This window comes from Henckelia pumila, chromosome 4 (assembly GCF_033568475.1).
Source record: "Henckelia pumila isolate YLH828 chromosome 4, ASM3356847v2, whole genome shotgun sequence".
Taxonomy (NCBI): Eukaryota; Viridiplantae; Streptophyta; class Magnoliopsida; order Lamiales; family Gesneriaceae; genus Henckelia; species Henckelia pumila.
This window is the reverse complement of record NC_133123.1, coordinates 156753144-156825232: the sequence shown is the minus strand read 5'-3', so window position 1 is coordinate 156825232 and position 72089 is coordinate 156753144. Positions and strand designations below refer to the sequence as shown.

General features: G+C 36.1%; 1 protein-coding gene and 1 long non-coding RNA gene across 4 annotated transcripts; one reads left to right on the top strand and one right to left on the bottom strand.

The window, feature by feature from the left end:
* The first annotated feature begins 18363 nt into the window (after positions 1-18363).
* LOC140865455 (uncharacterized) lies at positions 18364-21334 on the top strand. 3 transcript variants are annotated; one of them, XR_012144593.1, is made up of 4 exons: positions 18364-18688; positions 18792-19856; positions 20666-20893; positions 20959-21334. It is a non-coding gene; the product is annotated as an uncharacterized lncRNA (long non-coding RNA). The 3 variants fall into 3 exon arrangements; XR_012144591.1 differs by having other exon boundaries at positions 20713-20893; positions 20959-21332; XR_012144592.1 differs by having other exon boundaries at positions 18364-18699; positions 20713-20893; positions 20959-21332.
* A 4455-nt stretch (positions 21335-25789) lies between these two features.
* On the bottom strand, positions 25790-36644 carry LOC140862158 (protein ENHANCED PSEUDOMONAS SUSCEPTIBILITY 1-like). The gene is made up of 4 exons (XM_073265157.1): positions 36623-36644; positions 35966-36508; positions 26591-26737; positions 25790-26555 (listed from the first exon to the last, which is right to left on the bottom strand). Exons 1-4 carry the CDS (start codon positions 36642-36644, stop codon positions 26074-26076), a joined length of 1194 nt encoding a protein of 397 aa, XP_073121258.1. The 3' UTR covers positions 25790-26073.
* Between the last annotated feature and the right edge of the window lie 35445 nt (positions 36645-72089).

Here is a 72089-nt window from a genome sequence, read left to right as displayed (position 1 = left end):
AAGGGTTTAGACGGTTGCGGTAGGAGTTGTAGTAGATTCCTGAAATACAAAAGATTGGCAGCACATTCCTATACAATGAGTTGTTGTTTGTTATCACCAAAATGTCGGATTTAACAATTTCCCCCTTTTTGGTGATGACAAAACTTAAGTGCTCCAAAAACAATATGAAAGCATTAAAATGAACTTCATTGAGAGAATGAATTTCATTAATTACAATAAGCATTCTTATTACACCTACTGAAGAAAAACAAAATGAGATACAGCTGCGATAAGTAAAGAAGAGACAAGTTGTTCATCTTTTGAACCAACTGGCTCCTCCTGACCTATCGCCTTCTCTTCTTCTTCTGTCGGCTTCTTCCTCACGTCTTCTTGCCTCTGCTGCTCTTCGTTGCTCTTCTTCCCCCTTTTTGGCATCTCCTTGGTTGAGTCGAAGGATGATCTCAGTGAGTTGAGTGCCAAGGCAGGCTTGCATAGTATCAATTTTTGCATCTATTTGAGCAAGTAGAGTAGCTTGCATAGTGTCCATCCGATCATTCAACTGCCTATGAAGGCGGTTTTCGGATCTGACAACTTGTTCAGAGACGGTAGAGAGCGTTTTGATTTGAGTGCGATGATGGGCAGTGATCTCTTTGGACAGATGAGCAAGGTCTCGAGACACGGTCTCAAAATGCCGAATCATCGTTTGGCGTGAATTGTCAACCGATAAGGATGAGTTTGTGATGTCTTGTGAAAAGGATCGAACTGTTTGCATGAGCTCATGAATCCTATTTATCAAAGTGTGATCCAGAGCTGCGGCCATGGCTTCAATTAATGAGTCATCAGTCTGAAGCATTTGAATCTGTGTGTCATTCCTTGGTGAAACCGGGCCAGACTCGAGATGATGTGGTGCTGGTGATCTGGCTGGTGAGCTAGCTGATGGACCTTCCAATAGTGGTACAGTTGGAGATGTAGGAGTCTCGACTGGAGCCAAGATGGTTGGTGGAGTAGCAGGATCAGCACTCGGTTCATCCATTAGAAGATCTTCCACAAACTTTTCAGTAGATGGAGACGGTTGAAGTGCTGGGTCAGCATCAGTCACTGACTGTTCTGGAGGTGCAAGTGATGCAATAGTGCTTGGTATCTCTGTTGGGGGCACTACTGCTTCACTGCTACAAGGAGCCTCTGTCACAGAGGTGACAGGAATTTCTTGTTCAATCACTTCGAAAGAATCTTGTGGACGACTGGGAGAGGTGTGAGCGGTCGTCGCTGGAGATGAGTGAGCAGTCACAGCTGCTTCCGGTTGAATTACTACTTGGATTGCGGTTGAGGCGGGGTCGACCGATGAAGATGCTGCCACACTCGATCTTAGAGCGGATGATTGAAACAGGTCAGCAGTGATGAGATCGGTCAAAATCCCATCTGAAAGAGTAATAGCAGAGACGTCTTCTTCACCCTGATCTTGGGTAAGAAAAGTCTTCATCATCACCTGTGCTTCCAGTCCATAAGCCTGTAAACAAGCTGCGGATGTTGTCGTCTTTACGTTGTTAATAGCTTGGAAGTGCTGAAGTAGTTGAGTGATTTGACGTAGACTATTTTGTAGTCCAGTCAAAATCACAAAGTCATCGGCGGCGGTAGGACTCTTGGATTTGAAGTTCTTGACACGCTCATTAATCAGCAGAGATAACAGGCTTCCTCGAAGCTTCAAGTCGATGAGCTGTCTTCTTCCCAGAGCCTCCACGATGTCTTCAGTGTCAGCAAAAAGAAGCATCTTTTTCTCAATAACATTAAGAGCTTTCCACTTAGGAAATATTTGAGCAAGCGTCAGATGAGTACGGGAATGATGCCATCTGTCAAAGCGCTGTAGGTGAAGCTTGACAGTGCGGAGAACGTGAGAGATGATCAAGTTGAGCTCCACAGTAGCTGCTGGTTGAGCCTTAGGTGAGTAGATCATCACACATTTCCCTTTGTCCTTGGGATCAGCGAGAGTGACCTTTGGAGTTGATGAGGCACCTTCCCTGATTATCACACCCTTAGTAGGACGTGGAGCAGTAGTAGCAGCAGTGGTAATGGTCTCAACCGTTGGCAGAATTGGTGTTGGAACGGTAGGAGCAAGTCCAGAAAGGGACTTTAACTTCTTGTGCTGCCTCTTCTTCTCGCCTGCAGGCGTGGATGGCACAGCTGCTTTGGAGACAGAAGGAGATGACTTGCTGAAGGCTTGAATCAGTGGAACGTTCTCACGTGATTCGTCTTCAGAGTCAGACTCTATGATAAGTTGACGCTTGGCAGATTTCTTGGTATGGGCTGGTTTGGCCGCTACCGAAACTGTTGAAAGCGGTTGAGTGACAGCAACAACACTTGCTGTTGAAGGCAGAGTGTCGACCGCAACCTCTTTCTTGTTCAGAAACTTGAAGATTGTAGACTTGTTGAGCCATTTGGTGGGATGCAGAGGCTCAGTCTTGGAGAAGTCTACTCCAAGGACGCTCAAGATGTGGCAAATTTGCAGAGCAAATCCCTCGGATTGCCCTTTGCCCCTGATCATTTCACATAAAGTAGTGAACAATATGTCGGACCAGTTGATGTTGATTTTGGAGGCGATACAAGCCATGTATTGGAATTTCTCCATCGTCACCTTGGCGTACGATCCAGCCTTGGCAAGAAGATTCTTGGCCACGATGTTGGTCAATAGCCTGAATGGAGCTTTAAGAGATGTCTTCTGAGCCGGCAGTTTGATCGGAGCATCAGTGGTTGAGAATTCCTTCAACCAGTATGAGCAGTTACCATCGGGAAGACCTGGAGGGCAGATCAAATGTGCTGGCGAAGAACTTTTGATTGAAGGAGTAGGACTCTGTCCGGATCAAGCATTTGACATTCCCATGCTCGATTTGAGCGGTTGCAAAGAACTCCTTCAATACAGGCAGATCGCAGATGGCGCTGCTTCCCAAAAACTTCTTCAGTCTAGAGGCTTCAAGCATGGTGAAGACCTCAGTGATTCCTGCATTGTTTGCCTCAATAACGGAATCAAAGTTGATTGCAAGGCAAGTCTTCTGGATCGACATGATAGCTGTAGATAAGCACTCGAGCAGAGAGTAAGCAAAAGCTTGATAGTAATACGATAGAACTTTTAATGCAATATGAAATCTTTAGCAACGGTGAAAGGTTGATATACGAGTGTAAAGAAGTATATATAGGAACCTATGGGCCATAGGGTGACGTCATGAAAAGTATTTTTGAAATTCAAAAAGGTTTGAAGAGTATAATCACCGCGCCCAATTAATGTCATTTGGTTCAAAGCACAAAGCTGCTAGTACGGAGCCTGTCAGAAACTAGCGAAAGGCGGATGATATGCCAACATTTATGGCAATGTAACAGCTAAGCTATTAACGTCATACTAGCAATCATTCCCCCTAAAAACATGCATACTAACTGAGATCTACTAAGCCAAGAATATTTCGAAAATATGAAAACTTAGCGTCCGGTAAAGGCTTAGTGAATATGTCTGCTGCTTGCTGATCGGTAGAGATGTATTCCAGCATGATTTCCTTCTTTAAGACATGATATCGGATAAAGTGATGCCTGACATCAATGTGCTTTGTCCTAGAGTGCATCACTGGATTGTAAGTGATGGCTATGGCACTTGTATTGTCACAGTAGATTGGAGCTTCACTCGACCGGATTCCATAATCATTAAGCTGCTGTTGAATCCAGAGTATTTGAGCACAACAGCTGCTAGCAGCAAGGTATTTTGCTTCGGTGGTTGAGGTAGCAATTGATGTCTGCTTCTTACTTGACCACGAAATTAGTCTATCTCCAAGGAATTGACATGTGCCACTTGTACTTTTGCGATCAATTCTACACCCTGCATAATCTGCATCTGAATAGCCAATAAGATTAAGATTTGAATCTTTGGGATACCAAAGACCCACATTAGTAGTTCCTTTAATATATTTAATTATTCGTTTGGCGGCAATGAAATGAGATTGCTTAGGTGCTGCTTGAAATCTAGCACATAAACAAACTGAATACATGATATCCGGTCGACTGACAGTCAAATAAAGCAATGAGCCAATAAGGCCTCGATACATTGTTACCTCGACCGGGATTCCCCCTTCATCTTTATCAAGCTTGATTGATGTACTCATGGGGGTAGATACAGTTGAGCACTGTTCCATTCCAAACTTTTTTACCAATTCCTTGGCATACTTGGATTGATTGATAAATATTCCAGTTTCAAGTTGCTTCACTTGCAATCCAAGAAAAAAATTTAGCTCGCCCATCATGCTCATTTCAAATTTCTCCTGCATCATCTTAGAGAACTTTGAGCACAACTTGGGGTTAGTTGACCCAAATATAATGTCATCAACATAAATTTGTACTAGTAACACATGATCACCTTTTACAAATTTAAACAAGGTCTTATCGACCGTTCCAATTTGAAAATCATGTTCCAGTAAAAATTTTAGTAATGTATCATACCATGCACGCGGTGCTTGTTTTAATCCATAGAGGGCTTTGTCAAGTTTATAGATATATTGAGGGTGAGTAGGATTGACAAAACCTGGTGGTTGTTCAACGTACACCTCTTCTTGAAGTAGACCATTGAGGAATGCAGACTTGACATCCATTTGATAAACTTTAAAGTACTTGAAAGCTGCATAGGCAAGAAAAATGCGGATTGCTTCTAGTCTTGCAACTGGCGCGAAGGATTCCTCAAAGTCTATGCCTTCTTCTTGTCTGAATCCTTGTGCAACAAGTCGAGCTTTGTTACGCACAACAGTGCCATGTTCATCGAGCTTGTTACGAAACACCCATCTAGTTCCAATCACATTTTGATTTTCCGGTCGAGGAACTAGATGCCAAACATTGTTGCGGGTGAATTGATTCAACTCTTCTTGCATAGCTTCAATCCAGCTGGCATCTGATAGAGCTTCATCTATCTTCTTGGGCTCTACCTGAGATATGAAAGCTGCATGCAAGAATTCATTAATCATTTGACCACGTGTTTTTCGAGGAGCAGAAGGGTCACCTATGACCAACCTAGGTGGATGATCTTTGTTCCACCTAAAATAATTCCCTAAAGGGTTGTCATTAATTGGTTGACGAATGTCCTCGTTTACTGGATCATCATTGGCAGGAGGATCATTATCAACCGGTGGATCCTCTTCTGGCCTTGTTTGATCACACACGGTAGAGGGAACTGGATCATCCTTCTTTGGAGGATATGGATCACTGTCATTCTCTTCCTGTAGATTTGTGTTTTCCAGTCTATGACTCAGATCATTTATGCTCCCTTGAGTTTGTTCTGTACATAGAGTAGATTCATCAAACACAACATGAATGGTTTCCTCGACCGTTAGTGATCTTTGATTGAACACTCGATAAGCTCTGCTAACGGGTGAGTAACCAATAAAAGTTCCTTCGTCTGCTTTGGCATCGAAAGCTGTCAAATGATTTTTGCCATTGTTGTGGATAAAGCATTTGCACCCAAAAATTTTGAAGTAAGAAATATCAGGTTTTGTGCCATTCCAGATCTCATATGGAGTTTTGTTAAACCGTTTATTAATCATAGATCTGTTTTGAGTATAACAAGCTGTGTTAACTGCTTCTGCCCAAAGCCTTTGAGAAACATTTGAATCAGCAATCATAGTTCTGGCTGCTTCTTTTAAAGTACGGTTCCTTCTTTCAGCCATCCCATTTTGCTGTGGGGATCTAGCAGCTGACAACTCATGCTTGATTCCCTGATCATCTAGATAAGTCATAAGAGTGGTGTTTAAAAACTCAGTCCCTCTATCACTCCTGATTCTATCTATCACAGTAGATTGTTCATTTTGCAAGCGTTTAAAAAGCTTAATCAGGTGAGGTGCAGTTTGATCTTTTGAAGAGAGAAAGATGACCCAAGTAAATCGAGAAAAGTCATCTATAACAACAAGAGCATATCTCATTCCCCCTATGCTTCTTACTGGTATAGGACCAAATAGGTCCATGTGAAGTAAGTCTAAGCATTTGGAAGAAGACATACACCCTTTATTTTTAAAGGTTGCTCTCACCTGCTTTCCTAGTTGACAAGCAGGACAAACTTTGTCTTTTATAAAATCTCCTTCAGGCAGACCAGAAACCAAATCATGCTTTCTCAAGTTAGAGATGGACTTAAAATTTAGATGATTTAACCGCTTATGCCACAACCAATGTTTATCATGATGAGCAGTAAGACAAGTAGGTGAAGAAATATGTGAGCAAGACCAGTTTACCTTGTAGGTATTTAGGTCTCTTACACCAGTCATAAGAGTCTCACCTTTGTCATTTTTTATGATGCAAGTATGTTTGTGAAACTCGACCGAATGATCATTGTCACATAGTTGACTAATACTTATCAAATTATAGCACAGTTTGTCAACAAGCAACACATCTTTAATAATGATGTTACCATGGATAATCTTACCCTTACCCACGGTTTTACCTTTGGAGTTGTCTCCAAAGCTGATCTTTGGTCCTTTGCACAGCACAACTTCTGTTAGAAGTTCTGGATTCCCTGTCATGTGCCATGAGCAACCACTATCTAAGTACCAGGTAGTGTCCTTGATAGAAGTGGTCTTCTCGCCCGTTTGGACTTTTAGTACCTGTAAAAAGTGAAGAACTTTTGGTACCCATATCTAGTAGGGTCCAGGTCGGATTAGCCCTTTCGGGACCCACACCTGGAACACCCTTACAGGTTTGCCCGTGTGTGTGTCCAGAAATCAGTGCGGTCGATAAGCAGTAAATGTGTGTGCTTGTGAGGTTGCTGTGTGCTGCTTGCCTTTTTGATCTTTATCAGTTAGCCTGTACCTCTTTTGAACTGGCCTGCAATTAAAGTACTGGTTAGGCTTCTCCTTTGACCATCTTCTCTTAGAGTAGTTAGACTCATTCCATGGCCTTTTGAAATTAGATTGGTTTCCCTTTCTTCTTTCATTAGGTTTTGGTTTAATCCAAGCTCCTCTTTGATTAGAGATCTGGGGATCCACATATCCCAACCCTCTATGCTTAGAGCTTCGTTCGTTAGATACTTTCTGATTTTTGTCAAAGCTGCACTCATCGTGTTCATATATCGTGCTGGACCTGACAAATCTTATTTTGTTAAGATTGCCTTTGTCCAGGCTTGACTGAATACAAGATTCCATAGACTGTTCATTTGTTCCAAACCCTAGACCGGTTTTGTCATGTGCCGGTCTTTGGATTTCTTGAATCTTGTCAATGGTTACAGAAGATTTATTCCAAACCTTAATTGTTTCAAGTAGTTTTTTGTTCTCAGTCAAGGTTGCTTGGAACACTCTTTTCAAGGTGTCATTCTCAGTAGCCAGCAGACTTAGCTTGACTTTAAGACCATCAAGCTCTTTTCGCTGCATGCAGCTTGATTCGCTTGACTTATCTTTTAGGTCAGCTCTTTCTGCCTTTACCTCCTCGAATTCCTTGGATAATGCTTTGTATTCATTAGCCATTTCGTGTAAAGCAGTAACTAGATCACTGTGAGTAAATTCAGGTGAACCAAAGTCAAATACCTCCTCAGCTTCTTCTTCGATGTCAGCCATAAGGCATTCCACCTTTTCATCATCACTGTCATCTGAAGAGCTTCCGGTATTGGGGTTGTCAGAGTCAGACTCAGCCCACTTGCTTTTGCTTTCGTCTGCTACTAGAACCCTTTGGTCTCTTCCTTTTCTAAACGTCCTCTTGTCCTCCTTGCCCCTTCTTCTTTCGAAGGATTGCTTCTGATCATTGCTCTTAGGCTTGGTGCAATCTGCAATGAAGTGGCCTGGCTTGCCACAGTTAAAACAAGTAGGACCATCGTCTGTATGGTCCGATTTATGATAATTTTTAAATTTAGAATTGTTTTTACGCATAAATCTACCAAATTTCTTGACAAAGAGTGTCATGGCTTCGTTGCTGATTTGCTCAGCTGATCTCTTTGGAGCTTCCTCGACCGGTGGACGCATCACCGTTGAGGTTAAGGCCTTGGTTGGTTGAGAGGTAGATGGTTCATCTTCTGTCCTCATGTTGAGCTCGAACTCGTAGGCTTTGAGATCTGCAAAGAGATCATGCAGTTCAACCTTGCTTAAGTCTTTTGACTCCCTCATGGCCACTGTCTTGATCTCCCATTCTTTGGGCAAAGCTCTCATAACCTTCACAGCAATTTCACGGTTAGTATAAGTTTTTCCTAAAGCAATAAGATCACAAATGATACTACTGAACCGTTCATCAAATTCAGCCATGGTTTCCCCTGGCTTCATTTTGGCATTGTCATATTTTTGAATGGCCATGGTGAGCTTGTTTTCCTTGGTCTGGTCATTTCCTTCACACAGCTGAGTGAGCTTCTCCCAAATCTCCTTTGTTGTGGAGCATGACTTGATTTTGCTGAACATGTTCTTGTCCAGTGTTTTGTATAGGATGTCCCGGGCCACATTGTCAAGATTGACCTTCTTTTTGTCCTCAGTAGTCCACTCAGCTCTTGGTTTCTCAATCATTTGTCCTGCACCATCGGTTAGAGCTGGGTTGACCTTCATGATTTTGATAGGACAGTCTGTTATGACATATAGCATGTCATCGTGCTGTGCTGCAAGATGTGCCTGCATGCGAATTTTCCAGTCATCATAATCTTCTTTAGAAAACATAGGAATTTTGTTGAAAGAAGTCATGATTTTAAAACTTTAGATCAGCAGTTGAGAAAGGAACCCGCTCTGATACCACTTGTTGGGATCGGTTCAGAGGGTAGAGGGGGGGTGAATACACTCTGAAACTTTTCTTCTTTCTTTTCAAAATGATCAAGTGAAGTTTAGTTCACTTAATCTGTTTTCTCAACTTCTAAAACGGTTTGAACAACTTAAATAGTGCGGAAATAGTTCAGAGGTTTTAGTGATGCAAAGTTTATGACACGATGTATGAGCAATATGTAAGATAAATAGCAGTAAAGACTAAGGCACGATTTATGGATGTTCGAAGGCTTAATCCTTCTACGTCTCCCCTTCTTCCACTTAGGAAGGAATTCACTAGAAGACTTTGGTTATTACAACGTCTTGCAATACACCCACTTCAGACTTAGGACTTATCCAATGCCTAATCCGAAACTCCTAGATTTACACAGATAAGATTCTCAGTTCTTATCAGACTGATGGAAGCTTTCAGAGTAGCTTCAAGTCTCTTCAATAATGAGTACAGTCCGGTTGAGCTTCTCAAACTGCAGAGCGGTCGAGAGGCTTGGAAACCCTAGGATGATCCTTGAAGATCAGATATATAAACTGTAGGTGAGGGTTTATTTGAGCAGCAAGTGAATGATCTTGTAAGTGTGCTCAAGTATTGCTTCAGTGTATCAGATGAGGACTTCTGATAGTATTCAAGTGATTGAGTTGATTGAGATTTTTCGTGTTACTTCTCTTCTTGTCACTTCTTGAGCAATCTTCCCTTTATATAGGTCAATCATCAACGTCTTTATTTTGAACGTTCTGATGCTGCATTGAATGCACATTTAATGCTTCATAAATGCATTGATGATTCTGCATGAAGATCGTACACTTCTTTAAATGCAGACAACTTCCAGGGTCCAAAACTGGTATAAACGGTCGAATGCTTTATCTGTAGCCATTCTGCATTTTTGTCATTTTAGTGCAACCTGTTGTCTCGATGCAAGAGTCAACAGATCTTCTGATACGTCGGTTCTGCTTTTGATGAAAGATCTTGCAATGAACGTCTTGTCTCAAGTATTTGTCTTGAGATATCTTGATAAGCAGTTGGCATTCTTCCGGTAGATAGATTTATCCTCTGCTGGTTTGAATAACCAGTCGATAGGCTTGTGACTGCAACCGGTCGAGAGACAAAGGCGGTTGACAAGCTTCCGGTAGATAACTTGAAGGGTTTAGATGGTTGCGGTAGGAGTTGTAGTAGATTCCTGAAATACAAAAGATTGGCAGCACATTCCTATACAATAAGTTGTTGTTTGTTATCACCAAAATGTCGGATTCAACAGGATGCTATCACAAATTTATAATTTAAAATATTTTTTCTAGTATATATATATATATACAGTGGCGTATCCGAGAACTTTAATCAGGAGGGGCAAACCAATAAATTTCTAAATTAATACAACACAAAATGTATAATAAATGCCATATATTAGCATCATATGTTTTTACAATAACAAATAACGAAATTTCACTTTTCAAAAATGTTGAATTCCCTCATCATCAATTGTATGTATCAACCATACATCTCCCAATATATGGTATCAAACAATTATTTAACAACATATCATCTCGCAACCTAATACAAAGTGATTTTTTATGATATTTATTGTTGAAAACACTCCCTATAGTTGCAACGGGTAATAATACTGCTAAATACGAAAGTAAATCTGTATACCAAATGATATAATTGATATTTCTTTGATTGAACCATTATTTTAGCAAGCTCGTCAATCCCTTCACAACTTCAGATAACCAATTGCTGTTTTACATGTCAAAAATAAAGTTATAAAGTTTGTTCAAAGATACATTAACTACATGAGAGAATAGTATGCTGTATAAAGCTGACCAAAATGAAGCAATCCATTCATCACATTCTAGGGCCAAAAAACAAATATGGGGACAAAATATAAAACTAATGTCAAATTTATTTTAGCCTAAAATAAATTTATTATTATCTTACTCATCAAAGTTCATTGCAATCAATTAATAATTTAGATATATACTATAAACATAGCAAATTTTTTTTTTTGAAAAAATTTCAAGTAGACGGTTACACAATTAAATTTGTATTTAAAATATATATTAAGCATATAGTACTAAAATTTTTTAAAATTTCAGGAGGGGGTCGCACTCTTTCGGGACCATTTAGGTCAGTCACTATATATATATATGTTAAAATTTTCATAAATGGTATTAATAACGCAATAATTTTTATTCCAAATTTGTTATCACTAATTTTTTATTTGAGTTAATTTTTTGTACCCATATGTACGGAAAATATTTTTATAAATTACATATGTGTGTACCAATTTTCATATAAAATTTTGAAATTTGATCGGATATTATCAAATTTTTTATTTTCAGTTAATTATTTATTTATATATATGTTAAAATTTACATAAATGCTTTATATAATATGATAATGTACTAATTTTATATTTTAATTTAAAATTTGATCGGATATTTTGTTTGATTGATACTTATTTCATATAAAAAAAAATTAAAAATTTTAATCAAATATATTATATTCATCGACAATGGCAAACAATTTTATATTCATTCTTTAGATATCTATTTATGTAATTTCTATTAATAACGATTTCACAACGTTAAGACTGCGTTTATTTGGCTTGATAAATGAGGTATAACATTATTAATACTGAATAATCCTATGTTTAGTTGCAAAATTAAAAATCATTATAAATTTTAAGCCTGTTAATAATGGGATTTAAGAATGATTCTTAATCCTAAATTTTAGAAGGGATTATAAATTTGAACATGGTGGAAAAAAAAAAATCAATCCCAAATTTAATCATCAAACTAAACATATTATTATTTTTCCATAACCACTTCATATCCTATCAAATTTCATATCCTATCAAATTATATTAATAAACATATTTTTAATCTATTCTTACATAATCTCATCTCTCAAAGTAAACGCAACCTAAAAGAAAAAAGTTAATTTAACCTCACAAAATTGTTATCCACATTTAAGCATTATCTCAAATAAAATACATATTTTTTTTATAATAATTTTTTAAAATAATATTTAAAAACCATATAAATTTATTATATCATATCAATAATTTTAGGTAAAATTTTAAATTCAAATTTTTCAATAATACTTGTTGACGTATAAAAACAAAGGTTATGTATTTGAGTTTCTAAATAAAATCAAAATTTTATTATTTAAAAAAATAAAGATTTTGTTATTTCAAGAAATATTTAATTTAAATTTTAATATTCTAGTTTTTAAAATATTATAATTTTTAAATTTACTCAATGAACATATAAATGACTAAACGAGCTGAGTTCGAGAAGCCATATAAACTAATATATTTTCATGAGCCAATAAAATAAGCCGAGCTCGTTCCCGATCCCGAGCCCAAGCTCAATCTGACGAGCCACTAAACGAGCCGAGCTCGAACCCGATCTAACGAGCCACTAAACGAGCCAAGCCCGAACCTGATTTAACGAGCCGAGCTAACGAGCTACTAAACGAGTCGAGCCCAAGCCCGAGCTAACGAACCACCTAAACGAGCCGAGCTTGAGCTCAAGCTTTCGAGCTTATTAACGAACATGTTCGCGAGCTAACGAGCCGAACATCCTTAATCTCAAGCTCGGCTCATGAAAATAGCCGAGCTTAAAATTAAACTCGGGCTCGACTCACTAAGCTTAACGAACGATTCCGAACGAGCTTTTTCACGAGCCGAGCTCTAAATAGCTCGCGAACAGTTCTGCTCGTTTACATTCATACTTCTTTCTTTAACTTTTTCCATTATAGTCAAAGTCAATATTCAAAAGGTGGAGTCCACCTCACACTAGAGGTGCAAACGAACCGAATCGAGCTGAATAATGATAAAATTTTAAGGCTTGAATTCGGCTCGATAAGAGTATATTCGAGTTCGAGCTTGATTCGAAGCTCGATAATTTCAAATATTTTGGCTCGAGCTCGGCTCAAAGCGAAGTTCGGATCGAAACATTCGAATCTATTCGTGAACTATTGCTCTGATATTATGATTCAAAAAGCTCAAAATGTTCGAAAAAGTTCGAAATGTATATATATTTATTATATAATTATATTATATTAATTAAATATTAAGGCTCGCGAACTATTCGCGAACTATCGAACATAATAATTTTGGTTCGAGCTCAGCTTGAAAAAAAGTTCAAACATGTTCGAATTCGGCTCGAGTTCGATAAGCTCGAATACGAATCAAATATTTATTGAGCGGACTCGTAAAGCTCACGAACCGAGGTTCGTTTGCACCCCTACCTCACACCATTTATGTTTCTTACTGGTTCCATTTTGGCATTTCGAATCACCCGAGTGAAATCCGTATGAGATTCAAACGAAATGCAAATTGAAATTCAAATGAAATATAAATTGAAATTCGAAATGAGAGGATTTGTGGAGCATAGGTCCCAGTTGAGGTGATAATGGAATATATCAAACCGTCATAGCCTTTTGTCGCGTCTCTTGTGGGCCTTGACCCTCACGCGTCAGTGTTTTTTTTTTTTTTTTTAAAGATCGTCAATGCCAATTCATATATTATTTTATATTATATTAAAAATTATTGAGGTGTTTTTTTTAAAAAAATGAACTATTGAAGTATTTATGGAATAAAATTATTATTTTTCAAAATTAAAATAATAAGATATGAAAATAAAATATAAAGAATTATTTTGATAATGTAGTGAGTAGGATTGGAAAAAAATATCGAAATGCCGTCATAACGATATATCGTACCGAAAAAACCCGTATATATCGAAAATTTTGACATACAAAAAATTTTGGTATCGGTATCGGTATCGGTACAGGATTTGCTCGATATTTTGGTATACCGAAAAAATATAAAAAAAATCGGCATACACGATATCGGTATGATACCGTGTATACAAAAATGTTGGTATACACGGTATCATACCGATACCGTACCGAATTTTGGTATACCGAAATTTTTCGGTAAGAACGGTATGGATTTATGTCATACCAAAATTTTCGGTACGATATCGGTATCGCTACCAAAATTTTCGATACACTATGCGATAATACCGGGGTATAAAGTATCAAACCACCTGAGCGTTTCCTAAATTATATTATATATTATAGCTTCATATAATTAATATAAGTCATATTCTTAGATAAGGTGCTCTATTTCAAACAAAATTAATAAATATGTATAATATTATATTATATTATCATGATTCATAAGTTTAAAATGAATCATGCTTTATTAGGATTTCACTGAGATAGTGTTTGAGAAAATTTTTAGAAAGTACTTTTCGATTTTTTTTAAATAAAATTTTGTGATACCTGAGTAAGATGGCACGGGTTATCTTAAAGACCCCGATGATCATTAAAAGCCGGGGTAAAAACTTGATGGTCAGGCATTCAGGAGAAGTCAAGGAGTCGATCGTTTATCTAATAATCCGGGTCAGAGGAAGAGGCCCGGGGATCGGAAAGGTAAGAAAGCCTGGCTTGGCAGCAGCACTCGGGTTTTTATATTTTTAAAGGCTAAGAAGAGGTCACGTTTACTTTACGTGTGTTGACTTTTTCTACGAAAAAGAGAATCAGTAATCAATAGGGGTGATAACGGTGCGGTTTGGAGATTTTTCATAAGAAATTCAAACTGAATTGTCAATTGCTGTTCGATTACATTTTATTTTTTTAGTTGCGTTTTATTGTAAAATCGTTTTCTTGATTTTCGGCGGTTTTAAGCGGTTGTGGTCGGTTCGCGATTTTTTTAATGATAAGTAAAATGAAAAAAATAGAAATATTCAAATTATTAGAACAATGAATGAAACTATAATAAACAAAATAAAACTAAATAAAATAACAATTAAGCGACAGAATAAAGTTAATCAACTATAATATGTTTAGACATAACAAAACACCCACAAACAATCGGGGAAATTTTTTTGAAGAAGAGTTGGGAGAGAAGAGAGTGGAAGCGAAATAAGAATATATTGTGTATAATTCATATACAATGTGCTATAAATATAACCCTAGCTAAATATAACCATACACGGCGGTGCGATGCGGGGCGGTTTGGGCCAAAACTTATAATCGAACCGTGGCGACGGGTCGATTTTCTTTTTTTTTTTTAAAAAAAAAAAAACCGTGATTATTTTAAAAATGAGATACGGCAATGCGGGGCGGTGCGGAGCGGTCGGTTCGGGCGGTTTTTTAAAAAATTTGATCACCCCTAGTAATTAAGTTATAACGGCATGGATTTCCCGAGGAATTAAGAAAAACATCTAGTCACATTTAATGTTCTTCCATCACATTTAATGATTATCAATCAAGCCCATACTATGCAAACATTGAATAACCCAGCTGGTCGGCTATATATACTGGGCTTCGTGACTGATTAAGGTATGTTCATGATGATCCTTAAAAAACATTCACGTATTTACATACACTCACTCTCTTAAATTCCTAAGCTCATTCCATACATCTTAGTTTGGCTTAAGCATTGAAGTGGTGACGCCGAAAACTATTATAGCTCCCCACTTACAAGTTTTATTGTTTTATGGTGTGTAGATTCCATCTCCAAAGAGACGATAAGATTTGTTGATTCATATCTCGGGTTCTTACCCATCACTCGGGAATCCTTTTTTTGAGCCTCACATCATTTTAAAAATTTGTAAAATCTTGTTAAAAAAAAAGTTGAAAAATGTTTTTAAAAGTTCTACCAAAAACTACCTAAAAATTTTATTGTATTTTTTTATGGGTACTCAAGGAAATGAGGAGTATAAAAGATTTCGAGAGACGAAATCAAAATACATAAATAGTATGTTCAAGTGGAGACAAAATAGTATTTCTTTTATGTTGGATTATAACCAACACAAAAATATCTCCCAAAGTAAAGTTACACGAATCATCTAAACAAAATAACACATTACTCGTCCTAAGGTGATATCTAAGTCAGTGGAGAAGGTAAACACTAGTTAATGGCCAGATGTGTTTCGGGGAGGCACCATTCCGTATCGTACCGAAAATTTCGATATCTATAACTAGCATATCGATTATATCTAAATTTTACGGTATACCGAGATTTTGATACGGTATCGGTATATATTGTTTTATACCCTAAAAAACCTTATATTTTTTAAACTTATTGTTTTAGCATATTATTTATTTTTAAATATTTATATAATATTTTGGTATATACAAATTTTCAAATATAATATCGTTACAGTACTGAAAACTTTGATATCGTTACCGTGCTTACCGAAATCTTCGGTATACCAAAAATTCGGTAAATTCGGTATTTTTTTGGTTCGATAACCTCGGTATACCAGAAATTTGATATTTTTCCCACCTCTAGATGTGTTAGGTGTTCGATTGTTCATACCCACAATTTCTTGGACTAAGTTGTTGCACATAGTTTTTCAGTACAGTTTAACTGACTATCGTGATTTGAAGGCTATTATGTAAGTTCGAGGGTTTATCTAATGCTCACCAAAACATAGCAGTCGTATGTTCTCACATCATAAAAAAAATAGCACATTACTCGGACTCTACTCATTTTGCATGATATTTTTTACATGATTATATGATTTTGTGTCGGTAACTTCTTGAATGGTAAAATTTTAAATGCATCTATTATTTAAGAGTGGTTCTCTTATGAGCAATCTTATAGATTTATATATGTTATAAGAGGTCGAATAGTGTGGTTTGAAAGTTGTTGTATTATTTCGAGGGTTTACCCAATGCGCACAAAAAAATACTAACAATTTCAGATTGCCACGTCATAAAAAATAAAAATGAAATAACCCATTACTCGGACTCTACTCATTTTGCATGATAGTTTGTACATGCATCTTGTGTTGTAAAAATCTTGAATTATAACATTTAAAAAAAATGCATTTATTATTTGAAAAGTGGATATCTTACTTACAGATTCATATACGAACTGATTCATATTAATAGTGAAAAATAATGTTTTTTTTATTAGTTGGGTTGCGTTGGATAACTATCTCACAAAATTAACATGTGACACTGTCTTACATAATTTTTTGTATTATTTTGATAACATAATCAGTTAAAGATCAAATTATGATATATTTGATTTGTTACGTCAATCAAATGCTAATGACATCAAAGAAATAACCCACAAAATTATTATTTACAGTTTTGCATAGAATCTATGGACCGCATTAAAAAACACCAAATTAATTTTTGAATGCAAACTCCAACTATATTTATCAACGATAGAGAAGCATTTTAAAATATTGACGACAATCTACATTTGTTTTAATACTTCCATCTGGAGATGGTTTGTACCGCAGATGCACTGTCGTATAATGAGATTCAGAAATGTGTCACAACTATTCCCGCCAAATCACTACAATAAACATAATCGCAAGATTGTATATTTCCTCGGAACACCATTTGTTTTCTTTCCATCCAAATACTCCCTACATTTATCAAAACAAAATATTCAAAATCTCCCCCTTCTCCATCAATCCAGTGGGAAAAAAAAAACCATAAATGGCATATGATTCGGGATTAACTGCCTGTTTCATGCACACAAGATGACTTAAGATTTGGGCTTTCGGGTGGGGAAACAACGAGGCCCATGCGCAGGTTACACTCACACTTTCAACTTCGGACAAATTCATATTGTTTTTCTCACGTTTTTAATGCATTCCACATTTTAGCTTCCTTCTCACGATAATCGTCCAGTTCACGATAAATAATATATCTATATACAGGAAATATGTGAACCACCCTAAGTTCAGAGACGGCCTTTGCCCAGGGCCAAAGGTGGGGACCCAACTAATTTTTTAAAAATTATTATATATTTTAAATAATAATTATTATATATAATGAGACCTAAATTGTAGTGACCCGCGCTGTGATTACCAATTAATCAAAAATTTAAGCATGCATTTAACTTAATTAAATAAATCACCAAAATTAAACAGCGAAAAACATAAATAAATCCCCAAATAAAATATTTATACAACCATATCGAATATCCAAAATGTATTAACCCAAATACATCTTAAACAAAAGCTTAGACAAAACTATGCTAGTCCTTCGTCACCTAAGCCCTCATGGAACCACCCGCCTCATCCAGTCGCAAACCTGCCCCATGAAATAGAGTGTCTAAATACAACAAAGTACGGGACGTGAGCATGATAAGCTCAGTACGAGAGTATGAGTATACAGCATTATACGTGCATGTATGCAAGTGAAATTGGGTACCAAGACTCTCAGGTCAAGAAATGCTCATAAACCGAGCCCAGAGTATATAGCACGCTGCGCCGTCGCCTCAGGAGGTGACTCCTATACTCAGTGGATCATGATGACCTGATACTAGTACACGTGTCCAACCAATCATCACTACAACAAAAATGCTTAAACACAACACTTAAAAGACAACGCTTTTGGTAAAAGGCGTTGTCTTTTTTTAAATTACAACGCTTTTAATGAAAAGCGTTGTCTATATATATTTTAAATTCATGAAAGACAACGCTTTTTTTTAAAAAGTGCTGTCTATAAGCGTTTTTTTAGGTTAAAGACAACGCTTTAAAAAAGCGTTGTCTTTGAGCGTTTTTTTTATATGTACTACAACACTTTTTAAAAAGTGTTGTAGATAAACCCTTTTTTTTAATTTTAAATAAAACTTTTTTTTCCCCTTACATTTGAACGTCTGAAAAAAAAACCCAAAATCCCCAAACCCTTCATCGCGATCCCCAAACCCTTCATCGCCAACTCAAAGACGTTCATTCCCACGCCCTCTTCGTTTTCTCTCGATCCATTGCTCCCAAAAATCCCTCAATCCTTACTCTCACTCTGCGATTTTGTAGTTATTTCCGTAATTATTATTTGTTCTTTGATCTCTGCAATGGAGAAACGGAAATCTGCCGGCGAATCTTCGGACCGCGAGCAAAAATGGGATAAAGTTTTCAACGCTTTGGTCCAGTTGTCCCAGAATTTGCACAAAGATAGGAATGTTCTTGAAGACAGAATCAAATATTTACTCGACGTGATATATAAGTTTCTTGCGTTTTTTTCATCCTTCTGATTTTTGTTTGGGAGTTAATTTAGGGTTTTGGAGGTGTTCAAAATTGGGGATTTTTTTTGTGCAGCTCAAGATGGAGCATAAGGTGGAGTCTGCTCGAGCTGAACTTCTGCTTGGTTTTAAAGAGAGAGAGGCTTCCAACTACAAGCATAGATATGTTTGGCTTTATTTTTTTTCTCTATTTTTAGCACCATAGAGCACCATAGAGATTGTGCCGTGTTAAAACAATGATATAAACTTTCAGGAGATGCCGTGTTAAAATAGAGCACCATAGAGATTGTGCATTCTTAGATAACCAAAGCAGATGCCATGTTAAAATAGAGCACCATAGAGATTTACAAGTCTAAAGATTAATTTGCCTACAGTAGTTTCATATCAACTGCATCAAGCAATGGTTGACACTAAAGAACTTGTGTCCCATCTGTAAAACAACGACTTTGGAAGTTTCAGAGAAAAAAAATGATTTTAAGGTTGGCATCTTCTTTCATTTTATTACAGGACAACGATTTGAATATTGTTGTCTTCTCTTGTTTCAATCATGCATTGCAAACCTTCATTTCTAGTCCTATGTACCATTATTTCAATATACCAGTGAATTGCTTGTTTTTTTAAAGATATCATATCATTGTGTGGATTGATAATATACTTTCAAGGTTTCACTTTCGCAAATCTTTCAATAAATGAAAAGATATCATTGTGTGGATTGTCATATTTTGGATCTTAGTTTGTGTATTATAGGAATGAAGAAAAAGTATCTTAATAACCAATTGTGTAGCTCATATGGTTTTGAAGTATCTTATGAGTTTCAGCTCTTTTGATCATAACTTCTGGTACTTTATGTAGTTTTGAAACTTACTGTTGCAGATATTCCGACTTCAGTTCCGTGGAAAATTTTGTTAGCCTCATCAAGAATCTGATCACCGTGTTCGAGCAGCTTATTCGAATACAATGTCAAGAAAAACTTCACTTTGGCGATGCTTTCTTATTAGGTTTTGTGGCTGGATTCTTGTTGGTTCACTTGCTGCGGCAGTTTGTGCGCTGCCACAGCTAGCTCTTGCGCAAGTGTGCGATCTGTCCCTGCTCTTTGTTACAGTCTCTTGACGGAATTCGCAGGAACACCAGAACCCAGTTGGTAAATTACTCTAAATTTATTTTATCAGCTTTGTGTTTGAGTGCTTATGTGGTATCTGTGTCACACATCTTGGGTAGCTAATATTTTAGGGGTCAGATTGTATTTGGAGTTCATATTGTTTATTTTAACTCATAGATAGCTATGAATTATGAACATACCATGGTTTATATGAGTATCAAGATATGTTTCAAGAAGAGTCTTCCATTTTTGTTTTATTTTGCTGCATTTATTTATGGACATGTCTTATAATAATTTTAACGATTCATTGGCTCCCAAAAGTCCAGTAAAAAAAAAGGTCGAGTAGGGGCAATTCCATGAGCTGGTAGAGATATATATAATATAATGTTGTATTGTTAGCAAGGATGAATCTATTTACATTTAGAATGTTTACAATCGTAAAAAAAAATGATTCTTGACTTTTGGTTTAAAAAATCAACTTTCGCTTAATTTAATTAAATTCAAAATATATTCATATGATAATTCTTGATTCAGCAAAGTGATTTTGGTAAAATTATATTATTAGAATAACTTATTTAACTCCACTCAATTGATCATTTCTTTGTTTTCAAACACTGTTGAGTTCTTATTTTTCTCCGATTTTTCCATACTTTAATTTATAATTGCTTCTTCAAAATAATAATTTTTTTAAAACAATTCCAACAATACCGAGACAATTAAGCCCAAAAATCATAATATATTATTATTATTATTATATAACTCAAACAACAAAAAAAATTCACAGGAATAAAAACAAACACTTGGTAAGCCCTTCGTATTTGTGAAGTTTTTTAAATGATTTGTCATAGCAGATTAAGGGTTCAATAAGCCCAAACATGAAGCTGCTATAAATTTGCAGAAGGTTTACAAAAGGCTTTCGAAGGAGGAGAAAGCTAGCTGATTGCGCAGTTCCTGTAGAATAGAGTTGGTGGAAGCTACTGGATTTTGCAGAACTGAAACATAGTTCCATATATTTCTTCGACATCGATAAGCATGAGACTGAGATTTCGCGGTGGTCATGGGCAAGAAGAGCTGCTAAGGTAATTTTTTGATTTTCAATATCGTCTGATGTCTTAAGCTAGCTATCTAATGCTTACTTTTGCAGGTCGGAAAAGGTTTATCCAAGAATTTCAAACCCAGAAATGTTCTTTGCAACATTGGCTCGAAGCTCTAAATACATTGAAACTCTTTTACTTTCTCGAGTCGTGACTAGGTAGCAGCCAAGTGATCAAGAATTCATAATGATTTATTTGGTTTTTTTAATCTTCTGACAGATTGATCCCCACCAACGGTATGGGCACAATCTACATTTCTATTATCCAAAATGGTTGGATTCTCAAAGCAGGAATATTATTCTATCATGAATATCTACATTTCTATATTTTTGTGGTTGTATGTCTGCAGGAATATTATTATATCAGCATCATTTATATATGATATATATGATGATGATATTATAAATTCTCATAGTCTCCTTACTGCTAAGATAGTGCTTATAACATGATTAACATTATGGACTATAACTAACTACTAAATTAATACAAATCAATTCAGATCAGCATCCCCATGTTTTAGGTGTTTTTGGTGATTGTGTTCATGTCTTCTCCTTTGTGTGTTGGAATTGCGTTGGTTTGAAGTGGAGTGGTTGGTGATGCTTGATTGAGTTTTTCTTGCTGTTATTATGAGTATTATTACTGCTTGAATCTAATGTAATAATATTTTACTCTCATCTTTTATTTGGTTACATGAACTACAACAAAAATGGTAGGTATTTTAAGTGTTGTCGTTGCTAAAAAAGACAACGCGGTAAAAGCGTTGTCTTTTTTAAATATCACAACGCTTTTTTCGCGTTGTTATGGTTACGAAAAAGCGTTGTCGTAGCCAGTGTTGTGAAAGACGGGGTCAAAGACAACGCGGAAAAAGCGTTGTCGTTTTGAGCAAAGACAACGCTTTTTATGCGTTGTCTTTGCTCAAAACGACAACGCTTTTTCCGCGTTGCCTTTGACCGAAAAGCGCTGTCTTTGCTCAAAACGACAATGCTTTTTTCGCGTTGTCTTTGACCGCGGTCTTTCACAACACTGGCTACGACAACGTTTTTTCGTGACAATAACAACGCGGAAAAAGCGTTGTCGTTTGCCATTTTTCTTGTAGTGCATGGTGACCTTACACAAGACTTACGTATCCAACCATCCACGACTCGTAGGGTAAGCGGTTTACCACTAAGCTAATAAGGCTCAATATGCATATAAATGCAACATACAGTCATGACATGTTGTATCATATAAATCATACAATCACAGAATACATGCAAACATATAATACATGCATACTCATGTGGATCTCAAATAAATACTTCCATACCTCAAATACTTAGTCAAGCTAGACCAGCTCTATGTCAAAGCCTATCGTTCGTACTACAATGTAATGTACTCATGCATAATAATATTATTCTAAAAGCCTTAATTAGACTATAGCATACTCCCTATTTACTATAAGGATCCATAGCTATACCTGCGTCCGTCGTCAGCCCGTTAATGACGACTGTCCTAGAACTTGGGCACCTCTCCGCGGTAGCCCTGGAGCACCTCGCCAACCTCCAGACCAAGCCTAGGAAGTCTGGAAACACCCCAAAACACCTAGAACTAAGCTAAAACCGAGAGAAAAACTTGGAAAATGTGTGAGAAAATGAAATCTCGAATGACCTATTTATAGGCATTGATCGGAGCCTCCGATCCTTGCGATCGGAGCTTCCAATCGACACCAAGCTCCACGTTCCGACAACTGTCCTTGTCAGCAGACCGGAGCTTCCGATCTCCCATGAAGTCACCTAGATGACCTCATCATTTTGACACCTGGCTGAAGACGATTGGAGCTTCCGAACTGAGATCGGACCTTTCGATCTTCATGAAGTTCGTACCCTCCGAATTATGGTTCGGACCTTCCGAACTGGACTTGGCCAAAAAGGTTTAAATTGTCCAATTAAATCCAAATTAAGCTCTTAATTCATGTTTAACCATTTTTACTAAATTAATCTTGTAAAATGGACCCGGGATACTACATTCTCCCCTATTTAAGATATTTTGTCCTCGAACAATCTTAAGTACTGAATGCAGTAAATACTGAATAAACATATTTTATTCAAACTGATTTATTTTACAAAATACATTCTGAAAATATAACAATTCAAAATAGCTTTGGATAATCTGTACGCATACGACTCTCAAGTTTCCAAGTGGCCTCTTCAGTGCCTCGGCGCAGCCACTGAACTAGAACAAGAGGAATGGTCTTGTTGTGTAACACCTTGTCCTTATGACCTATGACACACAAAAGTTTCTCCATGTATGTCAAATCTGTATCCAACTGTACCTCAGACGGCTGTAGAATATGAGACTCATCTGCCACATACCGTCGCAACAACGAAACATGGAATACGTCATGGATACTTGAAAAATACGATGGTAATGCCAACCTGTAAGCCAGATAAACACTTTCAAAAATCTCAAATGAACCAATGAACCTAGGAGATAGCTTACCCTTGAGACCGAATCTCAAAATCCTGCGAAATGGTGAGACTTTCAGAAACACTTTCTCGCCCACTTCAAATTTCAAAGGTCTGCGCTTGACATTCGCATAACTAGCCTACCGATCATGCGCAGTATTAATTTTTTTCTTGATCTGTCCAACAATATCAACAGCATTCTGAACTAACTCTGGTCCCTCTACCTGTCGCTCCCCCACTTTCTCCCAGAATAGTGGAGTACGACACCGTCGTTCGTACAACGCCTCAAACGAAGCCATACCAATACTGCAATGGTAACTGTTGTTGTACGCAAACTCGATCAGTGGTGTAACGACCCGATTTTACCTTAAATGACTTTATTTGAGTTAATCGGAGATTGCAGAGTTCAATAGCAGACTTGATTTTGATCAGGGTCTATTTTGAAAATTTTGGAAATTTCAGGGACTAAAACGCAAATATTGGATTTTATATATGATCTTGACTTGGAATGACTTCTCTCATTCTTCATATCCTCCCTTACACGCCTCCTCCTCCATTGTTAACGCCTCCAACCTTTTCAAGCTTTCATATTTATGTCCGAGCTCGATCCGTCCGTTGGAATTTATTTCTGAGGGCAGATTAGCGATCACTGCAGCGAGAGATTCGTAAATATGAATAAAAACTAATTTACACTTTATTTTTTATGAGATATATCTACACACAATCAAATTTCTTTATTTATTTTTATTATTAGTATCGGTAATAATTATTATATGTATTTATTATTATTATTAACATCATCATCAATTAATGTTGTATAGGTTTTCATGCAATGAAATTTCCTAATTATTATTATTATTGTTGTTGTTGTTGTTGTTGTTGTTGTATATATGGAGTTATTAGTATTACTAATAATTATTATATATACATAAAAATTAATTAATTCTGTATGGATTTTTAATTTATAATAACTTTTATATATAAATATGAATAAAAACTTTTCATGTACCAAATTGAGGGATAATAATGTAAACAAATATGTATTATTATTATTATTATTATTATTATTATTTAATGTTGTATATATGAAGTTATTAGTATTACTAATCATTATTATATGCACATTAATTAATTAATTTTGTGTGGATTTGTAATTTTATAATAACTTTTATATATAAATTTGGATACAAACTTTTCATGAACCAAATTGAGGGATAATAATGAAAAATCACAATTCAAACTCATATTTTTATAATAGTATTAGATATTAGATTAGATTAGATAATAGATTTGATAAATTTAATTTATTTTTTTTATTATTAAATTAAATTATTTATAATGTTATTACTATTATCGGTAAGTTATTATACGTAACTAATTATTTTAATAAAAAATTATATAGTTACCTAGATATTATTAAATAAAAATTCGATATATTATATTGTAAATATTAAATTTTAATAATGTATTTTTTTATATGCTGTCATTTTTTAAAATAAAAAGATTGATAACATTGTCATCATTATTTTAATTATTTTTATGTTAATATTATTATTTTTATCCAATTAAGTTTCAAATGATGACAACTAAATTTATAATTTTGCACTTTATCTCCATTAAATACGATTAACATCAAATAAATAATTTTTAAATTTAGTGAAAATAAAAGAAAAAGATTTAGTGGATACATAAAAATTCACGAATGTGGATACAAACACATCAATTTAAGACAATAGTTTAAAATTTAAGACAATTTGGATAATAAACAAAATTATTTACACATTGAACTTAAAAACACAATTTATTTTATATTTAAACAATAAATCAAAGAGAACATGAAAAAAGTTTAATTGAACAACGAGGGACAATAAATATTTGTAGGATAAAAATTCATGTAACATAATAATAAATTAGTAAGAAGGCATTTAAGAGAAAGACTCACAATTAAACTCTCACCATTTTAATGTTATTAAACTCACACCTAAACTCTGATCATTTTAATGTTCACGTGAACAAGGACAAAGTAAACATTTAACAATTAAACTCACACTTTTTTCAGATATATTAAATTTTAGCCACTTGTTAATTATTTTCTGCAGGCTCATTCTCTAATAAAAGTTGGGTTATTGCTTGGCAGAATATAGTCCCATCTTTTTATATAGCCTAGCCAATTTAACTTGAGACAAAGTTGCATGTGGAATATATTAATAAAGGTTCGAATTAAGGGCATATCACATAATAATCGTTCTTCAAATCATACAACTGGTTATAAGTTTCAAAAAAAAAAAAAAAAAACTGGTTATAAATACTGAGCTTTTAATTTTTTTTTTCTATTATATGAATATAAATGCATCAACAAATAATAATGTAGACAATCGTGCTCTTAACTTTTTTGATATTTAATTAAATAAATGCATCAATATATCATCCCAAAAAACCGAAAATCAAACCGAATATATCGATGGACACCCTTAGTTTCATGTCATTGACTAAGTGAAACTACACTTTCCTTGTATTCTGAGAGTTGAGGCCAAAACTTGTTTCCAATCCTAAGATTTTGTATCTTTCTGGAACTAAAACTCTAGGCGAGCTTGTTCGCAATACCAGCAAATTGATGTTTGATTTTCCCAGTGATTTTCCCCAATTATTTGGGTCACGAATGGGAACCATAGCCCGTTAGACTTGGATTTATATATAGGGATCGAATATATTAAATCTCCATTAATTAACTCCGAAGGTAACAGCCTCCATGAACTCAGCGTCATTTGCCATCGCCTCCAGGGTTTCCTTGGTTGAGTAAGCTGCCACGTTGATGCCGTCAGAATTCGCAGCCGCAAAAACTGTGATTCTCCCGTCGAATTTCGACCCGATCCCATTCCTCTCAGTACTCGGTTTTCCCCATCCGAAGTCGTTCCCATACACGTCGAACTTCGGGGAGCTACTAACCATACAAACATTACTATTTCGACCCACACTAGGCGGCATCGTAGCATTTGCCACCCAGTGTTCCATTGTTTTGATCGGTTGTTCCATAGTTTGCTGGGCGACCACACAGTGTAACTTCATGGCCGTATATCCCAGCCCATGATGCAAGATATCGTCCTCTGTTGTCGCGAATTTCGCCGCGTAAATCGCGTTGCCGAAGTAAGAATTCTGCAGAGGTATTCTCTCTCTCGTACCAATGGGCATGTAGAAGTAAATTTCTTGATTCTCCGGGTTAGGCTTAGTGCTGCTGCACGTCTCCCGCGCAACAGGGATAGCCATACATGAGCTAACAGAGACTGTAAAGATGAGATTTTTTCAGTGCCCGCCTCAGAATTGGCCCTGGATTTGAGCTTAGCGATGTTCTGTTTGCTGAAATGAAACACCCTTTGTAGCAATGGAGCTGAATCGAAGTCACGAATGTTGGAATTCAAACACATTTTGGATTCAACAATTCAAAGTTCAACCATGGTGACTACCAAACTTGATGTCATTCACACCATGGTTTACACTTCAACAACCCCCCAAATTTTTCTTATAAATAGATCACAAATCTTTGCTCCAAAACCATCCCAAGAAATCCCAAAAACACAAGCAATAAAGAGTGTTTTTTGTAGCCTAGTCATCTATTACTACTATATAAGTATGAATGGTGGGCAAAGTTTTTTATTGTGTATTTACTATATTGCCCAAAACTATGAATTATGTGTATTAATTGCATGGGCATTGTGTGGAAAAATGGTGTAAAAATTAGGGTCAAATTTGGGATATTAAAATTGAGGAGAATTAATGTGTTGCTTATTCATTAAAGTGGTGCATTTATTTTTTTGAATCATTGAATACAACATTATATTTTAATTGATTTTCATCATATTCATAAAGTTATTATAAAGAAAACATAAGAAAAAAATTATTTTTAAATTTTCTAAAAGAATCATTCTTATTTTAATACCAACAGACACAATTTTAAATTTTAGACTTCTTCAAAAATTAAAAAAATATTTCATTTACTTATGAGGACTATTAAAATAATGATAAAAAATTGTTTTTTTGACAAGGATAAAAATTTATTTTAATACTGCTATAGGATTTTATTTTGAATTAAATAATTAGAATAAGAATTTTATTTGGTTATTTCTTTAGGCTTTATTTTTTGAAAAAAATTATTTATGAATTTTCTAAGTGAATCATTTTTATTTTAATACCAAGAGACACAATTTTAAAGTTTAGAATTTTTCAAAAAAAAAAAATTCATGTACTTATGAGTACTATTAAATAAATGATAAAACTTATTTTTTTTTGACAAGGATAAAAACTTATTTTAATACTGATATAGGATTTTATTTTGAATTAAATAATTAGAATAAGAATTTTATTTGGTTATTTCTTTAGGATTTATTTTTTGAGAAATGTATTTTTATATTTTAACAATTCATTATAAAATAATTTATTGAAAGAGATTTAAAACACATATGAAATGATAAAAATTAGAAGTTAAATATTTAGTAATTTCATGATTATATTTTTGTTATTTTTTACTACATTGAAGATAGTTTGAGATATAAATGTAAATGTGAGATATTAGTTGGGGAATAAAAAGAAGAAAAAAAATGTGGTTTATGCATTTACGACTTACTTATATACTTCATTGATTTGATTAACAATTAAAAAATAAAATTGATTATTTATCAATTGAAAATTAAATGCCAAAAAACACAAATTTTAAAGTTTAAATATTTTCAAAAAGTAAACAAAAATATTTCATTTACCTATGAAGACTAAATAAATTATAAAAACTTATTTTAATAATGCTATATGATTTTTTTTTTGTATTAATAATTGGAATTTGAATTTTATTTGGTTATTTCTTTAGTATTTAAAATATTGTCGGGAAGCCAAGAGAAACAATTTTAAAATTCAGATTTTTTAAAAAATTTTAAAAAAATTATTTCATTTACTTTAATATTTTTTGAATCATTGAATACAACATTATATTTTAATTTATTTTCATCATATTCATAAAATTATTATAAATAAAACATGATAATTTTTTTTTTAAAAGAATCATTTTTATTTTAATACCAACAGACACAATTTTAAATTTTAGACTTCTTCAAAAATTAAAAAAAATATTTCATTTACTTATGAGGACTATTAAATAAATGATAAAAACTTATTTTTTTGACAATGATAAAAACTTATTTTAATACTGCTATAGGATTTTATTTTGAATTAAATAATTAGAATAAGAATTTTATTTGGTTATTTCTCTAGGATTTATTTTTTGAGAAACATATTTTTATATTTTAACAATTCATTATAAAATAATTTATTGAAAGAGATTTAAAACACGTATGAAATGATAAAAATTAGAAGTTAAATATTTAGTAATTTCATGATTATATTTTTGTTATTTTTTACTGGATTGAAGATAGTTTGAGATATAAATGTAAATGTGAGATATTAGTTGGGGCATAAAAGGAAGAAAAAAATATGGTTTATGCCTTTATGACTTACTTATATACTACATTGATTTGATTAACAATTAAAAAATAAAATTTATTATTTATCAATTGAAAATTAAATGCCAAAAAATACAAATTTTAAAGTTTAAATTTTTTCAAAAATAAAAAAATATTTCATTTACCTATGAAGACTATTAAATAAATTATAAAAACTTATTTTAATAATGCTATATGATTTTATTTTGTATTAAATAATTGGAATTTGAATTTTATTTGGTTATTTCTTTAGTATTTAAAATTGTGACGGGAAGCTAAGAGACGATTTTAAAATTTATACTTTTACAAAAATTAAAAAAAATTATTTCATTTAATTATAAGGAATATTAAATAAATGATAAAACTTATTTTAATAGTGCTATAGGATTTTATTTTGAATTAAGTAATTATAATTAGCATCTTAATTAACAGTTACTAAAACATTATTTTTTAGCAAATTTTATTAAACTAATGTAGTATATTTATAAACAAACTAACACTTCAAAAAAATAAATAATAAATTAAACCAAGTGAAATATTTATGAGCAGAACAATTATATATTTAACATTATTAACTTTTCAAATATACCAATTTAACCAACGTCATTGATATTATATATAATATAATATATACATATGAGTGAATAAATTATAAAATGAAAAGACCAACTCTCTCTACAAATTAATTTATGTGTAATATGGAGAAGAGATATTATATGAAAAATCATTAGTAGAATTAAATTTTTATTCTACTTAATTAAATCTTAATAATAATTGCAATCATTAATGACCATTTAACATGGTAAGGAGATATATGAAAAATTATTTTGGAAAAACTGCAATTCTGCTCTTGTATGTTTCTCACTTTACGATTTCGGTCCTCTATGTTTTCATATTTCTGTTTTAGTCCTGCATGTTCTGATTTTTGGCAATTTCAGTTTTTTTTCGAAAATGCTTACGTAAAATTGTACACATCAGCACTGTATTGGTGTCACATCATCGCCACATCCGAAAAAAAAACTAAAATTTCCAAAAAAAATAAAGATAGCAGACTAAAACTGAAATATGAAAATATAAAGGACCAAAATCGCAAAGTGATAAACATATCGGACAAAAAAAATCAATTTTCCCAATTATTTTTACACTAACTTTTTCAATCCAATATAAATACTAATGATAATGTCAAATTATGGACTTATAACCATAGATAGACATGAGTAATAATGAATCTCCATAACTTTAAAGTGATTATTAGTTATCAATATTACATTTGATACATAATTTTTTTTAAAACTAAAAACTAAAAATTACGACATTAATATAAAAATTTATAATTAAAAATTTATATTTATGAAATTTTTAAATTATAAATTAAACCTTTAATATTTTATATATTTAAGAAAGAGAAAATTTTTAATAATAAATATACAAATTTATTAATAATGATAATATATATGAGTTTGATTATTATGATACAAATATTTAAATTAATAAATTTGATGGTTTAGTGGATTATTTTCTTTATTTTGAACAAATTATATAATTGATACTTAGGTAATGAGTCTAATTAGACTCATTTCATATTCTCCGTTGTGATTCTATAGTGTAGGTTTTTTCACGTATTAAAAAACTCATCGAGAAAATAAATTTTGTACACTTTCTATTTATTTATTCCTTTGAATGTATTCAAAAAATTAAAATAAGGGTATAGTGTAAAAAAATATTACTAAAATTGTATATATATGCCTATAAATTTGAGACAAAAACAAACAAACAACCAAACACGACTTATATAATTGGGATGGAGGAATTATATCTAACTTGAATATTGATCTTTTTATGATCGAGAAACATGATAGATTATGATAACAAAACAAAAAAAAATATGTGAGTTAAATGATCAAATAAAAATTATATACGAATGACATAAATAAAATAAAATGCATCGTGACATGATTAAAAATAAAAAAACATTCAATTTACAGGATTGAAAATATAAATTCACCATTAACATGAAATAAAGTGAAAAAGATTTATCATTATATTATTTGAGTTGATTTCATAATTAATAATTTAATTTTATATGATTTTTATAATGAGGCCTAAAAATCTCACTAAATTTAATTATAAAAAATAAATATATATTATAAAAACAAAGTGTCACCACGTGCATCACACGTGTTGTTTACTAGTTTAGATAAATTTTAGTATGCTCTGTGGTTGCGGCGATGTCCGATCTTCCACATCAAAAAGAATTTTCTACGTGATTAGATTTGTGTGAGTTCCACTTGTAAAGTGAGATTGAGTGTGTCATCCAAGAATTATTATTCTTGAAGTTCTTGGTATCCCCTAAGTTGTTCTAGGGAGCATCGTTGTTATCTCCTAATATTATAGGAATGTGTTGTACCCATTATTGATATAGTGGAGATTTTTTTGGTGGACTTCGGTCCCGTGGTTTTTCCCTAATTTGGGTTTTCCACGTAAAAATCCTTGTGTCTTTTTCTTCGTGCTTATTATCTTGATTGATATTGATACCATGGAGAAACTTTGATCCGATAGTATCACTAAAGGTGGAAAAGAATCAAAAGCTTCTGCTACATAAAAGTCAATTAAATTTGGATATCTTTCCCAACAAGTGGTATCAGAGCTGCGTTCAATGGAGAAGCCCCTTGGAGGGATGTTCAAACTGAACGGGTCAAACTATTCCATATGGAAGGCAAGCATGCTGGATCTGCTATATTGCAAAGATTTTTACTTTCCAGTGAGTGGTGATGAAGCCAAGTCAGAAAATCAATCAAATGAAGAATGGATTATACTACATCGAAAAACTGTCGGTTACATACGACGTTTTATCGAACATAGTATCTTCCATCACTTTGCAAACAAAGATAAAGCCGATGCTTTGTGGAGAAAAATTGAAGCTATGTTTGAGAGAAAGAATGCCTTGAACAAAGCCTCAATTATCAGAAGTATCGCACGACTCAGATACAAAGAAAGTGCAAATATGACGGAGCACCTAAATACTTATTAGGGTTTAATCAACAAATCTACCACCATGAAGATTGCCCTAGATGATGAAGTTACAGCCTTGTTACTACTGAGCTCTTTGCCTGACAGTTGGGATACTCTTGTGGTATCGCTCAGTAATTCTGCTCTTGATGGAAAAATGACATTACAAACAGTCAAAGATTGCCTTCTCACTGAAGAGTCTAGAAAAAAAGAGCAAGAATATAACTCTGAAACCAAGGCATTGGTCACAGAAACGGCTGATAATCGAGGATGAAGTTACACCAGAGGTCCTTAGAAAGGAAGAGACAAATCCAGGGGGAAGTATAAGACCAGAAAAGAATTCAAGTATCATTATTGTGGAGGTCCAAACCATTACGAAAGAGAATGCAAGAAAAATAAGAGAGATCAAAGGAATGGTACAAAGTCAGAAGAGAAAGACACAGCTGCAGGTACATCTGATGGAGATATTATCATTCTTGGCGATGAAGCATGTTTCAACATATCATACCAACAAACTAATTGGATTATTGATTCTGGAGCTTCATATCATATCACTCTACACAGAGATATGTTTGCGTCCTACTCAAGTGGAAACTTTGGAAAAGTTAGAATGGCCAATCAAGGTATGACAGAAGTAATTGGTATGGGGAGCATTGTCTTGGAGACAGATACAGGATCTCGTCTCACTCTCAAAGAAGTTCGCCATGTTCCAGATATTCGACTTAATATCATTTTTGCTGGAAAGCTTGATGATGAAGGTTGTGTCAGTCACTTTGGTGAAGGAAAATGGAAACTCATCAAAGGTTCTCTCATTATCGCTAAAGGTGTGAAGCAGAACTCTCTCTATCTGATGTAGGCTAAGGTATCCAGTGGAGAGGTAAACGCGTCTACGAAAAATTCCTCCATTGAATTATGGCACAAAAGACTTGGACACATAAGCCAAAAAGGAATGAAAACTTTGGCTAGAAAGAAACTCCTACCTGAAGTATCTAGTATGCACTTGGAAACCTGTGTTGATTGTCTAGCTGGAAAACAACACAAAGTTGAATTTCAAAGTTTTTCTCCATCTAGAAAAACTCAACGCTTGGATTTAGTTCACACAGACTTGTGCTATATGAAAGATAGAACTCTCGGTGGTGCTCTATATTTCGTGACCTTTATCGATTCTCCCAAAAGGTCTGGTGCTTTGCGTTAAAATCTAAATATCATGTTCTTGAGATCTTTAAGAATTTTCATGCAAAAGTTGAAAGAGAAACTGGATTGAAACTGAAATGTGTTCGCGCAGATAATGGTGGCGAATACAGGGGTCCATTTGAGCAATATTGCTCAACTCATGGAATCAGGCTTGAGAAAAGTGTTCCAAAAACACCTCAGCACAACGGTGTGGCTGAAAGAATGAACATAACAATTTGTGAGAGGATAAAGTGCATGTTATCTCAGTCCAAATTGCCCAATTCCTTTTGGGGTGAAGCTATGAGAACTGCAATTGATTTGATCAACCTTTCTCCATCAGCTCCGTTAGATGGTGATGTTCCTGAAAGAGTTTGGTTTGGGAAAGACGTCTCCTACAAACACTTGAGAGTGTTTGGATGCAGATCCTTTGTTCATATTCCAAAAGATGAAAGATTCAAGCTTGATGATAAGTCCAAAAAGTGCATATTTTTGGGTTATGGCCATGAAGAGTTCGGATATCGACTATGGGATCCAGTAAATCAAAAGATTGTTAGAAGCCGAGATGTTGTATTTCTTGAAAATGAGATTGGTTGTGATGTTGAACACAATAAAGAATCACAACCATCCAGTTCAGAAATCCCAGTCAATCTAGATTCTGTTCGTTCACCCATAGTTCGTGATCATGGGGGAGATATGCAGAGTGATCATGAAGAGTTAGTTGAACCAGATAATTCTCAAGACAACTCTTCAGATTCACCTTTCGAGACAGAGATTAGAAGGTCAACCAGACAAAGAATACCTTCTACAAGATAAAGTCCACATGAATATGTGATGCTCATTGATGGTGGAGAACCAGAAAGTTTTAAAGAAGCTGTATCAAGTGATCAAAAAGATAAGTGGATCGAAGCGATGAAAGATGAGATGCAATCGCTTCATGACAATCATACCTATGGATTGGTAAATCTACCGAAAGGTAAGAGAGCACTTAAAAATAAATGGGTTTACAGGTTGAAGACTGAAGAAAATGGATCACGACTGAGGTACAAAGCAAGTTTGGTCGTAAAAGGTTTCAACCAAAAGAAAGGTGATCTAGATGAAGAAATATATATGGATCAACCAGAAGGATTTAGAGTCAAAGGCAAAGAAAACATGGTCTGTCGGTTGAACAAAAGCTTGTATGGATTGAAGCAAGCCCCAAGGAAGTGGTACAAAAAGTTCGATTCATTCATGATGAGTCACGGGTACAGGAGAACCATTTCTGATCACTGCGTATTTCTTAAGAAATATGATGATAATGATATCATCATACTATTGTTGTATGTTGATGATATGTTGATCATTGGTCACGATTCAACCAAGATAGACAAGCTTAAGGGGGAGCTTGACAAGTCTTTTGCAATGAAAGATTTAGGACCAGCGAAACAGATTCTTGGAATGAAGATCTCCAAGGACAGGACAAATAAAAAGCTGTGTTTATCTCAAGAACAATACATTGAGAAAGCTCTTGAAAGATTCAAAATGGATAAGGCAAAGACCTTTGGCACTCCACTTGCAGGGCATTTCAAACTAAGTTCAGGTCAATGTCCTACAAGTGATGAAGAAAAGAAAGAAATGGAAAGTGTTCCTTATGCTTCAGCAGCCGGCAGTTTGATGTATGCAATGGTATGCACGAGAACTGACCTCGCTCACGCAATTGGCGTGGTAAGTCGATTTCTCTCAAATCCAGGAAAAGATCACTGGTCAGCAGTGAAATGGATATTCCGATATCTGAGAGGTACTTCTAGATTTTGTTTGAGATTTGGAACTAACCTACCTGTGTTAGAAGGATACACTGATGCAGATATGGCTGGTGGTGTTGATTCTAGAAAGTACACATCCGGATACTTGATGACATTTGCAGGGGAGCAGTCTCATGGCAATCAAAACTTCAAAAGTGTGTGGCATTATCCACAACAGAAGCCGAGTACATAGCCATGACCGAAGCATGCAAAGAACTTCTATGGTTGAAGAAGTTTCTACAAGAGTTAGGCCTAAGGCAAGACAAGTTTACGCTCTACTGTGATAGTCAGAGCGCAATCCATCTAAGTAAAAACTCCAGTTTACACTCAAGATCGAAGCATATTGATGTGAGGTATCATTGGATCCGAGATGCGTTAAACGACAAGTTGTTACATCTTGAGAAGATACATACAGATGAAAATGGTTCCGATATGTTCACAGTCATTGCCAAAAGAAAAGTTGGAAAGCTGTAGAAGTGCAGCGGGTCTGATTGAATCTACAAAATGAGTTTGAGGGGAAGAATTGTTGGAATTCAAACACATTTTGGATTGAACAAATCAAATTTCAACCATGGTGGCTACCAAACTTGATGCCATTCACACCATGGTTTACACTTCAACAACCCCCCAAATTTTTCCTATAAATAGATCACAAACCTTTGCTCCAAAACCATCCCAAGAAATCCCAAAAACACAAGCAATAAAGAGTGTTTTTTGTAGCCTAGTCATTTAGATAAATTTTAGTATGCTCTGTGGTTGCGGAGATGTCCGATCTTCCACATCAGAAAGAATTTTCTATGTGATTAGATTTGTGTGAGTTCCACTTGTAAAGTGAGATTGAGTGTGTCATCCAAGAATTATTATTCTTGAAGTTCTTGGTATCCCTTAAGTTGTTCTAGGGAGCATCGTTGTTATCTCCTAATATTATAGGAATGTGTTGTACCCATTATTGATATAGTGGAGATTTTTTTGGTGGACTTCGGTCCCGTGGTTTTTCCCTAATTTGGGTTTTTCACGTAAAAATCCTTGTGTTGTTTTCTTCGTGCTTATTATCTTGATTGATATTGATACCATGGAGAAACTTTGATCCGATAGTATCACTGAAGGGGAAAAGAATCAAAAGCTTCCGCTACATAAAAGTGAATTAAATTTGGCTATCTTTTCCAACACCGAACATGTTTCGCCTTTCAAATGGCGCTGGAAAACGGATCGGGAGTTTGATGCTTTCAGGAATCCAGCGTTGGAAAACAGGGACTTTCGATATAGTTTCGGAACCACGGGATATTTCAGACCAAGAATTCAAGAAATGCCAGAAATAATACCCGTCTACTATGATATGATTCGCGGAGCAGCCGATGAAGAACTCGTCTTCTAGCTCCGTGACTTGCACCCCGAGCAATGGCTTGGAAACCCCTTCCACATTGCAAATCTTATTCATTGGAAAAAATGAAGAAACAATATTCTCAGGTACATAGATGGGATCCAAGATGTCGGAAACCGACACGCCCGAGGTGATGGCATGAGTGAACTCGGCTCCGGCATTGTTGCAGTCTACGAAGAAAGAGCTCGTCCCATCGTCGCTTTCAGTGGCTCCCAATCGGCCCGCTAGGGGAGGGAAGAAGTTTAATGTTCTTGAAAGTGAGGTTTTGAGGTGATCCACCAAGGTTTTCTTGAATTCTTCATCGGATATTCTAGGATTGCGAAACACGATTCCTACTTGAATGTAGCAGATTGAGAGACAGTAGAGATCCTATGGAGCCAACTCCATCTTCGAAATGGCGGCTGCATCGCCGTTGGTCGAGGCCGCCATCTGAACGATACATGAACGTACTATTTCATTTTCCGTCATACCTGATGTTTAATGTGTTCTGGTAATGGTATGGAACTGGGGATAATTCACGATCTTGCTTAATAATATATGATAAGGATGTTCCAAATGGTGTTTAAGTTGGTGGAGTAGGTGAACTACTTTTGGTCATAGGTCAGAAGTTCGATTTCCTCTTCCAACACCTTCTTGGACTAGTCTGTTACATAGGGCTTGCCTAATATGGTTTACGTGACTAGCGTAATTTGAAGGCTATTGCATTAATCTGGGAGTTTACCCAGAGCGCACTGAAAAGTAGCGGTCACGGGTTCTTACGTAAAAAAAAATGATATAGATGAGTAATATATATAGAGATGAATTGTTTTGTATGCTTTTTAATAATCTGGTTGAAAGAGTTGACTGCGTGGGTTCACAATCTTGTTTAATAATATGCTTATCCAAAAAAAATATATATTTCAGATACCCAATTCTTGTTTAATAATGGGTTGGGGAGATTTTGAGTTGGTGAAGGGGATATTTATTGTGAAACCTCGTTGAACATTATCAGTACTTCAAAAACTTATATTATCAGTACTTTAAATGAAAAATGTATTGTGTTTTATAAGTGACTATTTATTTTCTCATCTTACTATATTATTATTATAATTGATATCTTTTAATTAACCAACTTATAATTAATTGATTAAAGTTGAGATAAAATTACCATTATATCTTAATTTAATTCACAACAAAAAATAAATTATTATAAAAATAAGACATTTAATTTTTATATGTCTTTATATTTTCTTAGCTATTAAATTTTCTTTTATTTACCAAAATGACATTAACTTTGTGACTTTTGAATTTTTATATCTTTTTATTACGAAAATGTCACACACTTATAAAATTGATATATTTGTTGCGTTTTATAAGTGACTATTTATTTATGAAAAAACTAATTTTTTGTATTTTTAAATTCTATTTTTTTCTTAAAAATACGAACTTTACAAACACGCAACGTGTGTACGAGAGTACTAATATTATTTTACACATCTGTATATAATATTGATAAGTGCATTTTGTGTGCATTATTTCGTGATAGGTTTATGTCTATTTTGTATGCATTCATATTATTTTTATGTGTTTTTATGTTTTTTAGTGCATGTGTGTGTATTTCACTCCTCGGGTTGATTTTGTCGGAAAATGGATTTTTGAAGTGTGAATTACGGAGCAGCTTTGTTCGAAAAATAAAATTTAATTTTAAATAGATCCAAATCCAATCTTCACCATTCAGATTAAAGTTCAAGTTGTTTTGAAGCTGCTGTCTAAATTTCAGCTCGATCCGACGGCTAGATCTCGAGAAATAAATTTTTGAAATTTGTCAATCGGTGCAGAAAATTTGTACTGCGAGCGCGCGGGAATCAAGCTCGCGCGCGCGCGAGTCGGACGTCTTGATCTCTGTTTTTATGTGCTGCGCACGCGCGAGGCCTATTCCGCGTGCGCGCGCGTGTTCCGGGGTCATATGTATTCCGAAAATTCCTTGTTTTGAGAGGAAATTAACTGGTAGGCGTTCCGGACCATATATATACAAGATATAACATATTTTTGAGGGTTCCGAAGTTCCAGAGCGCAGACAACAGAGCGGAGGCGGCTACAGGCTTGGAAGAGAAGATTTCTCTTTTCTTTTCTTTTCTTCTTCTTATTTTTATTTTTGAATTATTGTTTTTAATTATTGAGTAGTTTGTTTTCAACCAAGACGGCGTGATTGGGCCGAACAAATTTATGTAGAAAACTTGAATGTTTGTTTGGGATTTTTCAGAGTTAATTTTATTTTATTGATTGTCAGATTTATATTTGTCTTGTGAATAGTCTGATCAACTGTTTTCTTTCATGTTAATTGATTCCAAGTCGACAGAGGAGGTATTGATTTCGATCACTGTGACAATTAATACATGGTAAAACCGACTAGAAATAGAATTCGGTTTCAGTGTGCGGTTTGGGTGTAAACTGAATTTTCATAAATATTTAATGCATTCAAATTTGATTAGAATTACGAAAGATTAGTTCATCAATATTTGAATAGGTTTGATTGTTCTAGAAATAGTCCTTTGAACAAATTAGGAGAATTTCTGTGAATTAAGATTAAATCTGAGTCCTGAATCGACTACATGTTACATGATTTGTTCGGTACCTACGTGTGTCTTGGTTGTCTTTGTTTTAGTTATTTTTATCTTCAGTTATTTTATTCTTATTTCTTAAGCAGTTTTTATTTTATTTTCTTATTTTATTTAAATCAAATTGATTTTTATGATTTTGTCTAGATTAAGTTAAATAATTAATTCTTGAGAATTGACTGCAGTCCCTGTGGGATCGATATTTGGACTCTTTGTCCACTTTACTATTACTTGACCTGGTACGCTTGCCAGTAGATTTATATCACACCGATTTAGCCGGTCAAGTTTTTGGCGCCGCTGCCGTGGACTGTTCAGTTAATATTAGGATAGATTATTTGCTTGAGACTAGAAATTTTTTTTCTTGCATTTTTTTTTATTTTTTAATTTTTAATTATTATTTTTTCTTACTTGTGAGGTACTTGGAGATGGATCATCGACATGTGTTTACAAGGTTTAGCCAACAATATTTGGAGCCTTTTTATGCTGCTTGGGGGAGATTCAATGATTTGGCGAACAGATTTCAATGCCATCAGTTTTCGACTTACACCCTCACTAAAATTTTTTATGGTGGTTTGGATGAGATTACAAGAAGTTGGGTAGATTCTGGAGCTTTGGCCACTGGCAGTCAATTGTTTAGAAGAGATGAAGACAGTGCGATGCACTTGTTAAATGATATGGCAGATTTTGAATACCATTGACATTGTGATCCTTCATTGCAAGGTTGAAGTCACAAATATTCTCCAGATATCAACTCTAAAAATTTTGCAAACCAACCACCGGAGAGTCAAGAAGAGTGTGTAGGGTGTTTTGAATATTATATGGCTCAGTTGGAGAATCTTTTGCGGCAACAGACAGAGACAAATCAATTCTTAGAAAGCCGTATCAAGTCTTGGAGTCTTTTGGATGAACAGATTGCGCTTCTTAGAGAACCAATTTTTGATATCTGCCAAGAGAGTGAAGTAACTGAGCCAGCGCATGAAGAAATAATTTTTGAGGAATTTTCTTGTGAAGAAGAGCCAATAGTGGACTTGGAAGAGGAAGAAACATACAAGGCTATAGATTTTACCTCGTCAATAGTCGTTCCATGTACACCGTTAGAAGATTTTTTCTTGCCATTGACGCCACCTCCAAAATATTCCATCTGTTAGCATATCTTGCACATATATTGTTTTTTTGTTTCTAATTATACAGATTAGATTTGTAATTTATTTCCTTGTATTTTGTATCTAAGATTAGGTAGTTATTTGTGCTTATCTTTCACTATCTAAGGATTGTAAATCTGTATTTATACCTTCAAGCGTGATAATAAAATTATTCATTCACCACAAAGTTCTTCATGGTATCAAAGCCTCAAGGCTAATCGCCATAGCCAATATTTTTTTTTCTTCTTCTTTCTCACGCTACAACCATGGCCTCCAATGAATCCACCCAAACTCCTCCCCCGCCTCCTCCAACTAACGACAAGTCTCCTCCCCTCATCTCTTTTAATATTGCTGCCCAAGTTCCCCTCAAACTCACATCCACAAATTACTCCGCTTGGCGTCTACAATTTCATACCCTACTAATTGGTTATGACCTCCTTGGTTTCATTGACGGCATGAAGCCATGTCCATCCCCAACCATCACCAGTGGCGCTGCCTTAATTCCCAATCCAGATTACTCTTTTTGGATTCGTCAGGATCAGCTCCTGCTTAACGCCATTATTGGTGCTCTCTCTCCCACCATTATACCCTTCATTGCTTCTGCAAGCACGTCCCATGACGCTTGGCTTATTCTCGATAAAACTTATGCTGCCCCGAGTCGATGTCGCATCATGCAACTCAAATCCCACCTCTCCAATCCAATCAAAGGTTCTAAATCTATCATGGAGTATCTGCAAGGTATCAAAACTCATGTCGATGCCCTTGCGCTTATGAATCTTCCGGTTGATACTGAAGATCTTACACTCAAAATTCTTCATGGACTCGACGATAGCTACAAGGAACTTTCTCATGCAATTCAAGCCCGTGATACTCCATTCACTTTCGATGAATTACATGAGAAATTACTCACTTTTGAAGCCCAAATCATGATCCGCAACCACAGTCCGAGCAGCCCCGCCACAGCGCTTGCCACTTCACGCTTCGCAAAGGTTGCACCACTTGGCTCCGCTTCGGGTTTCTCTCGTCCGTCTGGCTCGTATCGCCCTCATGACCAGCGATCACCAGGCACTTGGAACCATCGCCCAGCCGCGACTGTTGCTCCCAAGACATACTTAGGACGCTGTCAATTATGCGGTGTTCAAGGTCACTCCGCCAAGCGCTGTCCGGATTTTCAATATCTCCCCTGGACTTCGCAACCACCAGCAGCTGCCTTTCCTCGTCCGTACACTGGGCCGCAGGCTCATACTGCCTCACATCCCATTGCTACTCCTGCTTCTTCGAAATGGATCCTCGACTCTGGTGCTTCTCACCATGTGACTACTAATCTAGCAAATTTGTCCCTCCACTCTCCGTACAGTGGCTCTGATTCCATTGTCATTGGCAATGGCTCTGGTTTGTTTATTTCACACATTGGCTCTCTTCGTTTGCCTACTTCGTCCATTGAGTTCTTACTCACAGATGTTCTTTGTGTTCATTCTATGGCTAAAAACTTAATTTTTGTTGCACAGTTATGTCTTAACCACAATGTTTCTGTTTCTTTTCTTCCCTCTTGCTTCCAGGTGAAGGATCTCAGTACGGGCGATCTGCTCCTCACGGGACCATGTAAGAATGGCATCTACTTTTGGCCTTCCTCTCCAACTGATGCATCCTCCTTACGCGCCTTCTCTTCATCCTTAGAGTCGGTGCCCCTGTGGCACTCCCGCCTAGGTCACCCCTCCCCCACTATTATCAGTCATTTAGTGTCCTCTAGGGTTTTATCACTGTCTCCCAGTTCACTTTCTAATTTTCATTGTAATTCCCGCAACATTAATAAAAGTCATAAACTGCCTATTTCTGACTCTACTCTACTTTTCGCTGCTCCTCTTGAATTAATTTCTCTGATGTTTGGACCTCTCCGGTTGTTTCTACGAATGGATATAAGTACTATGTTATTTTTGTAGATCACTTTACAAAATACATTTGGCTTTATCCCCTCCGGCGCAAATCGGATGTCTTATCTGTTTTCCAAAGCTACAAGTCTCTCATTGAAACTAAACTTAATCGTAAAATCATAACCCTCTACACTGACAATGGTGGTGAATTTCTGGGTCTCAAGTCTTTCTTGGCGACTCATGAAATTTCTCACCTCATCACACCCCCTCATACTCCAGAACACAATGGTTATTCCGAACGTCGTCATCGTCACATCGTTGAAACCGGTCTCACCCTCCTCCATCAAACCTCCATTCCCCTTACTTTTTGGCCCTTTGCCTTCGCCACTGCAACTTACCTTATAAACCGTATGCCTAAGAAAAATCTATCCATGATGTCTTCCTTCACAAAACTATTTAATCAACCCCCTAATCTTCTTAAGCTACGTGTGTTTGGTTGTCTCTGCTACCTCTGGCTTCGCCCCTATACCACTCATAAACTAGACCCAAAATCCCAAACCTGCATCTTCCTTGGGTATTCTCTTACTCAGAGTGCTTACATATGTCTTGACTCCTCTTCTCATAAATTGTTCATTTCCCGTCATGTCCGCTTCTTCGAACACATTTTCCCTTACCCTCATCATGATAACCCGTGTCCTACCTCCCCCGTCACTTCCACTGCGCCTTCTGTCTTCATCGTCCCGCCACATGTAGATGCCTCCTCTCATATTGTCTCTGGTGATGATCAATAGCTCGCTCGCCCTGCTCCTTTACCACCTAACACCGGCAATTCTCCACCCATGCAGCCTACCCACCCTATGACCACCCGCGCTAAAAACAGAATTTTCAAACCCAATCCCAAATACTCCTTCCATGTCTCTCCCTTGTCTCTTGACTGTGAGCCCACATGTGTAACTGCCGCTATTTGGGACCCCCGTTGGCGCTCCGCGACGTCGGATGAATTTGATGCTCTCTTGCATAATGGCACATGGGACCTTGTCCCCCCTCATCACACTCAGAATCTTGTTGGTTGTAAATGGGTCTTTCGCATTAAACGCAAGTCCGATGGCTCGGTAGATCAGTTCAAAGCCCGTTTGGTTGCCAAAGTTTTTCATCAGCGTCCTGGTCTTGATTATCATGATACCTTCAGTCCTGTGGTCAAACCTGCCACTGTCCGTGTAATCTTAAGCCTGGCCGTTCACTACGGGTGGTCGTTATGTCAACTAGATGTCAACAATGCCTTTCTTCAGGGTACTCTTGACGAGGAAGTTTTTATGGCACAACCTCCTGGATTTGTAGACTCCAATTTCCCAGATCATGTCTGTAAGCTTCATAAAGCTATTTACGGTCTCAAATAGGCGCCACGTGCCTGGTATCAAGAATTGCATCGTTATTTACTCACCCTTGGGTTTCTTAACTCTAAGTCTGATGCTTCTCTATTTATTCTTCGCAGTCAGGGTCACACTGTGTATTGTTTGGTGTATGTTGATGATTTAATAATTATAGGTGATGATGTTCCGTTTCTCAATTCTATTATTGCAAAACTGACTTCTAGGTTCTCCATCAAAGACTTGGGTACTCTGTCCTACTTTCTTGGAGTTGAAGTCCTTCCTGCGTCCGGTGGTCTTCTTTTGTCTTAGAAAAGATATATTCTTGATATTATGGCTCGTTTCAATATGCAACATTCTAAGCCAGTTCAGACACCTCTTGCCACCAGCACACAACTTTTCCTTCATGATGGTGCTCCACTTGCTGACGCTACAAGTCACAAACAGGTTGTTGGGAGTCTTCAATACTTGCTTCTTACTCGGCCCGACATTGCATTTGCTGTCAACAGACTATCTTAGTTTATGCATGATCCTTCTGAACACCACTGGGGTGCTGTCAAATGGTTGCTTCGTTATCTCAATGGTTCTCTTCATTATAGTCTTCAGATTCGGCCGCATGCCTCTCTCTCGCTACATGGTTACACTGACTCTGATTAAGCTTGTAATCCGGATGACCGATGCTCCACGGCTGCTTATGTTATTTTTCTCGGTCCCAATCCTATATCTTGGAGTTCGAAGAAGCAACGCTCGGTTTCTCGCTCATCCACTGAGGCGGAATACTGTGCTCTTGCTTCGGGGGCTGCGGAACTCTCTTGGATTCGTTCTTTGCTTTTTGAGCTCGGGGTTACTGTTACGGATGTTCCTACACTTTACAGTGACAACATTGGTGCCACCTATTTGTGTGCAAATTCAGTCTTTCATTCTCGTATGAAGCACATTGCTCTGGACTATCACTTTGTTCATGATCTTGTTCAAAATTCGAAGTTGCACGTCTCACATGTTTCCTCGGATGATCAACTTGCCGATGCTCTTAAAAAGCCATTGTCTAGTGCTCGCCTTCGTTCCTTAACTTCCAAGATTGATGTTTCTTCTGAACCTCCATCTTGAGGGGGCCTGTTAGCATATCTTGCACATATATTGTTTATTTGTTTCTAATTATACAGATTAGATTTGTGATTTATTTCCTTGTATTTTGTATCTAAGATTAGGTAGTTATTTGTGCTTATCTTGCACTATCTAAGGATTGTAAATCTGTATTTATACCTTCAAGCGTGATAGTAAAATTATTCATTCACCACAAAGTTCTTCACCATCCTCCATGAGCTTCAGCCTGCAATCCGAGTCTCCTTCCAAACTAATCAGTTCAGAATGAGTGTTGTTGGACCGACAAGCTTAAATTGTCAATATCATGCCAAGCTTGAGGGCGAAGGAAATCAAGACCCATACGTAGAGTCGTATGATTCTTACTATGGGCGGCAGCCACTCTTTGATGGTGGCTTCTGCATAGTCGTGCTGTAGACTATAAATTTAGCGCTGACTGGGAGGCAACCCAGTGTTCTTTCCCTTGTTTTTTTTTATTTTATTTTTGGTTTTTGTTTTGTTTTTATTTATTTTTACTTCTTTCCCATTCCAGTTTGCCGAGCCTGTCGATATACATAGTCTGATGCTGCTGTGCCAGCTGATACTGTCAAGAAGGAAGAGGATGCATCAAAAACCAGGGGAGTTTTTATTTTTGTTTTCATTGTGTTTTTGTTTGTCCTGCATTTGTGTGTTTGTTGCATTCTGTTCATTGTTCTGGAGCACTGAGGGCAATGCTTTGGATAAGTATGGGGGGGGGGGGGGGGTAGACTAGTATTGCATTGTCTATGTGTTTGTGTTGCATCTGTCATGTTTCGTTTTTGTTTGCATACATTTGGTGTTTGTTGTTGTTTGCATTGTTATGAGTAAGATGAGTCATAATAGCCAATGATGATGAAGTTTATTTGGAAAAATGGATTTTTGAAAAAAATTTGCTCTTGACTTGACATGAGAAACTGTAGGTTGAATCACGAATATTTTTAAGCACTAATGTTAGACCAGTGAATTGTAGCGAAAGATTTGATGAAGTTTCTGTCTGTTTGACCATTGCACGACAATAGGTGGTTTGTGGATCTTGATTGTGTTCTATGAATTTTGATGAGGCTCTAGTTTACACTTATGATCTTGGGCGCACCTAGAAAAAAAAATATTTTCAATTCCATCCGGGCCTTGAAAGGATTAAAATCCTATAAAAGATTAAATTTAAGGCTAAGTATGCGGATTAAATGGGATTGATGCTCCATATAGACGAGGGGATTAGAAAAAAAAAATAGAATGATTTTTCGTATCCTATCCAGTTATAGCTAAGTCAGCGGGTAATAATTGGGGCTAAAGCAATACCGGGTGCAAAATCCGGAGGTGTGTAATTCATTATCTCAAGGGAGGTGAGTTTAGTCTAGAGATCGTTGGAAGGAATGGGCACTTGAAGAGTGAAACTTGCACTGATTTGTTATAGGTCGCTAAGCAGATTTGAGACGAATTCGGTCTAAGTTGCATGAAACTGGAATGACATTTCACACACACACGTTCACGTTAAATCGAAAGTGTATTATGAAAAGTTGAGAGCATGTCTGTGTTTTTGGTTTTGTGATTGAACTTCTCGGAGGCTGTGCACATTTATGAATCGTCCTTACTCATGTTTTTGTTGCATATTGTTTTTGTATGTCTTGCTCGAGGGCGAGCAAGGTTTAAGTATGGGGGTGTTGATAAGTGAATTTTGTGTGCATTATTTCGTGATAGGTTTATGTCTATTTTGTATGCATTCATATTATTTTTATGTGTTTTTATGTGTTTTAGTGCATGTGTGTGTATTTCACTCCTCGGGTTGATTTTGTAGGAAAATGGATTTTTGAAGTGTGAATTACGGAGCAGCTTTATTCGAAAAATCAAATTTAATTTTAAAGATCCAAATCCAATCTCCACCGTTCAGATTAAAGTTCAAGATGTTTTGAAGCTGCTGTCTAAATTTCAGCTCGATCCGACTGCAAGATCTCGAGATATGAATTTTTGAAATTTGTCGCTCGGTGCAAAAAATTTGTACTGCGCGCGCGCGAGTCGGACGTCTTGATCTCTGTTTTTATGTGCTGCGCGCGCGCGTGTTCCAGGGTCATATGTTTTCCGAAAAATCCTTGTTTTGAGAGGAAATTAACTGGTAGGCATTCCGGACCATATATATACAAGATATAACATATTTTTGAGGGTTCCGAAGTTCCAGAGCGCAGACAACACAGAGGAGGCGGCTACAGGCTTGGAAGAAAAGATTTCTTTTTTCTTTTCTTTTCTTCTTCTTATTTTTATTTTTGAATTATTGTTTTTAATTATTGAGTAGTTTGTTTTCAACCAAGACGGCGTGATTGGGCCGAACAAATTTATGTAGAAAACTTGGATGTTTGTTTGGGATTTTTCAAAGTTGATTTTATTTTATTGATTGTCAGATTTATATTTGTCTTGTGAATAGTCTGATCAACTGTTTGCTTGCATGTTAATTGATTTCAAGTCGACAGAGGAGGTATTGATTTCGATCACTATGAAAATTAACACATGGTAAAACCGACTAGAAATAGAATTCGGTTTCAGTGTGCGGTTTGGGTGTAAACTGAATTTTCATAAATATTTAATGCATTCAAATTTGATTAGAGTTACGAAAGATTAGTTCATCAATATTTGAATAGGTTTGATTGTTCTAGAAATAGTCCTTTGAACAAATTAGGAGAATTCCTGTGAATTAAGATTAAATCTGAGTCCTGAATCGACTACATGTTACATGATTTGTTCGGTACCTATACGTGTCTTGGTTGTCTTTGTTTTAATTATTTTTATCTTTAGTTATTTTTATTCTTATTTGTTAAGCAATTTTTATTTTATTTTCTTATTTTATTTAAATCAAATTTATTTTTATGATTTTATCTAGATTAAGTTAAATAATTAATTCTTGAGAATTGACTGCAGTCCCTGTGGGATCGATACTTGGACTCTGTTTCCACTTTACTATTACTTGACCTGGTACGCTTGCCAATAGATTTATATCACACCGATTTAGCCGGTCAAGTTTTTGGCCCACGTGCAATGTTGGAGGTTCATGTTTCGAAGCGGTTGGGAAGCCCGCAACAGCTTATATTTATTATTTAATTTTTTTTAAATAATGTGCAATGGTGTTCGGGTGCGTGCAATGGCCCCATATGTAATATTTTTTTTAATTTAAAACCTAAAATAAAATTGGTTTATTGAGCTCAATTCAGAATCAAATATCGAAATGTGTATAAGATAGATTTTTGGTGATACATTGTCCCATATGCGAAAAATTAAATATTTCAAGTCACTTTAAAATGGGCTACAATGGACTTCTATAACAATTTGGGTTAATCATTTTCGTAAAACGTAGACGAATACGAAGTAGTTACTATAGGGGATCATTGTGCGCAGGCCTGGGTTTGGAGCGTGACATAATGGTATCAAAGACGGTCACCAACCGACAGATCTCGGGAAATAAGTGACCTCAGGAAATAAGTGATAAACCACCTAAGTTTGGATTGTGACTGAATGGTATCAGAGACGGTCACCAACCGGCAGATCTCGGAAAATAAGTGACCTCGGGAAATAAGTGATAAACCACCTAAGTTTGGATTGTGACTGAATGGTATCAGAGAAGGTCACCAGCCGCCAAACCCCGGGAAATAAGTGATATGTGAGGCAAAGTTTGCTACGTGCGTGGGAGCCACCTAAGTGCTACGTACGCGAGAGCCACATCGCCTTCTAAAGGAAGAGTGATTGTGATGCCCCTGTCTCACATGAAAAAAATGAAATGTTTAAAATGAATTTAAAATGGGCTACAATGGACTTCTATAGCAACTTAGGTTAATCAAAAAATGAAATGTCTAAAATGAATTTAAAATGGGCTACAATGAACTTCTATAACAACTTAGGTTAATTATTTTCTGTGTGGGAGCCACTCTAGATTCTCGGTGCTGGTGAACTCGACGAGGACGTCGCCTTTTGAAGGATGGCTGATTGTGATACCCCTGTCTCACATGAAAAAAATAAAATGTTTAAAATGACTTTAAAATGGGCTACAATGGACTTCTATAGCAACTTAGGTTAATCATTTTCGTAAAGAGATGACGAATACGAAATAGTTGCTATAGGGGGCCATTGTATGCAGTCGTGCAAGCCTGGGGCGTGACATTTTTGATAGGATATACAATTAAAAAAATAATTTAATTTTATTAAAAAATATAAAATATAAAATAAAGTATAAATAGATTACTTTGCTTTCTGTACATTCATTCAATTTCTTCCATTAAGATTCGCACATTTTACTCCACAAATCAAATGTCAGATAAATTCTCTGGTTCATTCAACAATGATTCGGGTTCTCAAAATATAGAGGAAAATTCAAACTTACAAATTCGCAATCTCGTTCTCGTCTCAACCCTCGTTCTTCTGAATTTCCTTACTCAACTTATTTTCCACAAAATATTCCAACTGGTTCGAATGTTGTTATTAATTTTCCACAAAACATTCCCACTAGTTCGAATTTTGTTCCAAATTTTCCACAAAATATTCTCACTGGTACGAATGTTGTTCCCAACCCTCAATTTATCACCCCATAATCCCAGCTGATTATTATACTACAAGGTGTGGCCCCCATATGATGTCACATCATTCTCACGCATTCTGATCTCATCCAAAACCATAGAACATCTCACAAAGTGAATCTCAAAATTACAGTTGCGGAGGATCTGGATTTGATAGAGTGCCAACAACACCAATTTCAAGGTTCGGTTATCAAATTCCATCACATTCGACACATGGGATAGAAAATATTAACCTCGAAGATGATGATTCGGGTGCAAAACAAAAAAAAAGTTCATCGTAATAAAGGTAAGGTTATGTGGTCAACCGAGGAAAAGAAATGTCTTCAGATTATTTTGTTACATCATTGTACTGATTTAATTCAAAATTTTATAAATTAATTAAAAATAAAAATAAATTAACCATAAAAATTTGTTTAGATTAAAAAAATCAATACAGTGCAATGGATAAATTTATATTGCATTTGTGTAACGAATATATTATCTTTGAATTGCGTGCAATGGATAATATTGCATTGAATTGCATGCAACGGATAGTATTGCATTGAATTGCATGCAACGGATATTATTGCATTGAATTGCATGTAACGGATTCTTTGAAATTTAAACTTTTACTCTATAAATACACGAATGAAAATTTCATTTCTTTCATTCAATTTTTTCATCCTTTCAACAGTTTAATAAAAATGTCTGAAGATCCACATCGTGCTACAGAAAGTGTCATTCATGATTTTTGGCGAAATAAGATGGGAAGATGCGGAAGATGATGTAGAACGAATGCTGATTACGTTGCTTGAAGAGGAAGAGCATAGACTCCAAACTACCCAAAGGAATCTACGATCTGGAAATTCAAGGAGATATGTGAATCGGGATCGTGAAGACGACATTTTCGCCTTGTCGGTGATTATTTCACCGAAAATCATACATTCTACGCCGAAGTATTCTGGAGGCGGTTTCGAATGCGCAGAGAGTTATTCGTTGCATAGTCGATGCTCTTACAAATCATTCAAACTACTTTAGATGGAGTATAGACGCTATAGGAACACAAAGTTTGTCGCCTCTACAAAAATGCACAACGGCTATTCGTCAGTTGGCATATTCAGCTCCAACCGATTCTCTCGATGAGTACATACGGATGGGTGAAAGAACTGCATTAGAATGCTTGATCAAATTCTGTCGATGCGTGATTGATGTGTTTGGGGCACGATATTTGAGAAGACCCAATGATGCAGACACTCAACGATTACTTCAAATGCTTGAAGATAAACACGACTTTCCTAGAATGTTGGGAAGTCTTGATTGCATGCATTAGGAGTGGAAGAATTGTCCTGTATCTTGGAAAGGACAATATACTAGAGGTGATTATGGTGTCCCAACAATAATTCTTGAAGCTGTCGCATCCATAAAATTATGGATATGACATGATTTTTTTTTGGCGTTGCAGGATTGCGTAATGATATAAATGTTCTTAACGAATCGCCGTTATTCAACGTCTTCCTACAAAAAAATGCTCCGAATGTTCATTTCACAGTGAACGGAAAAAATATACAAAATGATATTATATTACGGATGAAATCTATCCAGAATGGGCTTCTCTCGTCAAAAGCTTTTCATGCCCTGAGGATCCCAAGAGGAATAAATTCATGGGGAATATTATGTACACATGTATTATTTTGCACAACATGATTATTGAGGGCGAGGGAGATGAATTAGTCAACTAGTCGGATGAAGACACTCCTCCACCAGCTCGAATTGTCATGGGATCTACCCAAGAATTTCGAGAATACCTCAACAATTATAGTGAGCTACGTGACAGAGAAGCACATCTCCAACTTTGAGCCGACTGTTATGGATTATGCCGGAGCGAACATGACGATAATAATAATTGCGGAATAAAACAATCAACAAGAACACCAAGATTTACGTGGTTCACCCAATATAATCTACGTCCACAGAGCTGCTGCAATATTTATAACCGGAGAAATATTACAAGTGTATACAAAACACTATATCTCTCACCAACCCAAACCCCAAGTATTACCGAGAAATGATTCTCTAACTCACAAGAGTTCTCTAAAAAAACACTCCTTTTTTTGGGAAAATTAGCATTTTAGTCCGATATGTTGGCTTCATTTTGGTTTTGGTCCTGTATATTGGCTTGTTTTGGAAAAGATCTTGTAACTTTGTTTTTATTTTGGATTTAGTCCTACATGTTGATTGTTTTGGTTTTGGTCCTATAAGTTGACTTACTTTTTGATTTTGGTCCTATACAAAGTTATGTTTTGAAAAAAAGTAGAGGAATTTGGATTTTTTTTTGGATTTGATCTTATTAGTTGACTTGTTTTTTTATTTTGGTCATGGAAAAAATACGGTTTTGACCAAATTAAGCTCGGTTAAGTTAGAATAAGCGCCTATGTTTTTTATTTTAAAATAATAAATTAAATTTAGAATTTAGAAGTTGACTTTCCAACTTCACCGCTTAAGCTTTTATAATAAATATTTTTTTATGATTTTATAATTAAATAAATTAGGTTTAAAATTTAGATGTTGACCTTCTAATTATTTTTTAAAATAATAATTATGTTCTAAAAGGTACAATAACTTGATTTATTTATTTATTTTTCCTCCCTCGTCGAAACTGGAGGGAGCAGCAAAATTTTGCTTATTTGCAGTGTTCTAAAAAGCACTCTTAAGCGGCGATTAAGCGTGATAAAAGTGAAACATACCTAAAAAACTATGCTTTCAAGAAAAGCGGAACAAAAAAAGTCAACCATAGTTGAGAACGATAAAAAAAATATATTAGAGTGTTACTTTTTAAAAGAACGAAAGTATGTTTTAAATATATTTTTAGTTTTTTAGCTAATTTTGTTAATTTAGGTTGGAACTTATTTATATGATCATTAATAGGTGCTAAGTGGGCGAACACTTAGTGACAAATAAATAAATAAATCGAAGTTACAGTTGAGAACAATATAAATGAATGTTTTTTGTTACTTTTTAAAATAACAAAAGTATGTTACATTTAATACATTAAATTAACATATTTTAGATTTTATTAAATTATTTAGATTAAAAAAAGTTTAAGCGTAAAAAAATATTTTTTTATTAGTTAGTTGGAATTATCTCAAACCAGTAAGCAGATAAAACATGAAAGATTAAAAATATTTATTACAAAAATAATTAGAGATCAACTTCTAAATTTCAAAACATAATAACATATAGGACGAAAACCAAAAAACAAACCAACTTACAGGATCAAAACCAAAATAAGGCAACATATAGGACTAAATCCAAAAACAAAATCGAGTTACATGATCTTTTCCAAAACAAGCCAACATACAGGACCAAAACCAAAAATAAGCCAACATACAGGACCAAAATGCTAATTTTCCCCCTTTTTTTTCTCTCTCTTTATTTTCTTCTCTCTTTGTTAATACAAAAGAAGAGAAGAATGGGATGATATAAACTGAAATCGGGGAAGCCTATTTATAGGCATTCGAATACGCGTGAATTAAATGCATTGCATTTAATCACGCCTCTCCACTCACCAACCCCCAACCACTATCTGATAACTAACAATTCTCCCACTTGAAGACTTGATATCAATCATGGCTTCACACAGTCAATGTAGCAGCTCATGCCTCCTCTCTTATACTTGCAGTTCAACTGAAGTTGAACATAACTTCAGTTTGTCAGTGGTCACTACCTTCGTGAACATATCAGCTGGATTTTTGCTTCCAGAAATCTTCTCAAGCATCAAGATTCCATCCTCCAAAACTGATATGATGAAATGGTACCGTACTTGTATATGCTTCGTTCTAGCATGATAAACAGGATTCTTTGCCAAATGAATAGCACTCTGACTGTCACAGTGTAATGTGCTATCCTCAAGCTTCTGACCCAACTCCTCAAGGAATGATCTCAACCAGATCATCTCTTTGCTAGATTCTGTCACAGCAACGTACTCAGCTTCAGTAGTCGAAAGTGCAACAATCTTTTGCAACTTGGATACCCAACTTACTGCCGTACCACCCAATGTAAACACATATCCAGTAGTACTCTTCCTGCCGTCTAGGTCACCACCCATGTCGGCATCTACAAAACCTTGTAAGCCTGAATTTGACTTTCTGAAGCACAGAGATGAACTAACAGTACCTTTCAAATATCTGAGAATCCACTTCACTGCTTCCCAATGTTGCTTCCCTGGATTGCTCATAAACCTGCTCACAACTCCCACTGCATGTGCTATGTCTGGTCTGGTGCACACCATTGCATACATGAGGCTTCTGACAGCAGATGCATAAGGAATCTTATTCATATAAGCATGCTCCTGCTCCGTCGATGGTGATTGGGCTTTGGTTAGTTTGAAATGACTAGCGAAAGGAGTACTAACCGGTTTAGCTTCATCCATGTTGAATCTGCTAAGAACTTTTTTCACGTACTCTGCCTGAGATAACTTCAAGACTCCGTTTACCCTATCTCTCAAGATCCTCATACCAAGATTTGTTTTGCAGCTCCCAAATCCTTCATTGCAAATTCTTTTGATAACTCTCTCTTGAGCTTATCAATCTCCTCCAGACACGATCCTGCTATCAACATGTCATCCACATATAGCAGTAGAATGATATAAGAACCATCAATCTTTTTCACATAACAATAGTGATCCGCCAGGCACCTCAGGAAACCGTTGTTATTCATGAATCCGTCAAACTTCTTGTACCATTGTCTTGGAGCTTGTTTGAGACCGTACAAGCTCTTTTGAAGTTTTCATACCATTTTCTCCTTCCCTCGTACTTCAAATCCCTGTGGCTGCTTCATATAAATTTATTCATCTAGGTCACCATGAAGAAACGCCATTTTTACATCCAACTGCTCCAGATGTAAGTTTTCATTCGCCACTAATCCAAGTACAGTTCTGATAGTGGTCAGCTTCACCACTGGAGAGAAAATCTCGGTGTAATCAACGCCTTCCCTCTGTTGAAAACCTTTTACAACAAGTCTTGCCTTGTACCATTTGCTGCCATCAACTTCTTCTTTGATCCGGTACACCCACTTGTTGTGTAATGCCTTCTTACCTTCCGGAAGTTCTGTCAGCTCCCAAGTCTGATTGGATGATAGTGAATCCATCTCGTCTTTCATGGCTAACTCCCACTTGATTGAATCATCATTTTGCATCGCTTCTTCAAAGGTCTCCAGTTTACCTTTATCAGTCAGCAAAATATAGTGAAGTGCAGGGGAGTATTTCTGAGGTGGTCTGATTGTTCTTGACGATCTCCTGAGTTCAATCACCAGAGATTGTGGATCAACTTCTTGTGCAGTTTCTTCTTCCTGGTTACTATCCTTCGACTCATTCATAGGAATATCTATCAATGGCACTTCATTTGACTTCAGGACTTCGGGACATTTATCTCCTGCTGCAATGTCTGACTTGTCCTTGTACAAAATTTGCTCATTGAAAATGACATCTCTTCTCCGAATAATCTTTCGATTTTGGTCATCCCAGAACCGATAACCAAACTCATTATCTCCATAACCAATAAAGAAACATTTCTTTGATTTCGGATCAAGTTTTGTTCTGTTGGCTGAATCGATGTGAACATATGAGAGACAACCAAACACTTTCAAGAACGAAAGGTTTACTCCTTTGCCGCTCCAGACCTCCTCTGGTATTCTACAATCAAGTGGTACCAAAGGTCCTCTGTTGATCAGATACGCTGCAGTGTTAACTGCATCAACCCAGAATGATTTCGGCAGTCCAGCGTGCAATCTCATGCTCCTGGCTCGATCATTCAGGGTCCTGTTCATTCTTTCAGCTACACCATTCTGTTGAGGTGTACCAGGAATGGTTTTCTCCATCTTGATCCCGTTCTGTGCACAATACTTCTTGAACTCAAAATCTTCATATTCTCCACCATTATAAGACCGTAAACACTTCACTTTCAAGTTGGTCTCATTCTCCACCATGACTTTCCATCTCTTGAAGTTTTCGTAAACATCAGATTTATTTTTCAAAAAATAAACCCAAACTTTCCTACTCGAATCATCGATAAATGTCACATAATATCGTGAGCCGCCAAGGGATGTCACAGGAGATGGCCCCCACACATCAGTATGAACCAGCCCCAACTTTGATGCTTTTGGTTCCCTACCGCCTTTCGAAAAGCTCACCTTTTTCTGCTTTCCAAGAACACAACTTTCACACAGTTTGTGTTCGATAGTTTTTAACTCCGGTAGCTTTCCTGTTGATATCAGCATCTTCATTCCCTTCTCACTCATATGTCCAAGTCTACAGTGCCATAGACTTGAGTTAGCTCCAGCATCCACAGCTGCTAACATGTCTCTGCAACTGGAAGTCATGTAGAGGGTTCCAGTTTTCGTTCCTCGAGCAATAATCATGGCTCCTTTGCTCACTTTTCAAGATCCATCACCAAAGGTCACTTTATGGCCTTCGTCATCGATCTGTCCCACTGAGATCAGATTACGGGTCAACTTTGGTACATGCCTTACTTTGCTGAGTTTCCAGATAGATCCGTTTGACATTTTCAAACTGATATCACCCATACCAGCTATTTCCAAAGGTTTTCCATCTGCCAGAAAAACTTTTTCGTAATTACCAGCAGTGTAATTACTGAATACTTCACGATCACCGGTGGTATGAAATGAAGCTCCCGAATCCATAACCCAAGAATCAGCCGGGCTTTCCATGGATAGTACTAAGGCATCATGTACATCCTCAGTAACAGCATTTGCATTATTCTTGGGTGATCTACAGTCCTTTTTCATGTGACCAGTTTCACCATAGCTCCAGCACTTTAGTTTCTTTTCAAAGGTATGTTTGTCTTTTCCACTCCCTGATTTGAATCTGCCACGCCATCGGTTAGAACCTTTTTCGCTACTCCTGCCCCTACTTCTGTTTTCGAGATTTAGGGCAGATCTCGATGATGTTGCTTCTCCCGAATCCCTCCTGCGAACTTCTTCACCAAGGATACGATCTCTGATATCATTGAATTGTAACTTTCCTTTTCCAGCAGAATTGCTAACCACTGCCCGCATCGGCTCCCAAACATTTGGTAAAGACGCCAAAAGAATAAGTGCACGGATCTCATCATCAGATTTGATTTCAACCGATGTTAGCTGGGAAACAATCGTGTTGAATTCATTGATGTGTGCCGCCACCAAAGCACCTTCCTCCATCTTCAAGTTGAATAACTTTTTCATGAGAAACACTTTATTATTTGCTGATGGCTTCTCGTACATGTCCGACAAAATGGACATCATCTCTTCCGTGGTTTTTGCCTCCGCCACGTTGTGTGCCACGTTCTTTGTTAGGGTCAATCGTATTACCCCTAACACCTGTCGATCAAGGAGCTCCCACTCATCATCCTCCATCTTTTCTGGTTTCACCCCGGATAGAGGTTGATGTAGCTTCTTGCTATACAAATAATCTTTAATCTGTAATCGCCAGAACGTGAAATCTGTACCGTCGAACTTATTGTTTCCAGGTCCCGATCCGTCATTTCCGGCCATCGCTTCACCTGCCTTAATAAAATTTCAAAAAATATTTTCTGATGTGGAAGATCAGACAAATTTGCAACCACAGAGCATACTCAGAATTTTAAAAAATTTTTCACCAAGGCTCTCGGACACCGTAACGGCTTTGATACCAGTTGTTATGGATTATGCCGGAGCGAATATGACGATAATAATAATTGCGAAATAAAACAATCAACAAGAACACCAAGATTTACGTGGTTCACCCAATATAGGCTACGTCCACGGAGCTGCTGCAATATTTATAACCGGAGAAATATTACAAGTGTATACAAAACACTATATCTCTCACCAACCCAAACCCCGAGTATTACCGAGAAATAATTATCTAACTCACAAGAGATCCCTAAAAAACACACTCCTTTTTTTTTCTCTCTCTCTCTCTCTTTATTTTCTTCTCTCTTTGTTAATACAAAAGAAGAAAAGAATGGGATGATATAAACTGAAATCGGGGAAGCCTATTTATAGGCATTCGAATACGCGTGAATTAAATGCATTGCATTTAATCACGCCTCTCCACTCACCAACCCCCAACCACCATCTGACAACTAACACCGACTTGGTTGAGAACATGTATGGGCACGAGACGGAAGCAATTATTGAGGAACAACTTCATCATTCAATATTTCAGTTGTGCACATTTATGCTTTTTTAAATTTATCTCGGGTTTTATCAATTGTGCACTTTTATGTTTTTAAAAATTAATTTATGTTGATCTTTATTTGTTTTGTACGATCGTGATTCATGAATTCATGTTTTAATATTAATTATTAATATTTTCATTATATTGTTTCTATTTTATTAAAGATTCATCATAACATCTGAAATTTTAAATAAAAAATATTAAAACAAAACTAATCAAATTATTTTACATTAATTTACATAATCCATCCAAAATACTAAAACATAATCAATTAATATTAATTAATTACATAAAAAATTAAAATTTGGGTAGAAGAATTTTTTTACGTGTTTAGCATTATTTAATTAAAATTAATTTTATTTTATTATATAAATTAAATTTAAATGTAGATAATAAGTAATAATTATATAATATGTATAGAATTGATTAGTAGGATCCAAAAAAAGTTAGTTTTTGGATTTAAGATTGTGAAGAGAAGTTATAAAAGTTTTGTTTTGAGGTTTGAACGACGTTTCTTAATAGGTCTCCCGATGAAGTTGAGATTATAAGTTGATGCGAGTACCCTTAAGATGAAGATCCAAATCATAAATTTTACTTTTATATTTAGCATTTATTTTTATTTCTATTTTTCTTCCCCATTTTTATGCTACCATAATTAATCAATGTGCTAATCGAACATGTTCACGATCTTGTTTAATATATAATTTGGCTTTCAAAAAAATGATTCAATATTATGGTACTATTACCCAAGTTAAAATTTTCCCAAGTTTGTACAATGATAATTACTCAAGTCTTTTATTAAATCGTAATGTTTTTTTGCTCTCGTATCAACCATATATTGTTTATTTAAAATCGAGAATCTCACTTATATGGCGAGAATAAAACCTATATTATTCACATTAAAATCTATATGAATAAAAATAAAAGGAAAAAATTAATCTCTTTTCCTCTCGTTTTAAAATATTGGATATCGTTTATTTTTCTCCTTTGCTTTTGATTATAATATATATTTTATTGTGTGTAATATAGGTTTATTTTTACTAAAATAATTAAATAAGACTCTTAAGAGAACATCAATGTTCAATAAACAAAATTAAAATATTAGATAGATTTAGTAGCTTCTATAAAAAAACAAAGACCAAATTAGAAAAAAAAAAAAAGTTAAGTTGGACGAAAGCCAAATAATATAATAGGTTACGTACTTACATGACTAATATAAAAAATAAACGAATTTACACGGCTAAAATTGTAATTTTCCATATGAAAAAAATTACAAAACAACACATTTAATGAAAAACGTAAAGGAGATATACACAGAATATGTTGGGTTCTGAAACATAAGCAATCTTGATTTTGATGATAATAAAATCTTTTATTGTGTTTCTAACATATTTCATCAAGTGTTGTAGATATTAGATCAAAGTTGGAAATCTTTGAGCTGGAAATCAAGTTTCTCAAACTGGCGCAGTTGAGTACTAAATCGATCATATCTCATAGCTCGATGATTCAAATTACTTGAGGTCAAAACGGTTGGAAATCTTACTCAAATATCTACAAGTCATATCTGAGGCCAGATGAGTTAATTCGGATGTTATCAATGAAAGAGTGGGTGCCCGGTTAGCCAACTTGTGGCTAAGGGCTTTTATGACTCTATGTAAAACAATCTTTTGTTTAATATAATTTACACTTTTATAATGGCATTGACTTTATCTTTCTTCATATTGTTATATTATGATATACTATTGTTGCTTTGATAAATACCTTGAATATACTATAGTGTATGTAAGATGTGGTAGCACATGTGGATGGCTATCATGAAACACATCTTATAGTCACTGTATATTCTAAACAGTTCCTAGTCAATTGAGCCGTCCGCAAATAAGGATAAGGATCGCTCGAGATTGAGACTAGCATTTGCGATGCCGAGTACCACGTTTCATTGGTATGGAACATAGAGATGTTCAAAGCATGCAAATGGATATTCATATGATAAATGATCGAACTACCCTATTCGGACTTTCCAAGTGGTTATCACTTATCGAGTGGATAAAGTCCGCGGTTTTGGTTGTACACCATTAGTCCTTATTACTTGAAACATCATTGAGACTCTATATGCTAGTACTGTACTTTGACTCGTTTACCGACTCTATTGGGGTCATCAGGTGTCGGGATTGGGTACAGTTACGACACATATAGGAGTCGATGCTTTGTTGTCAAGGATTCACCACACACTTGCGAGTGTGGATATCCTATGCGATCTGAGGAGATATTAGTGTGACGAATCTCTGGCCAGAGTAAATGATGTGTTTTAGGTTAATGGGTTTTTCTAGTAACACATGCGATGTCACTATTTGATCTCCAAGATGTTATGCATAGTTATCGAATCTCGAACGACTCTCGATATACCAATGGTTGTTGATTCGATCGGGATATTTGGTTGAAGGGACCGTACTGTACGCTAACCAAAATCTACTGGTTCTTGCAGGCACTATCAGTAATACCTAGGGAATCATGGGGCCATGTTGCTAGGCGCTCTTACCATGATTCGATTGGTAAGTCGGAAATTGTTGTTCCGAGTCACAAGGAGTTGTGAGCCCACGGCTAGCTGTATTCCTGAACCATTGAGGGTTACACAAGTAATGGATTACTAAAACCCCGTAGAGATAGTTAAATTTAAAGAGTTAAATTTAATGAAAGAGAAGTTGGACTTCTTAACTAAAGGGAGTGGAATTTCCTAAAATGACATAGGGATGGACATTTTTGGAAATCACTGAATTTGGATTCAAAAAAATTATATTGACTCTAAAAGATGCAGAAATTGTTTCTGTGCACATTGGTGAAATCAGTTTATCAATCGGAGTCACGATGAATTTTATATTAATTTCTATAACAACAGGCTTGGCTTGTTGGGCTTAAGTTATGGATTGTGGGCTTTAAGGAGTTAGAGTCCTGATACAATTATAACTAGAAATTATCTATAAATAGGGATGCAGTGTTCGAAAATTTGGTGTGATTTTCAGTCTTGAATTTTCGAAAATCAGTCTAGATTATTCAAGAGGATTTTCGAAATCCTCTGTCCCTTTCGGAGAAAATTCAGCTTGTGATTTTTATGAAAAATTACAATCTGAATTAACAGATCATATCTGTTTATTCTCTACGCAAACTTCTGATTGATTTCTAGTGCAGTCAATCAGAGGGTTTTGTTTTCTATTCGTGGACCTTCTTGAAGAAACGTTCGTTCATCAGTTCCGGGGATATACAACAAGAGCAGATTAAATTATGTTGGTGTCCATAATCTCGCTTCGAGATTTTAAGGTAAAATATTTAATTGTGATTATTTATTTTACTTACACAAATTTAATCGTGAAAGTTTTGATACCCAGATATGGAATCGTTCCATATTAATAAAATAAATTTTTTAAACTTCTGCTGCACCAGGTATCAATTCTAATTGATCTGAACACAGTTTTCCTACAGTGGTATCAAAGCCAGGTTGCTCAGATCAAACGATTAAATTAATCGATTGTAAAAAAATTTTAAGCCTCGGTTTTTGAAACAAAACAAATTTTTTTAAAAATTAAATTTTTGACGGGCAAAACACGGGCAGCGCACGGCGCTGCCCAGGGCAGCGATCGTCGCTGCCCAATGGGCAGCGACGGGCTGCCCAGCCCGAGCCCCGGTCGGGGCACGGGCTGCCCGGGATTGTCCCGGGCAGCCCGGAAAATTAAAATTTTAATTTTTGAAATTCTAGTGTTTGATCCGATCGAAAATTGTTTTTGATTAGATCACGAGGCATCGGATCGAATTGTTCGAGTCAGAAATTTTTAAAATTGATTTTTGGATAAATTTGAATTTTTGGAAAATTTATAAATTTTATCCGTTAAATTAGATTTTATAAAATTAATTATTTTGGTACAATTGATGATAAGATATGATCTTATGGATGGATAAGATAAAATATGATTTTATCTTTTAATTATGATGCCATTGCATGTTTATCCAATTATTTTAATTATTGAATTACTTATTGGATAAAAGGATGATCGATTGCCATGACCAATGTTTTAGGTGTATGTTAGGTGATTTACATTTGTCTTATTGTTGTTGGTGTTTATTAATGGGCTTGATTTATAGCCCAATATGATTGTCATATGTAATAAAAGTGGGCCTGGTTTATGGCCCGTTCCCACCCCTAAAATGTATCCCATATTTGTCATCGAAATTTATTGTAAATTTATTAGACTTAGTGGGAGACAAAGATTTGAAGAAATGGTGGGCCCAGCAGACAATGAAGTCCGAAGAAATGTAAATTGGAAGCACAATGTAATAGGATTGCATTGCATACTTACATATCACCTAGGATTGGACTTAGACTCGTGATTGGCAACCACGGGTCGATTAGTTAATGGGATCGATCATCCTTAAATAATATATGATATTATTGATGTATGCATGCTTAGACAAAATTGTATGAATCCCGCAAGCATACATAAATTGCATGATGAGACAAATTTTCAAAATAAAATCCCTCATTTTAAATATGATTTAAAATTGATATCAAGATAAACAAAAGGAATTTTAAATATTTTTTAAAAATTCCTACCTTCCATCAACGATCAATGTATGTGATTCTACCCGCGGATACGGTCCGGCTCATATTATTGGGGGGGGGGGGGGCCCGTTCGTCGGAAAGCTGTACATTGGATCGACACATGTTGTAAGTTGGGTGGAACTCCCATGGGATTGGCTCATATTATTGGGGATCCACATGGCGACCGTCCATCACAACTTAATATTGATGGGTCATCTTGACATGTCACAATAAACGGCGTCATATTATTGGGCCCTTATTGGACATGAGGTAAAAACATGGAGGTGCTTTGGAAGCAATTGGGCTCTACCTTTTGAAAATTGTAGTTGGCTGATATTATTCGGGACCATAGTTTGTCAATTGGACTCCATGTTCCCACTAAAGAAAATGTTTCTCGTTTTCACTAGAGGGTAGTGAAATCGTCAAAATAGTGGGAGTGTAATTCATAAAATGAAATTCGCCATATTTTATGTCTTAGTAAATTAATTAAACAAATCATTGATTATTGTCTGTTTCCTTTTCAGTATACTATTACAATGACTTCTCGCAATCCACTGTTTTCAATTCTCGAACAAAACAAATTGACTGGCGCAAACTATACGGAATGGTTCCGTAAGTTGAAAATTATTCTCACTTCGGAAAAAGCTTTCTACGTGTTAGAGAAGCCGCCTCCGAACGAAGCCCCGACTAATACAAGTCCGGAAAAGTTGGCCAAACTTGATTTATGGTGGGACCATGATATCAAGGCCAAATGCTACATGCAGGCTTCGATGTCTGATGAGCTTCAATGGAGATTCGAGGATGCCGTGAATGCTGCTGACATTCACAAGAACCTCAAGGAACTCTTTGGAGCTCAGTCAAGATCGGAGAGGTATGCCACCGTCAGAGAGCTCATGACGAGCCACATGCGAGATGGGACTTCGGTCCGTGAGCATGGGGTGCGCATGATTGGGCTCATTGAAAAGTTGGTAACACTCGACTTGACTTTGGAGCATGAAATTAGCGCGGACTTGTTGCTTCTATCACTTCCTTCATCGTTTGACGGTTTTGTGATGAACTTCAATATGAACAAGATAGAGGCCACCCTTGAAGAGATGGTCAATATGCTTGTCACATATGAAGCCACACTAAAAAAGGATAAACCGGTACTCTTGGTTGGCTCCTCTTCTAACTCTAAGAAAGGACCAAGTGGAAAGGGTAAGAAACGTTCTGCCGCGCCCAAGAAGATTGTACCAAATAAGAAGGGAAAGGCCAAGGCTTCAATTGAGATAAAAGATGAAAACGTTTGCCATTACTGCAAGAAACCCGATCATTGGAAACGTAACTGCAAGGAATACCACGAACAGTTGCGAACTGCAAAGGGTATGTTTTACATTGAAATAAATGTTTCGCTTAATACTTCTTCTTGGGTATTGGATACCGGATGTGGATCTCACATTTGCAATGATTTGCAGGTGATGACAAGAAGTCGTAAGCTAAGGATGGGTGAGACCCAGCTAAGGCTCGGGAATGGTTCTAGAGTCGAAGCCAAAGCTATAGGAGACATTTATTTAGTTTTGCAGAACAATTTTAAGTTATTTTTGAGAGATGTTTTATATGTTCCGGATTTGGTCAAAAACATTATATCTATTTCTATGCTTGATAAAGATGGTTTTTCTTGCAATTTTGTGAATGAGATTTGCAATATTTACAAGAATGAATGTTTGATTGGAAATGGACAACTTGAAAACGATCTATATAGCTTAAAATTAAAATACGTTCCAATTAATTATGTTGATAAACCGGTAACAACAATTAAAAGGAAGGAAGATAGTCAAAACCCGGCAAACCTTTGACATGCTAGGCTAGGTCATATTTTCTCAAGGAGGATGAACAAGCTAGTGGGAGAGGGCATGTTTGATATGTCTGATATTAAATCTCTACCTACTTGTGAGTCCTGCCTAAAGGGAAAAATGACTAAATCTCCTTTCAAAGGGAAACCTGAGCGTAGTCAAAATCTGTTGGATTTGATCCATACAGATGTTTGCGGTCCATTTAGGATTGGTACTAAATGTGGCAACACCTACTTCATTACCTTTACTGATGATCATTCTAGGTATGGGTATTTATATTTAATGAAATATAAGTCTGAAGCATTTGAAAATTTCAAAGAATTCAAGGCTGAAGTAGAAAACAAACTAGGTAAAAGTATTAAGGCACTTCGATCGGATCGAGGTGGAGAATACTTAAGTACCGATTTTTTGGACTATCTAAAAGAGAATGGGATTCTCTCTCAGTGGACTCCTCCTATGACACCTCGGCTTAATGGTGTTTCGGAGCGTCGCAATCGAACTTTGTTGGACATGGTTCGATCCATGATGAGCTTCACTGAGCTCCCACCTTCGTTTTGGGGCTACGCGCTTGAAACGGCGGTATTGTTGTTAAACAACGTCCACACTAAAGCAGTAAATAAAACACCATACGAGTTATGGAATGGCAAAGCTCCTAAGTATTCGTACTTGAGGATTTGGGGATGTCCTGCTCACGTGAAGCAGACAGTGAGAGATAAATTGGATAGTCGATCCACTTTATGTTATTTTGTAGGGTATCCAAAGAATTCAATCGGATATTATTTCTATCATCCTGCTGAAACAAAAGTGTTTGTTTCAAGGAATGCCACCTTCTTGGAGAAGGAGTTCTTATTGGATAAGAAAGGCAAGATGATGGAACTCGAAGAAATTCGAGAAGAACCCGAGATACAAAATAGCGATCCTACACCTCAAGAATCATCACAAGACACGCCTATTACTAGGAGATCCGAGAGGACTTCTAGGCCTCCTATTAGATATGGTCTTCTTCTTGAAGGGGATCAAAGTGAACCCGTCATTGGATGTGATCCAAGAAACTTCAAGGAAGCAATTTCTGATGCGGATTCGAATTTATGGCTTGAAGCTATGCAATCGGAAATAGACTCGATGCATTCTAACCAAGTTTGGTCTTTAGTAGATCCTCCCGATGGAATTGTTCCAATTGAGTGCAAATGGATCTACAAGAGAAAGCTTGGGCTTGATGGAAAGGTATTGACCTACAAGGCACGATTGGTGGCAAAAGGTTATACTCAAAGACAAGGAGTTGACTATGATAAAACCTTTTCACCAGTCGCAATGTTCAAGTCCATAAGAATCCTTATTGCCATAGCAGCATGGTATGACTATGAGATATGGCAAATGGATGTAAAGACTGCATTTTTTAATGGAAACATTAAGGAAGAGATCTATATGACGCAGCCTGAGGGATACACATCCATGGGAAGTGAGCATAAGGTATGTAAGCTTCAGAGATCAATCTATGGTCTCAAACAAGCATCAAGAAGTTGGAACCAGAAATTTGATGAAACAATAAAGTATTTTGGTTTCATCAAGAACCCGGAGGAACCATGCGGGTACAAGAAATTAGTTAAGAATGCGGTAACATTCTTAGTACTTTATGTTGATGACATCCTACTCATGGGGAAAGATGTAGGGATGTTGCAGCCAACAAAGATATGGTTATCAGGTAGATTCTCGATGAAGGATTTAGGTGAGGCATCCTATATTTATATCTATAGAGATAGATCTAAAAGAATGATAGGACTCACTCAATCAACCTACATCGACACCATATTGAAAAGGTTTTCTATGGAAGAGTCCAAGAGAGGACATCTACCTATGTGTCATGGAGTTTCTCTATCCAAGTCTATGTGTCCCAAGACTGACGAAGAGATAGAGAAGATGACACACGTGACATATGCGTCAGCCATAGGTAGTATCATGTATGGGATGATATCTTCCAGACCGGATGTGTGAAAGAGTGGGTGCCCGGTTAGCCAACTTGTGGCTAAGGGCTTTTATGACTCTATGTAAAACAATCTTTTGTTTAATATAATTTACACTTTTATAATGGCATTGACTTTATCTTTCTTCATATTGTTATATTATGATATACTATTGTTGTTTTGATAAAGACCTTGAATATACTATAGTGTATGTAAGATGTGGTAGCACATGGGGATGACTATCATGAAACACATCTTATAGTCACTGTATATTCTAAATTGTTCCTAGTCAATTGAGCCGTCCGCAAATAAAGATAAGGATCGCTCGAGATTGAGACTAGCATTTGCGATGCCGAGTACCACGTTTCATTGGTATGGAACATAGAGATGTTCAAAGCATGCAAATGGATATTCATATGATGAATGATCGAACTACCCTATTCGGACTTTCCAAGTGGTTATCACTTATCGAGTGGATAAAGTCCGCGGTTTTGGTTGTACACCATTAGTCCTTATAACTTGAAACATCATTGAGACTCTATATGCTAGTACTGTACTTTGACTCGTTTACCGACTCTATTGGGGTCATCAGGTGTCAGGATTGGGTACAGTTACGACACATATAGGAGTCGATGCTTTGTTGTCAAGGATTCACCACATACTTCTGAGTGTGGATATCCTATGCGATCTGAGGAGATATTAGTGTGACAAATCTCTGGCCAGAGTACATGATGTGTTTTAGGTTAATGGGTTATCCTAGTAACACATGCGATGTCACTATTTGATCTTCAAGATGTTATGCATAGTTATCGAATCTCGAACGACTCTCGATGTACCAATGGTTGTTGATTCGATCGGGATATATGGATGAAGGGACCGTACTGTACGCTAACCAAAATCTACTGGTTCTTGCAGGCACTATCAGTAATACCTAGGGAATCATGGGGCGATGTTGCTAGACGCTCTTACCATGATTCGATGGGAAAGTCGGAAATTGTTGTTCCGAGTCACAAGGAGTTGTGAGCCCACGACTAGCTGTATTAATGAAACATTGAGGGTTACACAAGTAATGGATTACTAAAACCCCGTAGAGATAGTTAAATTTAAAGAGTTAAATTTAATAAAAGAGAAGTTGGACTTCTTAACTAAAGGGAGTGAGATTTCCTAAAATGACATAGGGATGGGCATTTTTGGAAATCACTGAATTCGGATTCAGAAAAATTATCTTGACTCTAAAAGATGCAGAAATGGTTTCTGTGCACATTCGTGAAATCAGTTTATCAATCGGAGTCACGATGAATTTTATATTAATTTCTATAACAACGGGCTTGGCTTGTTGGGCTTAAGTTATGGATTGTGGGCTTTAAGGAGTTAGAGTCCTGATACAATTATAACTAGAAATTATCTATAAATAGAGGTGTTGGGTTCGAAAATCAAACACATTGTGTCTTATAATTTTCGAAATTACACTCTAAATATTTGAAGGGGATTTTCGAAATCCTCTGTCCCTTTCGGAGAAAATTCGGCTTGTGATTTTTATGAAAAATTACAATCTGAATTAACAGATCATATCTGTTTATTCTCTACGCAAAATTCTGATTGATTTCTAGTGCAGTCAATCAGAGGGTTTTGTTTTCTATTCGTGGACCTGATTGAAGAAACGTTCGTTCATCAGTTCCGGGGATATACAACAAGAGCAGATTAAATTCTGTTGGTGTCCATAATCTCGCTTCGAGATTTTAAGGTAAAATATTTAATTGTGATTATTTATTTTACTTACACAATTTAATCGTAAAAGTTTTGATACCCAGATATGGAATCGTTCCATATTAATAAAATAAATTTTTAAACTTCCGCTGCACCGGGTATCAATTCTAATTGATCTGAACACAGTTTTCCAACAGTGGTATCAAAGCCAGGTTGCTCAGATCAAACGATTAAATTAATCAATTGTACAAAATTTTTAAGCCTCGTTTTTGAAACAGAACAAATTTTTAAAAAAATCAAAATTTTGACGGGCAAAACACGGGCAGCGATTGTCGCTGCCCAGGGCAGCGACCGTCGCTGCCCAGCCCGAGCCCCGGTCGGGGCACGGGCTGCCCGGGATTGTCCCGGGCAGCCCGGAAAATTAAAATTTTAATTTTTTAAAAAATTTTGAATTTTTGAAATTCTTGTGTTTGATCCGATCGAAAATTGTTTTTGATTAGATCACGAGGCATCAGATCGAATTGTTCGAGTCCGAAATTTTTAAAATTGATTTTTGGATAAATTTGAATTTTTGGAAAATTTATAAATTTTATCCGTTAAATTAAATTTTATAAAATTAATTATTTTGGTACAATTGATGATAAGATATGATCTTATGGATGGATAAGATAAAATATGATTTTATCTTTTAATTATGATGCCATTGCATGTTTATCCAATTATTTAATTATTGAATTAATTAATGGATAAAGGATGATCGATTGCAATGACCAATGTTTTAGGTGTATGTTAGGTGATTTACATTTATCTTATTGTTGTTGGTGTTTATTAAAGGGCTTGGTTTATAGCCCAATATGATTGTCATATGTAATAAAAGTGGGTCTGGTTTATGGCCCGTTCCCACCCCTAAAAATGTATCTCATATTTGTCATCGAAATTTATTGTAAATTTATTAGACTTAGTGTGAGACAAAGATTTGAAGAAATGGTGGGCCCAGCAGACAATGAAGACCGAAAAAATGTAAATTGGAAGCACAATGTAATAGGATTGCATTGCATACTTGCATATCACCTAGGATTGGACTTAGACTCGTGATTGGCAACCACGGGTCGAATAGTTAATGGGATCGATCATCCTTTAATAATATATGATATTATTGATGTATGCATGTTTAGACATAAATTGTATGAATCCCGCAAACATACATAAATTGCATGATGAGACAAATTTTCAAAATAAAATCCCTCATTTTAAATATGATTTAAAATTGATATCAAGATAAACAAAAGGGAATTTTAAATATTGTTTAAATATTCCTACCTTCCATCAACGATCAATGTATGTGATGCTACCCGCGGATACGGTCCGGCTCATATTATTGGGGGGGCCCGTTCGTCGGAAAGCTGTACATTGGATCGACACATGTTGTAAGTTGGGTGGAACTCCCATGGATTGGCTCATATTATTGGGGATCCACATGGCGACCGTCCATCACACTTAATATTGATGGGTCATCTTGACATGTCACAATAAATGGCGTCATATTATTGGGCCCTTATTGGACATGAGGTAAAAACATGGAGGTTGCTTTGGAAGCAATTGGGCTCTACCTTTTGAAAATTATGGTTGGCTGATATTATTCGGGACCATAGTTTTTCAATTGGACTCCATGTTCCCACTAAAGAAAATGTTTCTCGTTTTCACTAGAGGGTAGTGAAATCGTCAAAATAGTGGGAGTGTAATTCATAAAATGAAATTCGCCATATTTTATGTCTTAGTAAATTAATTAAACAAATCACTGATTATTGTCTGTTTCCTTTTCAGTATTATATTACGATGAATCCACGCAATCCACTATTTTCAATTCTCGAACAAAACAAATTAACTGGCGCAAACTATACAGAATGGTTCCGTAAGTTAAAGATTATTCTTACTTCGGAAAAAGCTTTCTACGTGTTAGAGAAGCCGCCTCCGAAGGAAGCCCCGGCTAATACAAGTCCGGAAGAGTTGGCCAAACTTGATTTATGGTGGGACCATGATATCAAGGCCAAATGCTACATGCTGGCTTCGATGTCTGATGAGCTTCAAAGGAAATTCGAGGATGCCGTGAATGCTGCTGACATTCACAAGAACCTCAAGGAACTCTTTGGAGCTCAGTCAAGGTCAGAGAGGTATTCCACCGTCAGAGAGCTCATGACGAGTCGCATGAGAGATGGGACTTCGGTCCGTGAGCATGGGGTGCGCATGATTGGGCTCATTGAAAAGTTGGTAACACTCGACTTGACTTTGGAGCATGAACTTAGCGCGGACTTGTTGCTTCTTTTACTTCCTTCGTCGTTTGACGGTTTTGTGATGAACTTCAATATGAACAAGATAGAGGCCACCCTTGAAGAGATGGTCAATATGCTTGTGACTTATGAAGCCACACTAAAGAAGGATAAACCGGTACTCTTGGTTGGCTCCTCTTCTAACTCTAAGAAAGGACCAAATGGAAAGGGTAAGAAACGTTCTGCCCCACCCAAGAAGATTGTACCAAATAAGAAAGGAAAGGCTAAGGCTTCAATTGGAATAAAAGATGAAAACGTTTGCCATTACTGCAAGAAACCCGGTCATTGGAAACGTAACTGCAAGGAATACCTCGAACAGTTGCGAACTGCAAAGGGTATGTTTTACATTGAAATAAATGTTTCGCTTAATACTTCTTCTTGGGTATTGGATACCGGATGTGGATCTCACATTTGCAATGATTTGCAGGTGATGACAAGAAGTCGTAAGCTAAGGATGGGTGAGACCCAGCTAAGGCTCGGGAATGGTTCTAGAGTCGAAGCCAAAGCTATAGGAGACATTTATTTAGTTTTGCAGAACAATTTTAAGTTATTTTTGAGAGATGTTTTATATGTTCCGGATTTGGTCAAACACATTATATCTATTTCTATGCTTGATAGAGATGATTTTTCTTGCAATTTTGTAAATAGGATTGCAATATTTACAAGAATGAATGTTTGATTGGAAATGGACAACTTGAAAACGATCTATATAGCTTAAAATTAAAAGACATTCCAATTAATTATGTTGATAAACCGGTAACAACAATTAAAAGGAAGGACGATAGTCAAAACCCGGCAAACCTTTGACATGCTAGGCTAGGTCATATTTCCTCAAGGAGGATGAACAAGCTAGTGGGAGAGGGCATGTTTGATATGTCTGATATTAACTCTCTACCTACTTGTGAGTCCTGCCTAAAGGGAAAAATGACTAAATCTCCTTTCAAAGGGAAACCTGAGCGTAGTCAAAATCTGTTGGATTTGATCCATACAGATGTTTGCGGTCCATTTAGGATTGGTACTAAATGTGGCAACACCTACTTCATTACCTTTACTGATGATCATTCTAGGTATGGGTATTTATATTTAATGAAATATAAGTCTGAATCATTTGAAAGGTTCAAAGAATTCAAGGCTGAAGTAGAAAACAAACTAGGTAAAAGTATTAAGGCACTTCGATCGGATCGAGGTGGAGAATACTTAAGTACCGAGTTTTTGGACTATCTAAAAGAGAATGGGATTCTCTCTCAGTGGACTCCTCCTATGACACCTCAACTTAATGGTGTTTCGGAGCGTCGCAATCGAACTTTGTTGGACATGGTTCGATCCATGATGAGCTTCACTGAGCTCCCACCTTCGTTTTGGGGCTACGCGCTTGAAACGGCGCTATTGTTGTTAAACAACGTCCACACTAAAGCAGTAAATAAAACACCATACGAGTTATGGAATGGCAAAGCTCCTAAGTATTCGTACTTGAGGATTTGGGGATGTCCTGCTTACGTGAAGCAGACAGTGGGAGATAAGTTGGATAGTCGATCCTCCTTATGTTATTTTGTGGGGTATCCGAAGAATTCAATCGGATATTATTTCTATCATCCTAATGAAACAAAAGTGTTTGTTTCAAGGAATGCCACCTTCTTGGAGAAGGAGTTCTTATTGGATAAGAAAGGCAAGATGATGGAACTCGAAGAAATTCGAGAAGAACCCGAGATACAAAATAGCGATCCTACACCTCAAGAATCATCACAAGACACGCCTACTACTAGAAGATACGAGAGGACTTCTAGGCCTCCTATTAGATATGGTCTTCTTCTTGAAGGGGATCAAAGTGAACCCGACGTTGGATGTGATCCAAGAAACTTCAAGGAAGCAATTTCTGATGCGGATTCAAATTTATGGCTTGAAGCTATGCAATCGGAAATAGATTCGATGCATTCTAACCAAGTTTGGTCTTTAGTAGATCCTCCCGATGGAATTGTTCCAATTGGGTGCAAATGGATCTACAAGAGAAAGCTTGGGCCTGATGGAAAGGTATTGACCTACAAGGCACGATTGGTGGCAAAAGGTTATACTCAAAGACAAGGAGTTGACTATGATAAAACCTTTTCACCAGTCGCAATGTTCAAGTCCATAAGAATCCTTATTGCCATAGCAGCATGGTATGACTATGAGATATGGCAAATGGATGTAAAGACTGCATTTCTTAATGGAAACATTAAGGAAGAGATCTATATGACGCAGCCTGAGGGATACACATCCATGGGAAGCGAGCATAAGGTATGCAAGCTTCAGAGATCAATCTATGGTCTCAAACAAGCATAAAAAAGTTGGAACCAGAAATTTGATGAAACAATAAAGGATTTTGGTTTCATCAAAAACCCGGAGGAACCATGCGTGTACAAGAAAGTAGTTAAGGATGCGGTAACATTCTTAGTACTTTATGTTGATGACATTCTACTCATGGGGAATGACGTAGGGATGCTGCAGTCAACAAAGATATGGTTATCAAGTAGATTCTCGATGAAGGATTTGGGTGAGGCCTCCTATATTCTTGGGATACAGATCTATAGAGATAGATCTAAGAGAATGATAGGACTTACTCAATCAACCTACATTGAAACCATATTGAAAAGGTTTTCAATGGATGGGTCCAAGAGA

Bases quoted from the DNA above. Each gene is read 5' to 3' on its own strand.
- LOC140862158 (XM_073265157.1), bottom strand. From the start codon at position 36,644: ATGACGGAAAATGAAATAGTAC. The intron at 36,509-36,622 runs GTTCATGTATCG...ACATTCAAGTAG, and splicing joins GACGGAAAATGAAATAGTAC to GAATCGTGTTTCGCAATCCT. The intron at 26,738-35,965 runs GTGTTGGAAAAG...ACTTCGATTCAG, and splicing joins TGAAAGGCGAAACATGTTCG to CTCCATTGCTACAAAGGGTG.